The sequence below is a fragment of the Adiantum capillus-veneris genome, chromosome 6, assembly GCF_014529385.1.
Source record: "Adiantum capillus-veneris isolate H3 chromosome 6, ASM1452938v2, whole genome shotgun sequence".
NCBI classification, from domain to species: Eukaryota; Viridiplantae; Streptophyta; class Polypodiopsida; order Polypodiales; family Pteridaceae; genus Adiantum; species Adiantum capillus-veneris.
This window is the reverse complement of record NC_140936.1, coordinates 169,184,433-169,256,521: the sequence shown is the minus strand read 5'-3', so window position 1 is coordinate 169,256,521 and position 72,089 is coordinate 169,184,433. Positions and strand designations below refer to the sequence as shown.

Below are 72,089 nucleotides of genomic sequence, written 5' to 3'. Positions count from 1 at the left end.
AAGTACCTTTTAGGATTGTAGGATTGTAGGATTATAGGATTAGATTAGGATTTTGAGAATGATTGATGGACGAGACAAGTCTTAAGATCAAGACTCAAAAAAGGATAAAAAATAAAAAAATGAGTATTTGTGGACACTTTCCACAACCCCATTGTAGTAGAACCTAGGAGTAGGGTAAGTAGAATCCGAGGTGGAATCTCAGAACATTGCTCTATCCAAAAGAATCAATTGTGAGTTTTTATGTGAAGTTACAGAATTTCAGGCCTACGGCTAAAAATAGCACCAAAAGGCTGTCAACCACTGAATCTGACTGGAGAGCATGCTTTAAAAGTCGTATGAACCAGTGTGTGAGCTTAAGGACGCATTGAGGTAAAAATTTCAAGAGTTTGCAAAAACTCAGATTATCTACTTTTTCTTGACATTTGAGGCCAAATTAAGTTTTGACTTGACTCAGAGGCTTAAAATAGCTCATGAAACGATTGTCCAATAAAAAGTTCAAAAAAGTTCTCACTTTAGGCCTAAAGTAAACAATCACGATTGTTTACTTTCAACTCAAAAGTGACCAAGGTTGATACCGAAGACTCTATGCATGTGTAAAAACATTTTTTGTAAAGGCCCTTAGAATTTGGATCACCAAACTGACCAAAAATTTGGTAGAAACTGAATTTTGTACTGACTTTAGAGAATTTGAGTGTAAATTAGAAAACTTTTGTTCAAACTCAGTGAAACTTGACTCATAGGCTTATATTGATGTGTTAAACAAGTGTACATGCTCAGATAACCAAAAAGATGCCTATTTTATTTCATTTTTTAACTTTTTTTACCAAACCAGTATACCACCAGTTTTAGTATGTTATATTAAGCCCACAAACCAAATTTGGTAAGATTTGGATCATTGGAGTGAAAATTGTGGTCAAATTTGCAAAGTCCGAGTCTGCAGACACGAAAGTGTTGATAACTTGAACAAATTTTGTTCAAACTTAGTGAAACTTGTCCAGAGACCTTAACAAGTTGCATACTTGGAAAATCAAGCCAAAAAGTGTAAAAATTTGAGAAAAGTAAATAATTACGATTATTTACTTTTGATACACAGAGCCAGACTTTTTGACTTTTGAGCTTGTACAGTATTAGACCAACATAATACAAGGTCATCGTGCAATTTTGGGTTCAATTGGATCCAGATTAGTACATGTTCACTCAGTTTCCAGGTTGCAGATTAGTCTTTGGCTTTTGCAAAAGTAGAATCTGAAAATCTCAAGTACTGATTCACTTAACTCGATTTGAAGTGATACACATAGACCAGTCGCAATAGATAGCAAAAATTGTACAGTCTTTGTGAAAGAATAGCTAACTTGATTAAAACTGATACATGAATCAGGTTATATACAAGGAATTGAAAGCTTGCTAGAAGTTGCAATCAAGTCAAGTGGAAGAAGTTGACAACAAGTCAATCCGACGATAAATACTCTATCCAAGGCTTCATGAGTCTATATGAACCTTAGATCTGGTCGTATACTAGCAAATCAAGGCATATTTGGCGAGACCGCTAGTAGAGTATCCACCAAAGAGAGTGTGAATCAAGGCGATCACTTGGACACTATCTTTGTCTCAGACACTTTTTCATAATCACCATTTGAAATGTCTTCCTATTCGACTCATTCAAAAACCGGAACGACAGCGCGATAGAAGCACGTACTCTCTTTTTATAAGACTAATTGCCATGGAGCTCATGTTTAGTTGGATCCTAATGAAGAGTATGTCATTCGCATCGATGACCATGACATAGAGTTCGAAGAGGAAATCAGGGCAAACAACCAAGGAAAAATGTACATGGATAAAAATAAAACTCAATAATTACAAGTTGAAAACCCTGATGTGATACACAAATGGGAGTTAGAAGTAAATACCATAATTCCAGATATGGCAGCAAAAGAAGGACCACCGACTTTAGATTCAAGGGATACGATCAAGCTGATTTGAAGCCTCTGAAATGGCTTAGTACGGATAATCGTAGGATCGGAGTCTACTGTTGGGAGGATAGAAACGTCAAAGATCTTCTATGGACTTCTCATGCCAAATCAGGACAATTAACGTCCATGAAGATTATCTATATCTTCAAAATCAAAGACAAGGGTTCAACAGATCTACCAACCTACCTGTTTAGGGATTGTTGTAACAATACTTTGTTATGATGACTCCTGAGGAGGTGGAACAAACCAAATACCAAGGGTACTCCATAAGGGATTGGATATTAGGCCAAGGACCAGAAACTATTCCAAGACATGAACTCCGCGAGAGATCTTTTGAGAGTAATGTTAAAAAAACCAGAAACTACCTCGTCATGAAGAAAACCTCGTGACACTAAAGCCAGTCTAGGGCTATATGAGTCACTATTTCCAATAGACTGGTTTGAAGAACTCGGAACAGGACCAACTGCCAGGAGACTGGGAGTTGAACCCAACAGACGTGTCAGACCTGCTGATTTTCAAAAATGGATCAGGAAATACAGTGGATCTAGGGATCCATATGACCACTTAGCAAGTTTTAAACAAGTGCTAAGAGCAGAACGCATATTTGATTTCCATACTCAATTCAAGGGATTTCGAATGACATTATAAGAAAAAGCACTGACATGGTTCCAAAACATTCCACCAAGGTCAATCATGGACTTAAATACATTAGCTCAAGGATTTGTAGCTGCATGTTCCAAAATGGGGATCAAAAATAATACGGTACCTCAAATCTATAGCTTCAAACAGAAACAAGGCGAGTCTGTTAGGGATTGTGCAACTAAAATGAAACAATACATTGCCAGATGCCCAGAACTAGAGATACCTGTAGAATTAAGACTAGTATCATTATTTCTAGAGGGACTGCTAAACAAGGAACTTCATGCTATACTGTATAGCAAGAAGCATATGACCCTAGAAGAGTGTGTGTCAGATGCTATTGACTTAGGAGACAATTGTGATATTTTCAATGAAGAAGATGTCCTTAAGGATAACGAAAGCGAGAAAACAGCATCCACCAAACCAGCACAAGTGGGAACTGCCGCTGTAGCACCGCTCACAGCCATAGAAGACATGCTCAAAAGGATGAATGACATGATGAATAACATGCAAAAAGTACCTATGAGGGGACTAGGGCAAGGGATACTCAACAGGGACAACCAATTAGGCCGTAGAAATTGTGTGCAATCGAGGGTAAATGGACCAACCATGAGACCAATGAGTGCTATTATCGACCGAAGTATGATGGGAATGTTCAATACGTGCCTATGAGGCCACAAGGACAACCCATGTACGGATACCAGCCTAATATGGCCCTAGCTCAAAGACCACAGATGGGTATGGAAAGACCTCAGCCTTTGTTGGGTCAACAACCTCCATATCCTAGACATAATGCAGTGCCTGAAAAGTACATGCATTCAGAAGGAGTCACATAGATGAACAAGCACTAGTGCGTGTTACACCCCATGCTGAGCCTAGTCCATCTACAGTAATGGTAGAAGGAGATTGGTATAGTTCACATCCACCACCAATGGAAGAACCTGTGACTTATACTACACCATAGCTTGCACCGATGTACTATGTAGCTAATCAAGGTGTTAGACCTCCGATGATAAAACCCATGATTAAGCCAAGAACTGAAAACTGTCATAACTGTAGTGCAGATGATCATTGGAAAAATGAATGCCCATAGCTTGACAAGAACCTTAAGCCAGTTGAAGCTTATTGCTTACAATGTTGCAAAACGGGAGGACACTTCCTGAAGATTGTCCAAAAAATCCTGTAAACAAAGATAAAACAGTAGTGAACGTAGTCCAAGTGATACCTAGTAGCTCATCTGAGAGTAAACCGATTGTTCCGATCAAGGTAATCACCAAAGCCCATGCTAAGAAAAAGAAACATAACTCCTCTGATGATTCGGAGAACACAAAAATTTCCTCTCAAAAGACCAAGAGAAGTAGAAACAAAAGGTATGAAATAAGAAAACAAAAACAACGGGCTGAAATTGAGGAGAAAGCAAAGAAATTATTCCAAAAAAAAGTGAAAGAAGCTGGAAGCGAAATCAAGGAAACCACCGTGAAATCAGGAGGATCAATTTTGGTAGACAAAAATTTTGATCCAATTAATGCAGCCTTGGAAGCTTACCAAACGGAACTTAAAGCACACCAAAACATGGATGACATTCATCCTGTCATCTAACTCTCCTTGTAGAGCATCTATGATGAGTTCCAGCTCTCTAGCCTTAGCATTGTGGCTAAGTGCTCTTGTTCGTATTTTTTTTGTCATCTACTTGGCATATTCACTTACTTGTATGATGACTTTGTTGTTTTTCTCCCATTCTTCAGAGTCTATAGGTTGTCTAGATGTTTCAGCCGTTTCGTTTTGAGGCTCTTTGGGTGGTTCTGTGGTGATTGCTTGTGGTTGCGGCGGGGGTTCTACTTCTCTTTGAGGCATTGCGGTTGCCTCGACTGCTTCGGTTGCTTGAGGCTTTATGGATGCCTCTGTGGTTTCCTGTTGGGTGGTCGTAATTGGTTCTTGACTCTCTTTGTTTGGTTGGCCTTGGTTGTTCAAAACTTGCTGCTGCATGTTCGTGGTGTTCAGGCTCTTTTTCTTTGGCTTCCCCGCCCTCATTGGATTTAGCTAGTGGTGAAGGGCAAGGGCTTGGCATTGGGTGGTCTATCTGTTCATGTAGCGGGTGAGGTGGGCTTTGGGGACATTTATTCTTGGTCATGCTGTGTTTCACTTTGTTTGGTAGCCTTTGTCTGTCTTTGTTGCTCTGATGCATCTTCTCTTGCTTTTCTCTTAGCTTCTTGAACTTATTTTAATTCTAGAGCTTCTACCTCTGCATACATGCGTTCAAGAAGGTCTATGGGGTCTTCTGCTTCTTTCCTTGTAGGGTTCTTAGTTCTAGGACCCCTTATCTCTTTTGGAATTCTCCTTTCCGAGTCCTCACCTGCAGTTTGGCGGCTTCTTGCATAAGTTTGTTTTTCTCTTTCAAACATCGCCTTCTTTTGCTGAGGTTCCTCTTGGTGTGCAGCTATAGCTTTCTTCGTCATATCTTCAATTCTGGCTCTTCTCTCCTCATTGTCTGAACTCTCACTGCTATGAGCTTCGTGGGAGCTTTCGATAGATTCTTCATCAGATTTATAAACTCGCTTTGATGAACGCGTAGTTCTTGGAGAAGGTTGTGCAGACACAATCCATGTGTTTTGATCTGGGGCTGGCGGCAAATTGTCGACCATACCAATAGCATAGTATGCTATTCTTGTCAGTACTTCAGGTGCACCCAGATAGGTGATTTTACCTTCTTTCTTGGTGCCCTTCAGTGTTGTCAGCACATATTGCGCATGATCAATTGGTTGCCTGGTTGTCGACTTCAACACTTGGGTGAAGGTAGTCGCAACTACATGATTTGGTGTGGTGTACCGTGGCGGTCTCTTTGCTAAGAAGTGGAAGTGCTGATGGTACAGACGTGCTGGTTCTTCCATTTGCCTTTGGATGAGGTCAGCAAAAGTTGCAGCAGAGCAGCCTCCTTGGTGAATGTGCATGTTGTCTTTTTGTCTCGGGCCCGGATTGTCATCCCTTCCGTCGGTAACTTCAGTGTCTCGGCCACAATTTCCTTTGTGATCATCACTTCGACTTTCTGCCCTTGTTGGTCAGTAATTTGGGCTGATCCATCCTCTTTAATTGTAGACAGTAGCTCATTGGCTTTCTGGAAATCTACTCCGCATGGTTCGTAGTTGTAGAATTCCCTGAGGCCCACCCTTCTGTTAGCTTCCTTTGTGTCTGGCTTGGCAGCTACATCATATATCTCTTTTGGTAGCAGTTGCAGCTCTACCTGGTTTACTTATTCACTTTTAAACCTGCCAGTGAAAATTGTTGTATCGTTTTCCTCAAGCTGTTCTCTTGATAAGTATGTTGCCTTGGCCGTCTTTACTGAACTTGGATCCAGTTGGTAGGGTGGCAACTCTTGCAGCTTCTCTTTTTGGGACACCCTTTTCTTGGCCTTCTTGGCGGCTTGCATTGCTCCTATTAAGGGAATACAGTGCCAAAGTTAGAAAATTTTGCAAATTTTGCTCTGAAATGCCCTTGAGTCTAAATTGTTGACAAATTGAGTCCAATTCGCTTCAAATCAAATTTTGGAGCATGCATAGATGTAAAGATCAAAATCATTAAGTTCAAGCAAAAATTTGCAACAAAAGTAAATAATCGTGATTATTTACAGCTGAGGATTTTTCCCAACTTTTTGCATTTTTGATATCATAGGCTTGAAATATATAGCCATTTAGGTGCTTTGAGTGAAGTGTGGGCTCAATTGAGTGCAAGGGGTGAAAATGGTGCCAAACTTAGGTTTTAATTCTCTGAAACAGTAGATATAAAGAGATTTTGAGATTTGAGATCCATACTTGCTCAACTTTGGTCAGTGGACTTGGGACATCATGTGCTTTGGTCCCATAAGGTCATAGTTGCAATTTTCCCCCATTTTGGTAAGAAAGTGAATAATTGCGATTATTAACTTCAAAATGAACATTTTTTGGTGCAACTTGGTTCTAGGCTTGATGTAGACCTTGTGTATGAGATATGGGGTGATTTTGATAAAAAATGTGACAGGTAACTCAAAATTTGGATTGGAAGGACTACTTTGCGTTTTTTTTACAATTTTCAAGTTTTTCTTAATCATTTTGGTTCATACTTGAAATGTGACATGTAATAGGTGTGTACAAGTGATAAGTGAATTGAAGGTACCATTTTCAAGCCAAAAAAGTACAAAAGTAAATAATCGTGATTATTTACAGCAGTCATTTTTTAAAGCTAAACTTGACAGTTTTTTACCTAGACATATTCAATACACCTAAAATAAGTTCTAAATTGAATTTGGTAAAGTTTTGTCGTGTCGGCATCACTTCGTATTTTGTCGACTCTAAAATCACTGATTTTTGTAACTAGATAGCCTATGGAGTAGGTTAGTCACTTTTGAAGCTATGGACTTGTCCGCTACATAGTCCTGAAGCTACCCATCCAATTTTGGCCCATTTGGAGTCAGTTTGACTTCATATGTCAAATTTGACCCTTTTGTAGCCTTTGAGCTGTTTTCTGCTTTTTGAGAGCTTGTCTTGATAACTTTTATGAGACCATCCATGTACATTGTGTATGGACCTAGTCTATAAGCTATTTGTGGAGTCAGAATCCAATTCTGGCATCTAGCCAAAACCTAGCTTTCCTACTTGGAACCCCTCTCGACGCCTGCCAAATGGTCATCTGGTGATATAGAAGTGTTCTATTATATAGAGGCATGCTACAGTTCATGTCTCGTCCGATTTGGTTGAGTTGGCAGGTCGGTATGGTCAATTTTTTGTCGTAGGACTTCGTGCACTACTCGGTTTCTAGGGTTGTTCCCTTGAGCTTAGACTTGCTACCGGCCATATAGAAGTGAGCATTGATAAGCATAGAACTCACCCCTCATGTCTCGTGTGAGACGGCGTTGTAAACGGGCGACCTGTGGACTCCAAAAATCGCGCGCGAAGAAAGTCGAAAGCTCTCTTCTCCAAGGGCGGCTAGTGGAAATGAGGTGATTTTATACTACCTTGGATATCTATACTCGGACTTCCCAAACCATTTTTCTCCAAATTCCCCTGTTAGTCCTACTAAGCCGTGAAATCTATGTTATACTTAAAAATTTCCTCAATCGGATTCCGATTGCTCATTCTACAAGAATTTACGAAAGTAGGCCTTGGCCGCCTAATTGAGGCTTCCCGCTTCCATCTGCCGAGTTGAATGAATTTTTTTGTGCTTATCCGTCTTGTTCTTCTGATCATCAGCATATCTTCAATTTTTTCATCTGAGGTCATTTGCTATTTATTATTAATTTTTGACCTGTTTATTAAAAAAATCAAAGAAAATAACAAAATGCGCTAAAAAAGCAAAGTGAAAATCCAATAATTTAAAAAATCCATTGAAAAACACAACTTTTTTTTTTTGGTGGATTTCTCTATTTTTAAATCCTAATATCAAGAAAATTAAAAAATAACAAAAAACGATCAATTTTTGATGATTTTTGATAGTATATACACTATTTACACTCATCGAGAAGATATTATCTGTTAAATTTCCTCTGTTGATGACTTGTTAAGGGCATTATTAGGTAATTTTATAAAAAATCACACGTTAACATCAATTTTTTTCCTCCCTCTTCAAACATTGCCCCTAATTACTTAGTTCCCTTCCACCCCTCCTAGATGGCGTACTCCGGGACGACTGTGTGCATGGGTTGAACAATCGTGTCTATATATAGCCTTGGTTGGCTCTACCATGCTTTGAAGATCAATGCAATTTAAACCATGATGTTGTGCATGAGGTGGGTCTTGAGAAATTAACTCAAGGGTTTCTGATGTCGAGATTTTCTTTTGCTGTCTTCTAAAGATCAATTGTTATAACGTGTGTTCTCTTTGCTTGATTATACCATCAAGATGATTTGACATGCTGATTTCTCGAGCTGTTGGTATCAATATTGGTGGTTGTCGAGCTTTTATCCGCCAATGATATCTTGGTTTATCTTGGTCAGAATATTGTGGTTGAGTCTTTTGAGACTTAACTCTCCATTGCTCCATCGGTTTTACAGTTTGCGGAGAAGATAAGTACTCCTTTTTCTTTCAAATGGTTGTATTGGCCCAACAAAGTCTATACCCCATTTTGCAAAATCCCTAGCCCCCATCATTAGTCTTAAGGGCATGCTATCTACACGGGTTGGCATTTTTGCTCGTTGACATGCATCGCACCTTTGAATATATTCCTTGGCATGTGAAAAAAGTGTTGGCCACCATATGCTTACCATTAAGATTGCTCTTGTGATGGTCTCACTACAGAAGTGACCTCCAGCTAATCCAACATATGCTTGTTCTATAATGGGAATATATTCGTTTTCATTTGCATAAAGACGCATATGTTGATCTTTACCTCTCCGATACAATTGGTTTCCAATAAAAGTATAGTCTCTTGCTTCTGTTTCAATTGCTCTTTAACGGCGTTTACTCATATCCTCAGGAAATGTTCGGCTTGATAAGTAAGTAACTAGATAGTTACTCCACTTAGGAGCAAGTGATATTTAGAACAATGTCACATGAGGTATGGGTGATTTTTCTTTACATTGAGGACATTGTTTTACAAAAGAATGAACATCACTCCTCATAGTTGGCCAAAATACTCAAAGTCTCAAGATCCGTTACATAGTTTGGTCTTCTGCAAAGTGAAGTCCTACTATGATAATATGTGCTTGTCTTAGATATTGGGTTTTCTCCTCAGGATTAATGCATAAAAGCAATATTCCATCTCGATTTCTCCTATACAACCTTTCAACTAGTAATTGATACATATCCCATTGCTCAATTAATCATGTTGTAATAGGAAGTGGTATTTGCGAATCCACTTGAGCTATGATCATCAATGATACCATATTTTCTGACCATCGAGGTATCATTTCCACAAAGAATTGATATGTATTTGGTAGATCATCGTCTACTCCCTTGGGTGGTTCTCTTGAAACAATCTTAGACAAATGATATGCTCTTTAATGAATGGTGCCCTTTTTCACAACTATAGTGAAATCAAATTCCAAAGAATGATGAACCATCTCACTATTCTTTCTGTGTTGCACAGTTTGTTGACCAAGTATAATAAGGCTTGGTGATCCACAAAGAACACAAATTTGTTAGCTAATAGGTAATGTCTATACTTTTTTACGGCATGGATCATCCCTAATCCTTTCCTTTCTGTGGTAGTGTAGTTTTTCTCTGCCATATTCAACTATCTGCTACCATAAGAAATAGAAAATTCAATTTTTCCATCTCCTGGTTGAGCTAAGATACACCCAATGACAAAATTGAAAGCATCTATATATATGTGGAATATCTTATTCCAATCTGGTGCTTTCAATATTGGAGCTGAAGTGAGAACTTGCTTAAGCTTCATGAAGGATTCTTCACACTCATCAGTCCATTCAAAGAGTGTAATCAAGCTATACATGAGTTTTGCAATTATAGCATACATGTAAATGAATCGTTTGTAATATCCACAATGTCCCATGAAGGCTTGAACCCCCTTGACTATTGTTGATATAAGCAAATCAGCAATAACATGAATTTTATCCATATCAGTAGCTATGTCATTTTTATATACTATATGTTCAAGAATTTTTCCTTCTTTACCTATAAATGTACACTTTTCAAGATTTAAGCAAATCCTATAAAGTCTACATTTTTCGAATACCTTTTTGAAGTGTTCAAAATTATCAAACGGATTGATGAATGTACACATAAATCATCCGTATATACTTCCAAGAAATTTCAAAGATATTCTTTAAAAGCATGGCTCATCAATCTTTGAAAGGTAGCAAGAGCATTAGTTAACACGAAAGGCATAACCCGATAGGCAAAAATACCCCATTCAGTGGGGTCAACCAAAAGTTGATTGTATCTCAAAAAGCCATTTAAAAAGATGTAAGCTTCTTTTCCTGCAACTCGTTCCAAAACATGCTCAGTGATTGGAAGAGGAAAGTTGTCTCTAGTGGTAGCTGCATTCACTTTCTTGAGATTGACACACACCCTTAATTTTCCATTTGTCTTGGGTACTACCATAATTGGAAACATCCAATCTGTGTGTTAAATTTCATAAATGAATTTGGATTCCTTTAGCTTTTTTATCTCTTCTTTGATCTTTTTGGCAAATGTCTCATTATAAGTGTATAGGCTTTGTCTGCTTGGTTCTGCATCATCTCTCATAGTTATGATATGTTGACAAATTTCTGGATCAACACCCTTGAGATCCTTATAAGATCAAGCAAAGATATCTCGGTATTCTTTGAGTAAGCTTAACAAAAGTTCTTCTTCTTCGTCCGTCAGGTCATTTGCAATGTAGACAGATTTAAGCTCTTCTCATGGTTCGCGTTTTCAGGTCCTTTGTAGGACTCGCTCTGTTTTCGTAGTTCCCTAACAAGTTGTTCAATTATGATTTTTTGATCTTGGAGAGTATATTTTTTGTAATGAGATGGAACACTCATTACATCTTTACCTTCCTCCTCGATGGTTTCCATTTCAGTTGTATATATCTCTTTTAGAGCTTTCTTCAACTCTTGATACTTATTTTTCCGTTCAACTGGTGTCATGGTTAGATCCTTGTCCTGGTATTTAGGTTTTGCTTGAGTTTCCTCTCTCGTTTTTCTCAATGTTTTCGATATTTCCTGCTTTTCGTTTAAAAGATACCTACCAATGATTTTGTCCTTGACACAATCATGTGCGTCTATTTGCATCAGAAACTATGTTCTGCTAGATATTGATGACATAGGTTTAACTTTTAAATTTCTCGTGTCTCTTTTTCTTCGATTCCAGCTTGAGTGGATCTCTTATTTTATCTATAGCACTAGAGTGTCTGTACGAGTACAATTTTGGAATAAGACCCAGTTCGTGATTACTAAGTCACTAATACTCTCTTGCAAAAGTATTATTCATGCCAAGTTAATTACATACTATGTTTATGTTGCTACCATTAATTAAGTTCACCCTTCATATTCTCACAAAAATGCTCACTCTAATTCTCTTAATTCCGATATTCTCAAAGTTCATAGGCCATTTTCATTACATTGGTATCAAATCATTTGGTTTCTCTTTTCTTGCTTAAGAAAAGAGGTCCTTAGGTAACCTATTAATAGTTGATTTTGTTAATTATATTAAGATAAGTGAGACTAAGATCTATTATCGATTTTGTTGAACCCACTATGTGGGATATGGTGCACACCTCGGGAGCTTTGGTCTTAATAATGGAGTTTTCTTATACTTACCTACGGCTTTACCATTATTGAATCATAAGAAGTCCGAAAGGAGCTATTCCTCGACAACTTCGCTATGTTAGACCCACTCCACTACTCTCTATAATTAACCAATTCGATCCGTGGGTGTAGATATTTAAGTGGCTATTTTCAAAGGTCAAGAGGAGTAGCAACTAAGGTTTTGAATTGCCAAAGCATATACTAAGTAAACTCATAAGTTTAATTAGCATGGCTGACAATAACCAAAAGAGTAGACTGAACATTGACAATTTTGATTTTTCACATGAAGGTGCTAATGACGATGCCCCATGTTTGTTAATTATCTAGTTACTAGGTTGCAATCATTTCTTCTAACATACAAAATTCTCTTTCTTGAATTTTCCAAGAGAAATTTAGAACATTAAGTTTATTTTTTAGATTTTTACACTATTTTTCTCTATTTTGGGACGAAATTTCTCCATTTCTCCTTGCCTTCAACCGACATTTTTGAAATTCAAAACGAAACAATATTAAGAGCATTTACACACTAATGGGTAAGCGCTCGCCTGAGTTTAGGGCTGAGCGAGAGTGCAGCCTGTCTATTTTGAAATAAGAATTTCAATCTATCATAACTTTTGCACCGTAGCTCCAATCAACGAACCGTAAAGACAGACTGGTAGAGCACTTCAAGCACCGCAGTTCTAGATCATGATCTCCCATCTGTGCTCACTTCAAGAATACTCCTTTCTAACATCATTAAAGCCGTCTGTTTTGCCCTTTAAAGCCGCATCTAGCATATATTAACCGTAAAAGTAGCTTGTTAGCAAGCCCCATATAATGAGCATTAATCAAGTAAGTCTCAATTAAACTCAATGTGCATTTTCATGGTATCTTTCTTAGCATGGGAGCGAAGCTGCACGACATCCACCCTCTCTGAACGTGCACATAGTCCAATCTATGCCAACTGCACTTCAATCTGCATCTGCTGTAGGTATCTTAAGCTCTTTGCCATCATCAGACTCATGTACTAGTAGAAATATGAAAAAATACTATAAGACTTATACCCTATCATCAATGTTCTAGTTTAATCATTAGGTAGCTGCCCATCAAAAATCTTTGAACCGTATCTACCATATCTTCAAAGCATTAAATTATGAAAACTTGTTTAGTGAACCCCTCCAAACTCAAGTGCTCCAGTTCATGATGCATATCAAGTATTAGTACATGCTCCTTGTACCCATACACCAGAATGTATATACAATGCACACATGAGCAAACGATAAATAGAAAGGACGGCAAACTAAGTTTCTATCATACTTTCAAAAGTAAATGTATAAACTAACTTTTGATGGTGAAGGTAAACATTCCACTACTAATCTTTGCCACTGGCAACCAAAAAGAAAAACACATATTAAAGACTGAAGGAACAGCAAGTTCAAGATTGATACCCACAAGTTACCATCGAAGTGTCTAATCCTACACTCCTTTACTATGGGAAACCTTATATCATGTCTCAAGCTCTTAATAATCCAATGGTAGCAAGTCACATAGCAAAAAGTGGACAGTCTTGAAAGCACTCTTAAAGTGTTCAGACTACACACCAAATCTTCTAATTATGCTACCTCAAGCTTGGATGCCCTTAGAACACATCAAGTGAGACGCATTCATACTAGTTTTTTCAACCTCAAAACCCCTTGCTACGGCTTCAAGCTTTGAAAGTGTTGATGGAGATGTAGTATACATGACCAGACACCCTGGATGGTTAAGGAATCATGAAAGCGGAGAGACCCTATGTGGGTGGCAATACTCTCAACTCCTTCTAAGCGAATAACATGGTGCGAAGAATGCTAGCTATAACAGTTGAACAGAGGGGATTGATGATTACAAGTTCAGGTTGGGATTAGACCTTTTCAACCAGAAAGAGTCGGCTGACTAGCAAAGATGAACCATAAATGAGTTGACTTCTAAATGAAAGGGACGCAAGCAATTGATGTGCATGCAATCATGTGGCATAAACATATGAAATCAAGTGTGCTCAGTTATCAAGAAATACATGTGACACCAAAATTTCCTCACTCCCTTTTCCAAGCAATAGAAGTACTCAATACAAAGCCTGCAAAGGATGGCACCCAAGTGGCTCATCTTGGAATGGCTGAAGTCCTTACCCCAACAAAGCATAGATGCAGCTACTTGCCCCACCTTGATAGTATAAGCAAACCGGCGACGGACAAGCACAAAGATGCAAAAGTGGCAGCTACTACCATGAAGGCAAATACTTGGTTGGGAAGATTCAAAGTTTTTTGTATCTTCCGCAAAGCCCTATCCACAACTGGAGCAAGGGCTGCAGCCCCAGCCACTCGCAGCGGTCTCGTTACATTGTTTCCTGTCCACATCAATATCACAATCTGGAGCCCATGTTAGCATAGTGCACAGACAAATATACAATTGCAAAAATCTTCACCACATTTGGAAGAGCATTCAAACAATGGACACATGGGTATGCACCTACATGCAAGAGCCAAGCAGCACAAGTGTATGAAGATGAAGGGCAACAGCACCAACCCCAAGTAGAGCTTGGATATTGGCAGCAGGATTCTTGCCAGTGCTCTTTTCATACCCAAGGAAAGCCAAGACAAAGAACGTAGTGTATGTGATGCCATCAAAAAGACCGTAAGCCAGGACTGCTGCCAACCCCAGCTTTGCAACCTGAGCTCTCATCTTTGCTGCATTGCCCTGCAACAAGAGACCCTCACCATTCAACCTGAGTAACAGACTACCCTTGCCTACTAGCAGCCAGGTTCAGAAAATACCTGCCATCTTGTCCAAATGTTCCGCTTTGCGAGAGGGGGCTGCTGCAAACAGAGTAAAGCTTTCAAAAAACCGTTCTGAAGCAGACGCTGAAGTGCAATAAGGAGAGCGCAAAAGTACCTCAGAGGAGGAGTTGGTGTCGTGAGGCGGAAGATCGGCACCCGCTGCTGTTGATGAGGAGGAGCACAAGGGTACCACAGTGTGCTTCAGAGATGGGCGGATGTGTTGCGGCAAAATACGCAGACGACGAGTCACGCATAGCGACTGCTTCCACGGGCAAGGGGCAGGAAGAGGGTGGCCAAGTGCCGGGAGAGAAAACCTCGGGCTGCACTTCACACTCATTCCTCTCTCTCTCTCTCTCTCTCTCTCTCTCTCTCTCTATGTGTACTAGCCTACATATCTGATGGCAAACAATCCACGTGGTATTTTTTAAAGCTATCGAGTCTATCGAGTTCATGCTCGGAACCGATGGCTTCTGCTGCTCTAATGCGCTGCTTGCCTAACACAGGGCCATTCTGCGACGTCGACCGAATTTCGTTTGCCAAGCAGAAGTGCAGCTATGTAGAACGTTTTGCTTCTCTTTTCGCCAAACACCTTTCAAGGCACTCTGTGCAATGTCTTGCTCCTTCTCCATCATCCCGACACTCCTCTTCATCATCAACCTTTCTTTGCGCAGCGGTGACTAGCGAGTCATCTACTGATAGCAGAGTCCAGCCTACTACAGATGCATCCAAATGCGTCCTTGTCGTGGGTGGCACAGGTGGTGTAGGTACGCTCATTGTTCTCTTGATCTTTGACTTCGAATTCCTTCTGTGTTTCAACGGCAATGCAAAAACTTCGTTGAATGTTTCTAAGGAGATTCACTTGACAAAATGTGCACAAGAGCCCCAGCATTACAGCTGATTTATCCTCGGCCTGCATAACATTGCTAGATGCAGCTATCTCAGCATATCCATCAGAATCGGGAAATGATGCCGAGGGCAACAAGGAGGCGACTTGCTAGCATACCCATCAAAAGCTCGATGCACTTCCTTTACCCCTATACAAATTTCCATGGCAAGGAGGGCCGTGCAATTTAATAGCATATCCGTCAAAGCTTGATGCACTTCCTTGACCCCTATACAAAGCTCAACTCAACTTTGCACACTTAAGCAAGCCTTTAGGGCCTCACTTGGGAATTGTAAACATGTCGGATAGCATTTTCGAAGCTGGGGATTGTTGCTATTACAAATGATAGCATGTTCATATTACTTTAGAATCACATTCAAGAAGGTTCTCAGGTTCATGATGTGCATGTTGGTAAAGCAGCCCGTGTCTATCATTCTTGTTCTATCCAATGCCTTTCTATTGGCCGAATTCACTCAATTGTGTCATCCAATTAAAGCTATACGTAGAAAGTGTAAGATCTCTATCTTAGTCCCACTAGGACCAAGTTCAGCAAGCATGCTTAACAATGCTTACAATGCTAGAGGTCCACATAATTGAGGTGTCCCGTGAGTGGTGGAGGATCATGAACAAACAAAACCTGGCAGAACCCGGGGGATAGTGACGCGATGACCTATTTGTCTCACGAAGGAAATCCAACTCTTTTTTCTACTTCGTAGTTAATTCAAATTCTCTCTATTTGCACTGTGTAAAGTTTGTTATTTAGTTTTACTGCATGTTCGAAAGGGACCGTCGAGTTATACAATGTATAGAGAAAGCTCCTATCGAGATCTTAGACACGAACTGTGATGATTATGACTTATTTAACCATCACACCTAGACCACACTAATCTCTCTTGGATGTCTTGATGCGCTAAATCTTGTCACTCTAGATTCAGATCAACAAGACAAAATGCTGCAGTCATTTAGTCTTTCACACATACTCTGACAAAAACAACAATTGTAAGAGTACACGAACCATTCAATTATTAAGGAATTCCAAACAACAAATGACAATCTCACAAACTATGGTCAACCTTTTATATACATATCATAAAGTCATTGAGTAGAGTACTCTCGGTCCCTCAATACCCCCAAAATTTGAGAGAGAAATTGGTTGACCCTATTCTCTTGCAGGCAATCTGTGACAAAGGAGTGGCCTATGCAATACGCACCGCATCAAATTCAACCCGTTGATTCAACGTGTACTACGGAATAGTCAGTGCTAAACCAAAAGCCTCAAGGTAAAGTCTATCATGTGAGGAGCATTTGCCAGGTCCTCCTCCTCCATCCACTTTGCATCGAGAGCTGGATACTGGCCTAATATCTACAAACTAGCTTTTCCTTCACTTGTGTGCTAGGACCTGCTCAAGTTTAAAAATCTCCTCGGTTTTTCCTACATGTGGTGGCTCCCTTGGCTTCTTATCCTCCAGCACTTCTCCCTTGAAGGGTCTCAATAGAGTCTAGACTTGCATGGAATGCATTGTGAATCTTCTAAGTATCAAGCAACTTCAAAAGTACACATGGTTGATCTTTGCAGAAATCTAGAATGGCCCATAGTATCTCATACTTAGCTTTGGGAAAAGCCTCCCCTTACCCTTCTTCTTTCTAAGCGTGCCTTCTTAAACCTATGAAGCACCCAATCACCTTCCTTCAACGTGCTTGTGTGTTGCTTTCTTATGTCGATCTTGAGACTTCTGCAAAGCCTCCTTAACCTTAGCATAAGCAACCTCCAGATCCTGTACAAAATGATTTGCCAAAAAAATCTTGTCCTTGATACACAAAATAGGTGGAACCTTTTTTCCACCCTTGACAATCTCAAATGGTCACAGTATGAACAATGTTGTTATAAGCAAATTCCACCAATGGTAAATACAGTGTACTTCTCCCACTGAGACATGTTTTCAAAGATGTAGCACTTCAACAAATCTTAAACCATTGAGTTGGTTATATCTGTTTGTCCATCCGTTTGCGGATCTCTCTATTGAGCTACTTTCCTTGCTTAAGGTTTAAGCTTGGACATGGAGCTCTAGCTTCTACCTATTCTTTTTTGGAGGATAGCACAACCCCCTCAAAGAACAAATGTGGCGTCTACCTCTCTTTCTTAAGCTCCATCTCTCCCTCTCATGTCTCAAGCGCCATCTCTCTCTCTCTCTCTCTCTCTCTCTCTCTCTCTCTCTCTCTCTCATCAAACTCCATCCTTCTCTCAAGCTCCGTCATCATAAAACATGTCTAAATATGGCTTTAATTAGGGTGGTCGAATTCAAAAGCTTAGCTTATAGTTTTCCACTAAGATATGAGTCTATAATACATATAATAGATATGGTTCTTTTGGTCTACCGTTTCATCCCCGTTCCTGTTCCGTCCCGCCTCCTCCCTCCCGTTCCGAGTAAATTTGTTGTCGATACTCTTTGGAGAGCCAATCCATCATCCTGTTGAATGTTGCAACTGCACTTGTGAGTTCAAAAGTCATCACCAAATACTCGTACAATCCAAAGGATGTCCTAAATGCGGTCTTGTATTGTCACGTGCGCACTTCACTTGCGCCATGTGGACAAGCTTCTGCTGTAGTCTAGTGTCAATCATAGTCTAGCTTAGGATCTAGCCTGCCACTTTGTGAGCCTCTAGCAGGACGTGCATGCCCGGGCCGGTCATAGATCCATACCCTCTCTTGCACAGTACAGTCAGTCAGCATAGCATTTACCGCGTGTGAACCACCTCTTAGCATTACACTGTAATAAGTGACATTTTTCAGCATCAAATTGGGAAGGTCGCGAGGGATCATGAATTATATTACTCGACGCAGGTTGAAATGCCTATATAGGCAACCCTAGAGGGGCGCTTGAAGAGTTGAAGAGGCAAAAGATGAAGTAGCACCCGTAGTATCTCATCCCACGGTTACTCCTCAGCGTTTTCAGCCAGGACATCAGCGTTTTCAGCACAGGAACAATAGCATTTTCAGCCCCTCGGCGTTTTCAGAATTCAGCCCAGAACCACGTCATGGTTGCAAATTTCAGCCTCGGCATTCCCTAGCGTTTTCAACATTCGTCCATACCCTCGCCGTACAAGCATCTCTACCAAGTATCGTCGTCAAAGTACCCCTCGTCATAGTCGTCGTCGACGTAGCACGTGCAGCGGAATTGAAAATGGTAAAGATCTAGTTTTACACTTCCAAAAATCCTTCAACTTCTTTCCTTGCGTTAGTGAATGCTTTGTGCTTCAACAAATGTTCCTTTTAATTTCCCCTAAAGAGAGGGCTGAGAGAATGCAATAGAGATGTGTAGAGGGAGAAAGAGAGAGAAGAGGAGCGACACTCGATGGGGTCCCAACCAACCCTCTCAAGGGGCCCCCACACCGTTACCGATGTGGTATTTGCTTTGGATTGTGTAAATGGAATGTATACACAATGCAATACCTCAATGCAAACTCTACTGACTCGATGACGACAAATCACCGCAGTAACTCCTCACGAAGAGGCACCCTCGGAGCTGATTTGATGCACCTTCGATCCCTCTCAATGTGGGATTGCAGATAGCCACCAAGGGCCTAATTTGGCCTCCCAATGTGAGAGGAATGAAGGGCTGAAAACGCAGACCTCGACGATGCCAATGATGGACAGCAATGGAGCACTCGATGCCGACGAGGGAATGGCCGAGGTGAGGGCTCAATGGGTTGCTGAAGTACCGGACCGCGACGGGACACGCCTGGGTAGCTTTCCGAGAGATTCTGACTTGATCTACTGGGTTCTCCTGGCGCAAGGGCTGAAAATAGAAACGTTGGCTGATCTGCTGCCTTCCCAAAACGCTAGGGACTGAGGACATAAAAGCTGGCAGATCTGTAAATTTTGAAAACGCCAGGATGGCTGCTATGCAAAACGCTGATTTGCTTCTTCTTGTGAGCGCTTCCTTTCTTGTTTTAAAACGCCAAGCTGAGTCCTCCTTATATAGGTGAGGTATGAGTCTTATTAACTTGATTAGGCTTAGGAGGGCAACTATCCACCAAACTTTCCAATCAATAAATTGATTTATTTAAAATTCAGCAGGGATATCGGAACCGGGTGAAATTGTCGTACATCTCACCATTCGGGAATACGGTCGACGCGGGAAATGGCTCATTGGATTCCTTTAACCTAGAACTACATGCTCGTCATGCTAGATGGCCATCGTAGTGCAATAACAAATGTCAAAACGCGTATACAAACCATTTTTGCAAGAGGGTTCCATAAATGGAAAACCTAATTTAATGGACTTGTCTGGACATGCAAGTCGTGCGAACAGACTCACAAAATTGCCGATACTAATCCTCCTAGGATTCTAGACATCCCTATCTAGGAACAACGGTAAAACTGGCTCTGGAAGTTGATGAAGCATGTCCATGTGGCACACAGAGCCATGTGCATGTGGCATCCCCTCCTGCTTAAGGTGAGGTACAGGTACCGATGTGCATGGCCTCCTTGTATGAGGCTAGAAAATTTGGATAGTGGATGAACAAGTCCTCATCCACCCAAGCATCTGTATGTGTCCCTCGATCCTTGAATTTGAGGAAATGTTGCTTTGCTTCCGTCTTATTGCCAAACTGAATGGGAAGCATTTGAAAACGCTTCGACTTGGTGAATGTGACTGGAACAATGATTTCCTGTGGTTCTTCTTTTGGATTGCTCCTTGGAACTCCACCCTTGTGGCGGCAACTGGACAGATCCACTTTTGAAACTCGATGTGCCTCCTGTGGACGCTCCAAAGGAACGGCCAAATGAGGTCTCAGCATCCGGAATTTTACCATCCTTGATTTGAGTGCCTTGAAATCCACACAAAACTGAAATGAGTTTGATTTCTTACAAACAAAGAGAACTGGTAAACCAAAAGACCGTACCTTGGGGGGCGAAGCCTCCTAAATGAGAATTCATCTCGTTTTGGCTCCTCTTTATCCTGTTGAGAAAATTTTTTACCTACATGTTTCTCGTCATGCAATTGGTCGGAGACAATGTCCATAGGTCGATGGGAAGGGTGTGTAGGGGAATGATGATCCTAGGAAAACACGGAATTGACGTTAACAAAACCTTCACTATACCTATCAGAAATACCCAAGTTCCTTGATGTGGGGTTGACATAGATGACCGCCGCTTGGGCTTCTCTACGTAGCTCTCTATTTGCCTTGACGTAAGAGATGAGGGGGAGAGAGGGACTACGCCTCGAATGAGGACGGGTTGCGACACATTATCTTTGATGAGAAACATGAGCTCCTCCCAATCGATAATGGGCTTGAACATGCGAAACCACTTAATACCCAAAATGATATCACATCTTGCAAGTTTAGAGACTACAAAATGACGAGTAAATTGGGTTTGTTGAATGATCAACTTTACATCATCACATTCTTGATAGATCGAAGCGTCCATGTCTTCAGAAAACCCCTACACCGTTAGGGTGGGGATGGAAGAAGTCTGAAGACGTGCACATTTCACAAGAGATTCACTTATGACATCATGAGAACTTCCAAAATCAAACAACACAATGACCCTTTGACCATTAACATGTCCATAACATTTTATGAGTTCGTCCTCTTCAAAAATCCCCTCTTGCATAGCTTCTTGCTCTATCACACTCATAAAAATCCCCTCTTGCATAGCTTCTTGCTCTATCACACTCATAGCACTCACTTGAGAGGTAGCATCAGAAGTTGACGTAGTAGAGGTTTTCTTGTTAGATTCTTTCTTAGGACTCCCTTTTCATGTGACTGACTACGTGACAATGAAAACACCTAGTTATCGCCCTTAGATTGAGATCGAGATGAAGAATTAGATTGAGAAGAAGAACTGAGAGAGTTCTTTTTATGGTTACCATTCCCATTAGAATCCTTGTCCTTAAACGAGTCATGAGAGGAAGAGTTGCCATTACCCGAGGCCTTCTTGAGCTTACCCTTGTTGTACTTCATCTCTTGGAGTTGAGCCAAGCGTATAGCATCTTGCAATGTCTTTGGATCACCGGCTTCCACATCAAACTTGATCAAGTGTCCAATCTAAAGAGAAAAGCCTCTAACCTTTCCTCATCCGATTTCCGTAATTGTCCACCTAACTGCGACACACGGTTAGCATACGACATCACAGGTTTACCTTGTTGAGACAAAGCCCGAAAATCCTCTTTCAATCGCTTCAGGTACTGTGGAGGTAAGAAGCGAGTCTTTAGATCCTCCTCGAACTCCTCCCAACTAAGGTTGAGAGGGGGAATGAGGAGAGACTCGGAATGGGCAGCCAGTGGGCTTCCTCCTTCTTCTCCATCCACTCATCCTTCCAAGTGATAGCATCACTCGTGAGATGCATGGAAGCCAAGAAAACCTTGTTATTATCAGACTTTTTCACAACCACAAAATAAGGTGTAAATTGATGCAACCAAGAAAAAATGACAATAGCATATCTTACCATCATAATTACTGAACGTGATCTTCTCGGGAATTGGATCATTGGTCGTCCGTGTAGCAATGGTCGCCTCTGCGATGGTCTTCCCAAGCTTTTCATAATCGGGCTCGGATTGCACCGCCAATATGGTGATGAGATTACACATGGTTGCCCTTTCTTGCCTACGTGCCTCGGCCTCAGCCGCCAAGCGACGTTCTTCTCGTTCCGCCGCTTCCTTGCTCTCCTGTCTACGAGCCTCTGCTTCGGCCGCAAATCGGTGCTCCTCACGCTCCGCCGCTTCCACCCGCTCTTGTCAACGTGTCTCTTCTTGCCGCATCATCATATCCATCATCATCTGCATCGTAGCATCCATGGGATTTGGTGGTGAAGGAGGAGGGGTGGGGGGAGGGCTAGGAGGATCCATAGGTGGCACTTGCTCACCTTCTTGATCGGTGGAGGTCTCCATACCGCTACGAGTCTTGACCGTGCAAGGATTTCTCCTCTTGGTTCAAGGAAGGTTGTAGACTAATTTTCGGGAGACTATCTACCCTCTCGTCAGCGCACCCCGCTTCCAACACCCGAGATACAATTGGTTGCTACTTTTTGACGGTCAAGGCGCACGGCTCTATGTGCAATGGGAGGCCTGCTGTTCCAAGAGTGGGAGGAGTTGTCACAAACTGTTGACGTGTCAAAGCCCTAAAGAATGGAGCCAACTTGCAGATGTTGGTCGAGGGGCCTAAACCCTAAGAAGAACAAGTAAGAGAAGAAGAAGTCCTACCAACTTATGGGGACCCCGTCCGATGGGGCCCCAAGTGACATAAAGGATTAAATTAAAGCAGGACCCACACACACAGAGAAACAATTACGTAGCCACTGATGGTGTACGGAATTGCATTGATATGATGGCATGGCAGATTGTACAGATTTCGGTGTTTTGCGTTGATGGTGTACGGAATTCCGTGATTTACGCTGGCAGCTTTTTGGCATTGCCTTTGGACCAAAAGCTTTTGAGTTTGAAGGCTTTTCATGTAAACTGCTTTTCATAAGCCAAGGGCCTTCAAATATGTGATAAGGGCTCATTCTCTGGCATGCTTCTTGGAGAAGGTGCAGAGTCTGGAGTACCGGCTTGTATTGTGTTGATGCAATATAAAGAAATACTGAAAGGGGCGCCAAGGTTTGGGGCCAATACTCTCTGGGGTGGAATTCCGCCTCTCTCTCTCTCTCTCTCTCTCTCTCTCTCTCTCTCTCTCTCTCTCTCTCAGTTCAGTTGTTATTGAAGTGCTAAATGTCTGTTCAGTCTGTTCTTTTCTATTGGCACGTGGTGCCCATCTTGTGACAGGAGTATACACTGAAGGGTTGCCAACACAACCAAAACCACAGGAGAAAAAAAAAACTTTTTGGGGATTAGCGGATTACTGCAAATCTTTAAAGCTCTGATACCAATGTCAGGTGCAACGGAATTGAAATGGTGAAGATCTAGTTTTACACTTCCAAAAATCCTTCAACTTCTTTCCTTGCGTAAGTGAATGCTTTGTGCTTCAACGAATGTTCCTTTTACTTTCTCCTGAAGAGAGGGTCTAAGAGAATGCAATAGAGATGTGTCAAGGGAGAGAGAAAGAGAGAAGAGAAAAGCGACACCCGATGGGGTCCCAACCAACCCTCTCAAGGGCCCCCCACACCGTTATCGATGTGGTGTTTGCTTTGGATTGCGTAAATGGAATGCATACACAATGCAATACCTCAAGGCCCCCGGACCCCCACACCGTTATCGATGTGGTATTTGCTTTGGATTGCATAAATGGAATGCATACACAATGCAATATCTCAATGTAGACTCTAATGAATCAATGACGACAAATCACTGTGGTAACTCCTCGCGAAGAGGCACCTCCAGGGCTGATTTAATGCACTTTGGATCCTTCTCGATGTGGGATTGCAGATAGCCGCCAAGGGGCTGATTTGCACTCCCAATGTGAGAGGAATGAAGGGCTGAAAACGCAAATCTTGATGATGCTGATGATGGACAGCAATGGAGCACTGGATGCCGGTGAGGGAATGGCCGAGGTGAGGGCTCAATGGACTGCCGAAGTACCGGACCGCAATGGGGACACATGTAGGCAGCTTTCCAAGAAATTCCGTCGCAAAGAAGGGGCTGAAAACTGAAAACACTGGCCTGATCTTCTGGGTTCTCCTAGCTTAAAGGCTGAAAACAGAAACGCTGGCTGATCTGCTGCCTCCCCAAAACGCTGGCAGATCTGTAAATTCTAAAAACGCTAGGCTAGTTGCTGTTCAAAACACTGATCTGCTTCTTCTTCTGAGCACTTCCTTTCTTGTTTTAAAACCCCAGGCTGAGTCCTCCTTATATAGGTGAGGTATGAGCCTTATTAACTTGATTAGGCTTAGGTAGGGCAACTGTCCACCAAACTTTCCAATCAATAAATTGATTTATTTAAAATTGAGCAAGGGTATCTGAACCAGGTGAAACTGTCGTACATCTCACCATCCGGGAATCACGTCGACGCGAGGAATGGCTCGTTGGATTCCTCTAACCTGGAACTACATGCTCGTCATGCCAAATGCCCATCGTAGGGTAATAACATTTGTTAAAATCCGTATACAAACCATTTATGCAAGAGGGTTTCAAAACTGGAAAACCTAATCTAATGGACTTGTCCGGACATGCAGGTCTTGCGAACAGGCTCACAAAATTGCCGGTACTAATCCTCCTAGGATTCTGGACATCCCTATCTAGGAAGAAGGGGAAAACTAGCTCTGGCAGTCGATGAAGCATGTCCACGTGGCACACAGAGCCATGTGCACGTGACACTCTCTCTTTCATTCAATTCAGTTTAGTTCTTTCAAGTGAAGTAAAGTAACCTTGTGTTTGTGTGGAGTACTAGATCCGAGCTAAATCCCCTAACTCTTCCGTTGCGCACGACATTGGTATCAGAGCTCTGTGCGTGCTTCAGCTTAGCAAACTCAAGGGAAGAACCTAAAGAACCCAAGCAAACCCAAGGAACCTCTCCCAGTTTTTTCCCCAAAGAACCTTCGTGCCGCGACCCCGGACTTATTAGCCACTCCCACCCTTAGTCCATTGCGCATCGGGCGCACTCCCATCTTCTTTGCTATGTCTTTGAACGAAGATCGACATTGGATACACGAAAATCCAGATTTTGAGTACCAAGATCTGCTTGCCTCCTATGCGGATATGGAAGGAGTTGGAGAAAGGATCCCTAACCCTCTTCTACATTCGCATTCGCATTCGCATTGGCATGTAGCATGCATCCACTTCCGTCGACATGGAACCATTGGAAATACCTTCGAGCACCCTTACCTTTCAGCTTCACCCGCAGTGTTTTCACGACAGGGCTATTCGAGTAGTCAATTCTTGCTCACAAGGCAGAGTCAGCACCAAGGCTGGTATTCACCTGCAATGTATTCACAACAGAGCTATTCGAGTGGTCAGTACTTGCTCGCAAGGCAGAGTCAGCACCAAGGCTAGTATTCTGCGACAATAGTAAGGCTACTAGTAACTCTTATGGTTGGTGTTTACATCGCAGCAATATCTACATCCGCAATATCCACAAGTTTGGAGGAGTTTTCATCAGCGTAACCGCGAAACGTTTCAAGGCCGAAACGTTTCACCCTGAAACGTGGTGTTTCACCACGAAACGTTTCAGTCCGAAATGAAAGCACAATGAAACGTGAGACCGAAACGTGCATTTAGCGACTTTGAAACTAAAACTATGGTAACTTGTTGTTAGTGAAACGGCTTGTGTTTCACTTGGTGAGCGAAACGTTTCAAGGCCCGAAACGTTTCACCTATCCTTACCTACCGAAACGTGTTTCATGGTGACGCTGGTTTTCATCGGGTTATGCATCCACAAGCATGAGAAGCATTTAACATCAAAAGTATAGAAAGAATCCAATGTAAGAAGTTCGGCAGTTGTACCTCACCTTTAACAAGGGGGGATGTCACATGCACACTTCACTTACGCCACGTGGATAAACTTCTGCTGCAGTCTAGTGTCAGTCATAGTCTAGCTTAGGATCTAGCCTAGCACTTTGTGAGCCTCTAGCAGGACTAAGCCTTGTACCAGAGTTTCAGCTACATATCTCAAAGATTGGTAGTAGTTTGGGGCATGTATTGAGTGGGGGTCGTGCTCCATTCAATGATGCATATACTCACTCTTTGACTAATTTTCACCCTCTTTCGTGAAGAGTCCTCCTCGCACCTCAATTGATCTCTCTTCCTACTATACATGGAGGGGACATTCAGCGAAGTGTCTTTTATTGGGCTTTTAGGACATTGTTTGTTTGTGGTAGAGCATGACATATGGTAGTTGGATGCACTTGGAGAGTTGAGTGACACTAGAGAGACGTTAAGGAGAGGTAGGCACAGGTATGTAGAGGCTCTAGAAGGTCAGATGCAAAGAGAGCAAGGAAAAGAAAAGCAAAGAAAACAAGGAGGAGACAAATATTCCTCAGGTCTTACAATTTTATAGACGCTATTCCACAGGATCCGCCTCTTTAGGACTTTTTTTCTTCAGCAATTATACCACTTGTCCCTTCAGAGCCTGGTAAGGTTAGTGGGGATGTCGTAACATCAAGATTCCTCTTGCTAGTGATGACAGAGTAGGGGGAGAATGTTCCACCTCTTGGACTTGTCCATACTGTATTTGTAGGAGATTTGAGAGATTGAGAACCAAGAGATAGTCTTGGAAATTGACCCTATATTTGATGGACATTGGGATCACACCTCTGTGGTGATTGGCACATTTTGTATATTTTTTCTTGAAAATTGTGCCCTTGAGAAGTTTATTTTAATTTACTATTTTTATTTTTTTTAGAGAGAGAGAGAGAGAGAGAGAGAGGGGGAGAGGTGGGAGGGTTTAGACCAATGCTGATTCTCTACATATTTGTGCACTGTTGCATATGCAGGTGGCCCTGTGTGCTCACGGACTGTCGCCCGTTGTCCTCCTCGTTTTCTTGTGCTATAGTGACCTTCCTCTTGACAGCTCAGGGCGAGGGCCAGGGCCAGTAGCTGCAGCAATTCGTTGCCAGCAGCTTTGAGCTGGTCCCTACCCCCTTTCTACCATCACACCTTCTATGCACATTGTTCATGTCATCAATCCTTGGACTACATGATTGTTTTTGAAGTCTTTGCTCCTTGATCTAGTGGCAGACTCAAGTCCGCCAACAACTGAAGTCCAACTATAATTTTTCATTCTCTAGGGTGGGGTATGACATAGTTCTTGTCAAACCAAGGTAAAACATCAAATCTTGACGTGCTTCAATCAAATCTTTCATTCTCTAGGGTGGGGTATGACATAGTTCTTGTCAAACCAAGGTAAAACATCAGATCATGCTCCATAAATTGAACATGGATTGAATTACAAACACCTGACTATGAAGTCGAAGCAATCCAATCAATGGTTAAGGATAAGGATACCAAAAAGTGTAAAGGGCTAGGTAGAGGAGTAGACTCTAGAGTGATCAATGATCATCAAACTCCGGAAGTGCTCGCCTGTTGAATCTCCACATCGTCGTCGTAGTTGAGGTCGTCAGCGACATATGAGGCCTCGTGGTCATCCTCTAGCTCCTCCAAAAGTGTCTCGGCCGTAGATGGATTCTCTTGTGCCATCTCCGACTCAGTGAAGGGATCTGCCTTGTGTGTGACGCTCTTGGAAAGCATACGCAATTTAGCGCTCACAAACACCAAATCATTGGCCCTCTCGACCCCAAGGCAATTCCTCTTCTTAGAGGCAATGTGGATGGGGGCATGTATCGCACTATCCATGTCAAATTTTGCATGGCGCATTGCCTCAACGACCTCCTCGAGGACATAGGGAGTTTTTCATGGATTTCACCCACCATTAGTGACGCCAATCAAATTGTGACCTTTGTGCTCAACCATCAAAAATGTGCCACGAGTTCTCAAAGAGGAACCACTTGTCCTTGCTCAAATATTCAGAGACAAGAGTTGCATTCAATTGGCTTATGCTAGGCCGCTTCTCTACATGTGGCGGAGCCTTAAGGGGCCTCTTTCTCAGTGATGAGTTCCATGCCATGCCGGAGTTCACATCAACAACAGGGTTGAAATGCCGAGAATGGGACGACGACGCCGCTTGGTGGAAGGAGGTGAAGACTCTTGACACAATGGTCAAGCCCATTCTACACCTACTTCGACTTGTAGATAGCTTGCAGCCATGCATTGGCAAAGTCTACGAAGCCATGGATCGGATGATAGAGACACTTGAGAAGCTTGTGTCTGACCATATTCAGTATGTGGAGATTACTTATCTAGGTTATATCATTTCTGCAGAAGGCGTCAAGCTAGATCCCGCGAAGGTAGAACAGGTATGTAATTGGGATTTGCCCAAAACTACATATGAGGTGCGTTTTTTTCTTGGTTTATGTCAAGCATATAGTTCACACATAGGGAATCTTACACGCATTGCCGCACCCATGACAAATGTTTTGAAAGGGATAAAGACTCGCCGATAGCGCGTGGATTTGCCCGAGGCAGCCATTGAGGCTTTCGCAGCTCTTAAGTTTGCGGTGACAGAAGCGCCGTGTCTTATCCTTGCCTCTTGGGATGACCCCTTTGAGGTATGGACGGATGCGAGCAATGTCGCCATAGGCGCTGTGCTTCAGCAGCATGGCCGTCCATTTGCTTTCCTTAGTCGGAAGCTCAATAGTGCAGAAAAGAACTATTCAGTTTATGATAAAGAACTTTTGTCTGTCATTCACTCTCTTAAGCATTGGAAGCATTTTCTGTATGTTAGAGAGTTCACAGTTCGCACAGATCACCAAGCCCTCAAGTGGCTCTAGTCTATGCCTAGTGCCGTTAAGTCGCAAAGGACAGATCCTGGCTCTTGAGTCAAGATCCACAGTTTCTCTTCAGGGTATGTCTTTCGACAACATGAAGAACCAGTACGCAGATTCCGAAGCAATGGTTGCAGGCCCTTGCTTCCCAAGGGCCTAGCAACTATCTCATTCGTGATGGTTTGTTGTATTTTTGTCACCGTCTATGTGTGTTGCCCTCTCTCAGGACAACCATATTGCACGATGCACATGACTCTCACGGATGGGCACAGGAAAATGAACACCACTCTGGAAAAAAAAGAAAGATTCTTTTATTGGCCTAAAATGCGAAAGGATGTGTTTCATTATGTCACACAGTGCACTATTTATCAAAAGGTAAAAGCTCCTGGCACTAAGCAACAAGGTCTCTTGCTTCCTCTGCCTATTCCCAATGGACCTTTTTAGGATATTTCCATGGATTTTGTGACTAACCTTCCACCTAGTTTGCATTCAAGGAACACTCAATGTTTTATAATTCTTGATCGTTTCAGCAAGTTTTGCATATTGATTCCTTGTAAGGCCACAGTCGCCGCACAAGATGTAGCACAGTTGTTCATAAAGCATTGGTACGTCCTCTGTGGTTTGTCAAAATCGATTGTTTCAAATAGGGATGTTAAGTTCAGGTCCAATTTTTGGCGTGCACTCTTTGAAAATTTTGGCACTAAGTTGAATTTTTCATCGGCTTTTCATCCACAGTCAGATGGTCAGACAGAGATTTACAATCATTTGGCTTTTGATGTTTTAAAGTCATATGTGCATGATCAGTAGTTTCATTAGGAGCTCTATCTCCCATTGGTTTAGGCTATTTTGAATGACTCTTTTTCCTCTGACATTGATCAAACTCCGTATGAGGCAGCTTTTGGCCATCCGTTCCAGTCAATTTTGACTCGCTTGGTCAGTCAAATGCATGATGCCAATGCTGAAAGTCAGTCGTTGGATGAGATTTCTAAGAGTGTAAAGCTTCGACTAAGCAAGGCTTAAGAGTCTTACTCACGACAGGCTAACAAGCATCGTCAAGATGTTTCGATCAAGGAAGGGGATTGGGTTTATTTAAGAATCATGAAGCAACGTCTTAAGCAAGTTGGAAAGAAATGTCCCAAGTTGTCTTTCAGAATGTATGGTCCATTTCCTGTCATTAAAAAGATAAATGAGGTTTCTATGAAATTGCAGTTGCCTAACTTATGGTCAATGCACAACGTTTTCCATGTTTCTTGGTTGAAAGTGTTTCAGGGAACACCTCGGAAGGACATTTCCGAAGAAGAAGAGCCGGAATTCATTGATGAAGCTGAAGTCATGGAGCTGGAGCAAGTGTGGTTGCATCGATTTCGCCATGGTTCAAAGAAGCAAGTGAGACAGTACTTTTTGAAGTTCAAGGATCGAGGAACCCACGAGGCAGTGTGGGTCAATGAGGAGTTTTTCAAAGACTATCCCGAATTGTTGACAATCTACAAGGAAGCCATGCAGATCAGTACCAGTACCTCACTTTAAAAAGGAGGGGATGTCACGTGCACTTTAACCCTATGTACATGTGGACAAGCTACTTCAGGTCTACGGTTCAAGTCAGCTTAGGAAGTGTTCTGGCACCTTTGTGAGCCTGTGTGCAGGCCATGCATGTCTAGGCACTTATCCTCTGGTTGCACACAGCATGATCATCAGCATTTTACAGCGCACAGAACCCATTTTCCCTATTTTAGTCATTTTTCACTTATTATTAATAAGTGACTTTGTTGGGAAACTGGGTAGGGCAAATTTGCTAAGTTACTATATAAAAAAAACCTAGCGCTAGCACTTTTAGGCAGAAGAGGTAGCAGAAGTTCCCACAACTTGCAGTGCACCTTCTCAGCAAGACCTGCAGGATAACCTAGCGTTTTTCAGCCAACAAGACCATCTAGCGTTTTCATCAACAAATTGCCCTAGCGTTTTCAACAGCATTAGATTAGCCCTAACGTTAGCAAATTCCAGACAAGCCTTGGCGTTTTGGCTATAAACTTCCTGGCATTTTGACAGATTGCAGACAGACTAGTGTTTTGCAATTGCCGGCGTCAGACCAGCCTATTGCCTCAGCGTTTTCAGTTTTCAGCACTTAGACTCCGCAGGTACAGCCCCTAACCTTGCAGATCTCACCTTCCCGCAGCAGATCCTTGCCGCACGGTTAGATCAGCCAGCGTTTTCAGTTTCAGCCCGTTGTTCACAGATTTCAGCATCTGCATTTTCAGCGCATCGTCATCGCGTCGTCGCCATCGCCGTCCTCGTCGACACGGTGTCAAAATTCAGAAGATAGCAGATTTCAGCCCCTAGCATTTTCAGATTTCAGCCCTTCTCGTTGCCGTCATCATTGTCGTCGACATCGTCGGCAAGTCCATTGTACCAGATTTGTGCAATCAATAGCATAGACCTCTCTCGCCATAGAGAGTGGGGCCCTTGGAGGAGGGTTTGACAACATTCTGGTGTCATATTCTTCTCTCTCTCTCTCAGTCTCAGTACCTTCACGCACAGTGTCATTCACTTTGTTTGTGATCATTTGCAATCTCTCACTAAAGGAACGGAAGGCTCTCCCTTCCGTAAGTAAAAGGAACCCTTGAGCACAGTTCGGAGCACTCATCTTGAGCAAAGTTCAACATTGACTTCCGCTGCACCTTATATATTAGCTCCCATCTTTCATTGCCATGTCTTTGAAGGAAGATCGACATCGGATTGGACCCAAAAGCTGGCACCCCTTTCGGTATTTATTTTTATATTAATGCTTTAGCAAAGTACAACACCCGAGGGATCTCTGCTCTCAGACTCTACGTCCAGATGCTCTTCAGAGTGAGGCCCCAAAGGGTCTATTTATTCTTACGAGGGATGCCCCAAAAGCAGTAACTCAAAAACAGTCAACTCCCAAAAGCATCTGGCCTAAAAACTACCAAAAAAGCAGCTAGCACAAATTACGAAATTCCTTAGAGCCTGCCACGTCATCAGCTATCAGCACATAACATGGAAATCCGTATGACAGCCACATCAGCATTCAGCGCAGATCACGGAAAATCTGTATAGCCTATCCACGTCAGCATCCGTATTGTTGGTCTTGTCCAGGTGGTCATGCCATGTCATCGGTTTGTGATATACCCCCCTCTTGAAATAATTGTAATCGCCCTCGATTACGCCTGCAAAATGAGACATAAGCCATACACCAGTTCAATAGGCACTGACTATTAAGTACCGACTCACTAGACGACACGAATCTAGCACTTGTACAAAGACAACAGTCACATAACATCACATTCAATTCATATCACATAGAATCCATTCTGATCTAGGACCATGATTCCTAGCAACGTATTTAGCAATCGCATCTAAATCCGCACCGGACCTCACTAATGTCAGATTAACTAATCCCATATTGCGATCATGTCCACAGATTTTATCGAGACCAAATGCTATGATTTCGTCAATCATTCCATCTGCACTCAAACAGAGTCATGTGTGAGTAATCATTTTTGGGAATTCCAATTCATCAATCAAACAATGAGTTCATAATGAACAAAGTGTTTCTCTCACATTCTTGGTCACCTTGAGACAAGAATCTGGCATGACACACGAGAGAATTACTTAAAATACTTCACAACTTTAAAGTCACAGTTCAATTTGGTCGACACGGCCCCGCGTAGTTCCGTGCCCAAAGGTATTGGCCTCAAAACCTAGCACCCCTTTCGGTATTTCTTTATTATCTTAATGCTTGAGCAAAGTACAACTCCCGAAGAGATACTCTGCTCTCAAACTCTGTGTCCAAATGCTTTGAAGAGTGAGGCCCTTAGGACTTATTTATTCTTACAAGGGATGGCCAAAAGTAGAGCCCCAAAAGCTTCTAAACTCAAAAGCAAATTGTCCCAAAAGCAACTTGTTCCAAAATCTGCCAAGAAAGCAGTCAGCGCATATTAGCATGTGTCCGGGCAATGCTGCCACGTCGTCATTTTGTGACATACGTTTTGAAAGAATTGTAATCGCCCTCGATTACGCTTGCAAAATCAAACATAAGCCATAAACCAATTTAGTAGACACTGACTCTAAGTACCAACGCACTAGACGACACAAATCCAACACTTGTACAAAGACGACAGTTACATCATATCACAGTTAGATCACATTCAAATCACATCACATAGAATCTAGGACCGTGATTCCTCGCGACATATTTAGCAATCGCATCTAGATCCGCACCGGACCTCACAGGTGTCGATTAGCTAATCCCATATCGCGATCACATCCATGGATTCGGTTCCAATAGGACCATGATTCCTGGCAACGTATTTAGCAATCGCATATAGATCTATCCCACATCTCATTGATGTTGGATTAGCTAATCCCATATTGCGATCATGTCCATATATTTCTGCACTCAAGCACTGTCATGTGCGAGTGATCATTCTATCTGTACTCAAGCACTATCGTGTACGAGTAATCATTTCCGGGGATCCCAATCCATCACTAAGTTCATATTGAACAGAGTGGTCCAATCATTCAGTAGCTATGTGGCCATCTCATCCCGCAGGAACTCTTGATGCGCTTACAATAGTTCCATTGAATCATTCGTGATTCAAAATTCATGATTCGTTATCGGGTTCATTCAGGAGCCGTCACTGCTCCAAAATCATCATCATCTCATTCTCAATCCTGTTATCTGTTCACAAATAGCAGGTTATTCCATTAGTTTTATTCAAAATTTATGATACTTATCGTTGTCAGGTTCATTTTGGAGCTATCATTGCTCCGAATTCATCATCCATTATCATCCATTTCACCTGTTATCTGCACAGATCTAGCAAGTTCTTCCAGAAAACATTAATATAAATCACATTTACCTTGGGAAATTCCTATTTCAAAGTTCTTCATTCACACACTTAGTTCATACTAAGCACAGAGTTTCAATCATCTAGTCATCTCATCCATCCAGAAGTCTTGATGCACCTAGATCCCTGTGTGGCAATCTCATCCCGCAGGAACTCTTGGTGCGCTTACCATAGTATCTAGTCATCTCATTCATATGGGAATATTGATGCGCTAGAATCATCCAACATGCATCATCATTCATTCATTCAAATTCATCATTCTCATCTTGAGTCAACGGATACATTCTTGAGCTTCCGTCGCTCTCGATCTCACCATTTCATCCTCGATTTCACCTGCAAAATAGGCAAGGAGATGACTCACCTCGTTGCAAGTGAGTGGATGTCCAACTCCATGCTTCCCAATCCATAGAGATGCGAGTTCCTCACTCCTATTTCCAGTTATCTGTCACAAACAACCAGATTGTCAGTACATCAGTATCCCTTTCAGTGTCCTTTCCAGTATCTAGTTCATCTTCTGGTCAACAATTCTATCCCAGCTCTTCTTGCGTGTAACGCTTCTGCTTTTCTGCACTCGTCTGGCCTTTTAGCTTTCCACCCCGTCCTGAGAGGAGACTCAATGACCTCACGCCATCTCGAGTGAATCTCATCAATCGGGTAATTCTTCAGGTGTTTTGCAAATCTTCGGTTTCTGGGGTACTTCATCAATCTTTTCACACATGTGTCAACCAGTAGTTGACGCTTGTACTTCCCTTTGACAAACTTCTCTCCCAAAAAATTTGCCCAAATCTTCATTCTTTTCTTCAGTTCCCGCGCCGGGTACCAATTTTTCTTTGCGTTTCCATTGAGAGGTGTTATCTCTGTCAGATTCTCCACGAGAACCCACGTTTAATCTGAGATTCTCTTTGGCTTATGCCCTGTAATACAAAGCGATGAAGACGAGAGCGCGCCTGATGCACGATGAAGTAAGGGTGGGATTGGCTAATTACTCCGGGGTCGAGACACGAAGATACTTCAATAACAATTTCCAAAGTGCCCAAATGCCCTATCTGCTCTTTGATAGGACCGGTATGCTTTGAGAAAAGCACACGCCTAATGCTTTGATACCACTGTCACATTCTTGGTCACCCCGAGACAAGAATCTGGCACAACACACGAGAGAATCACTTAAAATACTTCACAACTTTAAAATCATTGTTCAATTTGGTCGACACGGCCCGGCGTAGTTGCGTGCCGCCCAGAGGTATTGGCCCCAAAACCTCGCGCCCCTTTCGGTACCTCTTTATTATATTAATGCTTGAGTAAAGTAGAAGTCCCGAAGAGGTCCTCTGCTCTTAGACTTTGCGTCGAGATGCTCTGAAGAGTGAGGCCTTAGGGCTTATTTCTTCTTACAAGGGATGCCCAAAAGCAGAGCCCCAAAAGCTTCTTAATTCAAAAGCGAATTTTCCCAAAAGCAACTTGTTCCAAAATCTGGTAGGAAAGCAGTCAACATAGTTTGCGAAAATCCGTAAAGGCTGTCAATGCAAAATCCGGGACTGTCCGTACACTCTGCCATGTCAGCATGTTAGCGCTATTTGCGGCGGTTTCGTACGACAGCGAGGTCAGCAGCAGCCAGCACGAGTTTCAAGGTGTCCGTACAGTCTATTATGTGACAAACTTGGACACCCCAAGTCTAGATTCTACCGTGACACAGCAAAGATTCACTTTAAAACAGTTCACAAAAGACGACACGGCCCGGCGTAGTTCCGTGCCCAAAGGTATTGGCCCCAAAGATTGGCGCCCCTTTTGGTATTTATTTATACATTAATCTATGTGCAAATTACAATTGAGCCCGTGGGTGCTCACTCTCAGACTCTACGTCCAGATGCTCTCGGAAGTGAGCCCCTAAGGCTACTTATAAAGATTACTAAAAGCAGAGCCCCCAAAAGCTTCAAACTCAAAAGCAATCATCTCCAAAAGCTGTCGATAAAAAATCCAACCAGCGGAAATCGCGGAATTAAATACAGTCAGCGTAAAACATGGCAGTCCATACAGCCAGCGTGAATCGCGAAAATCTGTATGATAGCCACTTCAGCAAATGTTTGGCTTTTAATTTAATGTCCCCTAGTGCCCCTCGTCCTTTGGCCATAAGTTGGGACAACTTATTAGGGTGCCACGTCATTAGTTTGTGACATACCCCCTCTTGATGGAATTGTAATCGCCCTCAATTACGCCTGCAAAACAGACAGAGGCCATAAATTGTCTTAGTAGACACTGATTGTTAGTACCAACGCACTAGACACGACACATCTAGCACTTGTACAAATCGACAGTCAAATCACCGGACATCGTAGGACATCACATGGCAAATCGCGTACAAATTCATTCCAAATCTCAGACCATGATTAATCGGCAAAGTATTAAGTAATCGCATCTAGATCCATTCGGGACCTCACACATGCCCAATTAACTAATCCTTATTGCAATCATGTCTATAGAGATTTATGAGACCGAAATGCTACAGTCATTTCTTCTTTAGTTCCAGCACTCAAACAAGTCAAGGACAAATCAATCATTTTTATTTTCGGGAATTCCTCTTCATAAAGTCATACAACAGAATACTGTCAGCCCATCAGCATCCCTGAAACCCAAAGGGGGACATCAATGACTCTTCAAAATTGGGGTAATCCGTTGACAAAGGAGCGGAGTGACTCCCCTCTTGTGCAAACCCTCTACACTAGATTCACCCATGCTAAAATCAGGGTTCTATCGGAGTAGACTATGCTAAACCGAATGCTTCAAGGTAAAGTCCCAAAATCTGAGGAGTATCTGTTAGGTCCTCCTCCTCCATCCACTTTGCATCCAATGAAGGATAGTTCTTGAATTTAACCAAGAACCGCCTAATCACTTTAACTTTAATCTTTCTGTCCTTGTGTGCCAATATCTGTTCTAGAACGAATATCTCCTCGTTTTCCTCCACGTTGCTCATCTGGCTCCCCAGCATCGGGCACATCGCCTTTAAAAGGCTTCAATAGACTCACATGAAGTGCATTCTGAATCTTCCAAGTATTGGGCAGCTTCAATCTAAAGGAGACATCATTTATCTTTTCTTTTATCTGGAAAGGGCCATAGTACCTCATGCTAAGCTTTGGAAAAAGCCGCTCCTTTCTCTTTTTCTTTCTTAGCCGTGCCTTCTCAAAACGTAAGAGCACCCAATTGTCTTCCTTTAATTTCAAATTGCAAGGATGTCGATCTGTTGCCTTCTTGTGTCGTTCCTGAGATTTCGCTAAAGCCTCCTGGACCTTGGTAAATGCAGTGTCCACAAGTCCCTCATGTACTGGTCGGCTTCAAAAATCTTATCTTTCATGTTAAGGAAGGGTGGAACCTTCAGAGCACCTTCAATGATCTCAAAAGGCGCCTTCCCCGTCGAAGAGTGGATCGTGTTATTGTAGGCAAATTCCACCAAGGGCAAATTTTTTTCCCATTGAGTCTTCTGCTCAGAAATGTAAGACGTGAATAAATCCAGTACGACTGAATTTTCAATCTCAGATTGCCCATCTGTCTGCGGGTGGAAAGATGACGAGAGTTGCAACCGCGTGCCAATGTTCTCCCAAATAGCCTTCCAAAACAAACTCATGAATCGGGGATCTCTGTCGGAGACTATTCTCTGAGGCATGCCATGTAATCTGAAAATCTCTGCAATGAACAGTCTCGCTAGATGATCCGGCTTGACTGTTTTCTTCATTGGAATGAAGTGAGCTTGCTTGCTAAATCCATCGATGACAGTCCAAATGCCATCATGTCCACTTTGTGTCTTCGGGAGATCAAAAATGAAATCCATTGCAATAGTTTCCCAGAGGCAGGTGGGAATGGGTAAAGGCTGTAACAATCCCTGTGCTTTATGCCTATCAAACTTGACCTTTTGGCATACCAAGCATCTGCGTACAAAGTCGTCCACATCCTTCTTAAGTCTCGGCCAAAAAAAGTAACGCTCCACACCTTTCAAGGTGGTGTCAATGCCGCGATGACCCGTAAAACGTGGACAATAGCATTCAGTCAAAACCTTTTCCCTCAACGGCTGTGTAACACACAACATCGTTTTCTTCATCAAGTAGCCATCCCGTATGGAATATCCCGCTACTACCTCCCCATTTTGTATTCGAGTGAATACATCCGAAAAATCCAGATCTGTGGCGTACTGATCAACCATGTTCTCGAAGCTTCTATGGTGAATCACGGAAATAGCCAAGAGTAGTGGCTTCCGAGACAAAGCATCTGCCACCAAGTTCTTCTGTCCCTGAACATGGACAATCTGGAAGTGAAACTGTGACAAGATGTTAGCCCACAGCATCTGCTTTTCCGAAAGCTGCTTCTGTGACAAGAAATAGCGTAAACTCTGATGATCGGTAAAGACCATGAAATCGGCTCCGAGTAGGTAATGTCGCCTTTGAGTAAGAGCATGGATTACTGCGAGTAGCTCTCTCTCATAAATCTGTGCTGTCAATTCTGGCCTTGAAAACAATCGGCTTTCGTAGGCAATGACACAGCCTTCTTGCATTAAGACCGCTCCTAGACTATGACCACAAGCATCACAATATACTTCAAAAGACTTTTGCAAATCCGGCAAAGTCAATACTGGTCCAGTGTCAATTTCTCTTTCAGTGTTTGAAAGGCAGTCACCTCTATGGGTCTCCACGAGAAAGGGACTCCTTTCTGTGTCAGAATGTGCAAAGGGGAAGCTACCTATGCAAACTTTCGAATGAACTGCCGGTCGTAAGAACATAAGCCCAAGAAGCTTCTAACTTCATGAACATCCTTCAAATTGGGCCAATCACGTATAGTCTCAATCTTGGCCGGGTCCATCTGTACTCCTACTGCTGAGACGATGTGTCCCAAAAAGTGTATCTCCGGCAAGAAAAATTCACTCTTTTTGGCATTGATAACTAACTTGTGATCTCACAATGCATGAAAGACTTGTAGCAGATGGTGTCTATGTTCTGCTTCATCCTTGGAGAAGACTATAATGTCATCAAAGAAAGTGCAGACAAATGATCTATACTCTCTGAAAATCCTATTCATCATTCGGTTGAAAGTCTCTGGAGCATTGGTAAGGCCAAAAGGCATCACCAGAAATTCATATAAACCAAGCTCGTCCAAAAGGCCATCTTGTAGACATCTCCCGGCGCGATTCGGATCTGATGATATTCGCTTTTCAAATCGATCCTGCTGAAACGAAAGGATCCCTATAGTCTGTCAAGAATATCATCGATCCTTGGAATCAGAAATCTGTTCTTGATGGGTATTTTATTGAGAACTCTGTAATCAATGCTCATTCTCCAAGATCTGTCTTTCTTTAAAACCAACAACACCGAAGAGCAGTACAATGAAGTACTCGGCTGGATAACACCCTTTTCTAGAAGGTCTTTCACTTGGTTCATAATCTCTTCATTCTGGGCTCAACTAATATGGTAAGGTGATCGTTCGGTGGTGTGCTTCCACGTATCAGATCAATGGTGTGATCCTCAAGACGAGATGGTGGCAACTCGCCTGGCAGGCCCTCAGAGAAGCAATCGGCATGAGTGTGGAGAAAATCTTTGCGTTCTCTATCAAGTTCAGACATGTTCATTCTGTTTTCATCATTTAACTCTTTCAAGTGAATCGAGTAAAAAAAGACTGGATTTCATTAATTTGGAAATGGCTGAAGCGGATACAATAGAGACAGACTCGCCCTTCAATTTTACATCAAATACAATTTTTCGGCCCTTTTCATTTTTCAAAGTCGCTTTCTTTGCCCGATAATCGACCACGACATTGTTCTTATGGTACCAAGGGACTCCTAGGAGGACGTCACAACCTTCCAAGGGCAATATGTAAAAGTCCTCGTGCCCCAAATATCCCTGACAATGCAACCGAAGTTTGCCAATGACAGGTGTAATGGCTATGTCCCGTCCGGGTGCCGCTAGAGCTGCCTCTACTGGTGGTCCCATCATATCGGGTGTAATCTCGAGCTGCGCCGCCAATTCGGGCGTAATGAAGTTGGCCTTGGCTCCTCCATCGAAGAGAATTAGGGCTTCTTGATCTTTCACTTTGCCCCAAGCTCGCCCCAAGCTCGGCAAAGTTCTGTGCTTTCATCAATCATGCTTGGGTCTGTACCCATGCAATTTGGAACTAGTCCTGCTTTCATCTTGCCTTTTCTGCGACGTTCCTCTGCTGCTCTCGAACTCTATGGCCTGTCTACATGTTGTTCTTGCTGTGCCTTTTTGGGGCACTTTGCGGAGACGTGCCAATGTTCCCCGCAACCAAAATACTTCCCTTCTTTGATGTAATTGGCCCTCTCTCGAAGAGGGAGCCGGGGTCGTGTATCCTTATCTTTCTTTCCTTGGGAACTCTTTCTCTTTCTACTTTCATTGTTAGAGGTCTGTTGGGTTCTTTGAGTCAAGATCTCATCAGTGTGGTAAGTCAAATTTCCTGAATGTATCGCAAAACCCCATTTGGCATGACCTATCAATTCTTGAATAGAATTTGACTTTTGTTCTAGGCAGTAGTCTCGGATCTGTGTAGGGAGTTCGCAGCAAAATCGCTCAATCTGTTCCTTAAAAGAGACCTTCGTAAAATGAAGAGGTTGGTAGAAAAGAGTTCCAAAATCTCTCGCAATAAGCGTCCAAAGAATCTCCCTTGGTGATCTGAAGATGATTCCAAGCGGTTCGTATATCTCCTTCGTACTCTCGAGTCAGCCAAGAAGAAATAAAGACTGGAGCTTCCTTCCTCAAAAGAAGAGTGGACCACCATGTTGGAGCATTTCCTTTGAAGAAAGATGTAGCCCTTCTAATCTTGGAGTGCTTTGAGTAATGCCCTCCAGAGAAGGCTATGTCAAACTACTGAATGAAGGCCAAAGCCCTCGGAGCATCTCGGAACCCAAAAAAGGTTTAAAATTTAATCGATTATCCACCTTCTTTGAATTCTTTTACTTTCTTGCTTTTGTCTTCGAGGAAGTCATATTGGTTGGCTCTGTAAAAATGCTTCTTCTTTGCATAAAACATATGGTCGTCGGAGTCAGAACTCTCAGAGGATGACTCTTCTATGAAACTTTCAAAAACTGGGCGAAATCTAGGTTTCTTTGCCTTTGTTTCTTGTCCTTTCCGAAGATTTTCTTTTTGCTTCGCTTTTTGCCTTTTCTGTCCTCCTCGCTCAAGTCAGAAGAGCTAGAAGAACTGTCGGAAGAAGAAGAAGAAGAAGAAGAACTGGGTAGTCCTTCAAATCGTACACGCTTCCTCAGCTTTCTTGCATATGCAAAAAGAAGATTGACGGCCCAAATAACTAGGGTAGTCAGTCCTCTTCTTGTGCTTTTTCACTTGCTTTTTGGATTGGTTGTTCGCGTCCAAAAGCTTACTGATCTGTGTCTGAACCACCTCCTGTAATTCTTGCTCTATAAACATCCTTGGAGAAGGAGGTTTCTTGATTGCCAGTTTGATGTGTTGTTCTGTGGCTTTCTGCCATTGGGTGTGCACTTTTGCGATGGATTGCTGAGACAAAAATTTTGCAAACTACAGATCCTTCGTAAATTTAATTATCTGCTTTGTGCACTCGTCAATGTGTTGTCGATCCATCTCTTGAAGTTCATACTAAGTAGGCCGAGGTGGCCCGTACTCTTCCTCTCTTAAACCATTAAAATTTTCTTCGTGATCTCCTCCCGCATTAGCAGATGCAGAAGAGTCGACTGATTCTTGTTGGAATCCATAAGTGTCGTGAGAAAAGGATCGGATTTCCCGGTAGAAGAGAAATCGGCCGCGCTCTGATACCACTGTGACAAACTTGGACACCCCAAGTCTAGATTCTACAGTGACATAGTAGAGATTCACTTTAAAACAGTTCACAAAAGACGACACAGCCCGACGTAGTTCCGTGCCCAGAGATATTGGGCTCAAAGATTGGCGCCCCTTTCGGTATTTATTTATATATTAATCTGTGTGCAAAGTACAACTGAGCCCGCGGGTGCTCACTCTCAGACTTTGCACTCACATGCTCTCAGAAGTGAGCCCCTAAGGCCACTTAAAAGATTACATAGGGTTGCTAAAAGCAGAGCCCCCAAAAGCTTCAAACCCAAAAGGAATCATCTCCAAAAGCTACCAGTAAAAAATCCAGCCAGCGGAAATCGTGGAATTCCGTACAGTCAGTGTAAAACGCGGAAGTCCATACAGTTAGCGTGAATCGCAGAAATCCATATTACAGTCACGTCAGCAAATCTCTGTCCTTTAATTTAATGTCCCCGGGGGCCCTCGTCCTTTGGCCATAAGTTGGGACAACTTATTAGGGTGCCACATCACCAATTTGTGACATGCTACCACGTCATCATCAGCCTGTGTCCGGGCAATGCTGCCACGCCATCATTTTAGGACAGTTTCAATCATTCAGTTCTAGCTGTATGGCCATCTCATCTCTCAGGAACTCTTGATGCGCTCATGACAGTTCCATTCAATCATTCATCATGATTCAAATTCGTGATTCTTATCGTTATCAGGTTCATTCTGGAGCTGTCATTGCTCCCAATTGCATTCATCATCATGGATTTCACCTGCTATCTGCACACAAATAGCAAGTTCTTCCAAAAACATTAATTTCATACATAAATCAGAATCATCTTGGGGAATTTTCCATTTCAAAGTTCTTCATTCACACACTTGGCTCATATTGAACACACTGTTTCAATCATCTAGTCATCTTATTCGTCTAGAAGTCTTGATGCACCTAGATCCCTGTGTAGCCATCTCATCCCGTAGGAACTCTTGATGCGTTCACCACAGTATCCAATCATCTCATTCATATGGGAATCTTGATGTACTAGAATCATTCATCGTCATCATCATTCTTTCATTCCAAACAAAATTCATCATTATCTTGAATTGATGGATTCATTCCCGAGCTACCCTCGCTCCCGATTGCTTTCAAATGCAAATTCCTTGCCATGTCATCCTCGATTTCACCTGCAAAACATGCAATCACCTCGTTGCAAAAGAGTCGATGTCCGGCTCCATGCTCCGTATGCTTTCATATGCATGTTCCTTGCTCCTAGTAGTTATCTGCACACAGATAACAAGAGCTTCCAAAAATATAATTCCACACATACTGAATTTTTATGCAAAAACCCTAATTTTCCAAAGTTGTTGGATATAAGATCTCTTCGTGTCAATGCGTAGAGCTTGTTGAGAGGATCAACTTTTCCTCCTGTCGCATATCCAAATTCTCAACCGTTGAAGAGATTTTTAAAGGTCTTTTGGCAAACTTCCCTGTCGAAAATTTGTCATATTCTTCATTTTGTTCTTCAATTCCTGCACCGGATTTAAATTTTTCTTTGCCTGGTCACTGAGAGGTGTTATCTCTCTCAGATTCTTCCACAAGAACCCATGTGTAATATGGGATTCTTTATGGCTTATGCCTTGTAAGATATAGCGATGAAGTAATGATGGGAGTGGCTAATAAGTCAGGGGTAGGGACATGAAGATTCTGCAATAACAATTTCCAAAGTGTGCTTTCTAATCTTTGGTAGGACCGGTATGCTTTGAGAAAAGCACACACCTAAAGCTCTGATACCATTGTCACAGACTTGAACACCCCAAGTCGAAAATCTATCACGACACGAGAAAATCACTTAAAACACTTCACAACTTTAAATCACAGTTCAATTTAGTCGACATGACCCGGCGTAGTTCCATGCCCAGAGGTATTGGCCCCAAAATCTGGCACCTCTTTCGGTATTCATTTTTATATTAATGCTTGAGCAAAGTACAACACCAAAGGAACCTTTGCTCTCAAACTCTGGTCCAAATGCTCTGCATAGTGAGGCCCCAAAGGGTCTATTTATTCTTATGCCCCAAAAGCAGTAACTCAAAAACAATTAACTCCCAAAAGCATCAACTGGCCTAAACGTTGTCCAAAAAGGAGCGAGCACAATTACGGAATTCCTTACAGCTTGCCATGTCATCAACTGTCAGCAAGCATAACGCGAAAATCCATACGGTAGCCACGTCACTGCAAATCACAGAAAATCCGTATAGCCTGTCTACGTCAGCATCCGTATTGTTGGTCTTGCCCGGGTGGTCATGCCACGTCAAAGGTTTGTGACATACACGACAACCCAGATCTTCAGTACCAGAATCTACTTGCCTCTTATGGGGATATGGAAGGAGTTGGAGACAGGATCCCTAAATCTCTTCTGCATTCGTATTCGCATGTAGCGTGCATCCATTTCCGTCAACAAGAAACCCTTGGAAATACCTCTGAGCAACCTTACCTTTCAGCTTCACCTGCAATGTTTTCACGACAAGACTATTCGAGCGGTAGTACTTGCTCACAAGGCAGAGTCAACACCAGGCTGGTATTCTGCGACAGTAGTAAGGCTACCTAGCAACTCGTATGGTCGGTGTTTACATCGCACCAGGCCTACATCCGCAGTATCCACCTGTTTGGAGGAGTGTTCATCAGGTTATGCATCCACATGCATTAGAAGCAATCAGCATCAGAAGTAGAGAAAAGAATCCCAAGATAGAAGTTCGGCAGTTGTGTCTCACCTTCAACAGGGGGGGATGTCGTCGACATAGAACCCAACAGTACCTTAGTACCCCGCAATACCCCTCAGTATCCCACAGTACCCATCAGTTCCCAGTAGTACCCAGCATCAGTACCAGTACCCAACATCAGTAGCATCAGGATCAACATCTCAGCATTTAGCATCATTGTTTAGTATTGTGCAAGAATAAAGAAAGTACTTACTATGGCAACAAAGCAAGGGGGTTGCCAGTACAAGGGGGCCCATGAGGATTTGGGACCTGACATACCGTGTCTTCTCTCTCTCTCTCTCTCTCTCTCTCTCTCTCTCTCTCTCTCTCTCTCTCTCTAGTTCAATTCAGTTCAGTTCTTTCAAGTGAAGTAAATTGTCCCTTATGTTCGTGAGGAGTACTAGATCCGAGCTAAATCCTTAAACTCTTCCATTGCACGTGACATTGGTATGAGAGCTCTGTGCATCCTTTCGCTTCGCGAACTCAAGGGAAGAACCTAAAGAAGAACCAAGAACCTCAAGAACTCAAGAACTCAAGAACCCAAGAACTCACAGAACCTCTCCTAGTTTTTTTTCCCTAAGAGAATCTTCGAGTCCCGATCATGGACTTATTAGCTCCCATCTTCATTGCCATGTCTTTGCAGGAAGATCGACATTGGATACACAACAATCCAGATCTTGAGTACCAAGATCTACTTGCCTCATATGTGGATATAGAAGGAGTTGGAGACACGATCCCTAAACCTCTTCTGCATTCACATTTGCATGTAGCATGCATCCACTTCCGTTGACAAGAAACCCTTGAAAATACCTCCGAGCACCCTTACCTTTCAACTTCACCTACAATGTTTTCACGACAAGACTATTCGAGTGGTAGTACTTGCTCGCAAGGCAAAGTCAAGACCAAGGCCGGTATTCTACGACAATAGTAAGCCTACCTAGCAACTCGTATGGTCGATGTTTACATCGCACCAGACCTACATCCGCAGTATCGACCCGTTTGGAGGAGTGTTCATCATGTTATGCATCCACATGCATCAGAAGCAGTCAGCATCAGAAGTATAGAAAAGAATCCAAAGATAGAAGTTCGGCAGTTGTGCCTCATCTTCAACAGGGGGGATGTCACATGCGCACTTCACTTGTCCTACGTGGACATGCTTCTGCTATAGTCTAGCGTTAGTCTTAGCGTAGGACTTGGCCTGGCACCTTTGTGAGCCTCTAGTAGGACTTGCATGTTTAGGCCGGTCATAGTTGCATACCCTCTCTTGCACAGGACAACATTTCAGCGTGGAGGTAATTTGCCGCGTGTGAACCACCTCTTAGCATGCTATTTTTTAATAAGTTATTTTTCAACTTATAATTTGCAAGGTGGTGGGGCTGCCTTTGTCCCTGCTCGACCCAGCCTTATGCATCTATATATGCAGGCCTTTGGGCGTTAGGATTTGGCAGAAGAGGTATCAATAGCACAGGAACCTACACACTTGGAATCGTAGGCCAGCACCTAGCTTTTTCAGCCCCTTCTCACCAGCATTTTCAGCCCTCATGATTAGCGTTTTTCAGCGAGAACAGCTAGCATTTTCAGCTTGGAGTGCCACTAGATTTCAGCCTAGAGTCGTCGTTAATTGCGGTTCCTAGCCATGGACATCCCTAGCAGATTCCGGCATTCAACCGTAGCGTTGTTATCGTCGTCACTGTCGTCGACATAGTACCCTAGCACCTAGTACTCCTTGTGCCTTGGCTCGGCATAAGGATCCATAGATCCCATCAGTACCTCGTCGTTGACATCGTCGTCGTCGACATAGACTCCATCAGTACCTCGTCGTCGACATCATCGTTGAACGCAGCAGTACCCCGCAATACCTCAATACCCCACAGTGTCCCTCAGTACCCATCAGTTCCCAGTATTACCGAGCATCAGTACCAGAACCCAACATCAGTAGCATCAGCATCAGCATCTGAGCATTTAGCATCATTGTATCAACATTGTACATGAATAAAGAAAGTACTTGCTTTGGCAACAGAGCAAGGGGCCCCTTGAGGGTTTGGGACCCAACGTACTCTCTCTCTCTCTCTCTCTCTCTCTCTCTCTCTCTCGTGTCTCTCTCTTTCATTCAGTTCAGTTCTTGCAAGTGAAGTGAAGTGTCCCTTGTGTTTGTGCGGAGTACTAGATCCGAGCTAAATCCTTAAACTCTTCTGCTTCACCTGACAAGCATGTTGACTTCGGGCACTCTAGCATGCTCCACATCTAGTGAAGTGGTGTGGTGAGTCCTAGACTTACCCTTGGATGCCTCCTCATCGGCTTCAACAGTCTTTGAAGCCTCCTTTTTAGCTGCTTGTAATCACTTCCGGCAAGGGATCGGATAAAAACACAAAGACAACTACAATATGCAAAACTTTAAACACTTTCATTGCAAACAACTGAATTGAGAGAGAGAGAGAGAGAGAGAGAGAGAGAGAGAGAGAGAGAGAGAGGACTCTTTTAGTTGGAGGGCTGAAATCCGAGTGTTGGTGCTCATGCAATCACGCAGTGTCAATCTACAAGTGATTTGTGTATGCAAGTGACGCTCCAAGGGTAGCTTTTAAAGGCCATTGGACCTACAACAATAGCAGGTTCCCAACAAGCAGGGGTTCTCCAAAAGCAGCCCTCCCTTTGCTTTTTCCCTAAAAAGAGAGAAGAAAAGCGGGTCTTTAATGTTATTTAAATTCAGCTTTAGATAGAGAAAACTCGTTTTAAGAGAAAATTCTGTACTGTTATAGAGGTAGAAAATCTGCAGTAGAGGTAGAAAATCAGAAATTCAGGTTTACAGAGAGAAAATCAATGTATGTAGAGGATTTTGACTCTGACAAAGAGATCTGCATGGACCACCTTTAGAGAGAGAAAGAGAGTTGTATCTATGACCTTGATGCAAAAACCCTAACCCTAAAACCCGCCACACTACTTCATCAGCTTCCTCTTATATTCCACTTCCACTTCTTCATGCTCCTCCTCTTGATGGTTAGGACATATTGCTTCCATGGAGATTTGTTCACGGCGCATGAATGCGTCTGCTACCATATTTTGAAACATAAATTTGGTCTTTGATGAAGCTCCTATGACTTCTATGAAAAGTACCTAGGATTTGAGAAATTCCACTCATGATCCCTCACAGCAACAAACTAGTACATCTTCTGATACTCCTACTAGACAGTTGACTTCTAAAGAGATGACCTTGCACTGATTAGAAGAAAGGGGTTACAAGTGTGGTTTCATAATCTCATCACTATAGCATGTCCGATATCCACAAACAACAAACGAACACTTACACTCCTACGAGGTTGACTTTTGAAGAGATGGCCCTACATCGATAAGAAGGAAGGTGTTACAAGAGTGGAATTCATAGTTTCATCTCTCGCATAGTAACAGGGGACGGAGGGGATGGGGCCTGAAGACGGGGGATGCCCGGTTCCGAAACGGGGACGGGTGGGGACGGACGAAAAACAACATGCCAAATGGGAACGCAGCCAAAACGTCCCGGGGATGGCAGGGGAAAGCTCGGAACGGCAGGGACCGGACAATAGTCAATGGTCAATTTTTTTTATAAAAAAAATGAAAAACTGATCGTTTTTAACGGCGAGTTCCACGCCAACAGCCCTTTTCTGGAACTTTGAAGCAACTCAATGGCTATAAAAGCCACCCTTTGGGTCACTATGTCTCAAGCTCTCCACCTCAAGTTCTCAACTCTCAATCCAATTGCTCTACCCCGCTACAGTCTACCCTCTCCTCTCTACCTTCGCCTCTACGGTCTACCCTCTCCTCGGACCTCTACCCTTGAGTCTCCTCTCTACCATTACCTCTATCCTCAAGGCTCTCCACCTACTCTCTCCCTCCTCTACTCTCTCAACTTTCAAGCTCTCCTCTACTCTCTCTCCACCTACACTCTCCACCATCATGTCATCTCAAGCTAACTCCTCTTCTCAAGCCGGCTCTTCTCGAAGGAGGCCCGCCGTGCAAACATAGTCATGGTGAAATGAAGTCGACTCTACCGGGCGTGGTCAATGTGGTAGTGCAAGACCATGGACATGCAAGCGCCCATACAAGAGAATGGGTGGTGCAAACAAAGTGCTTCGTACCACCCTCCTTGACAAAGAGAAGCTTTCCGTGGAGGAAGCGGCCCAAGCAACAAAAGATTTGTGGGAGACCAATGGTGTCTCTCTCCTCGTAGATGGATAGAGTGACATCCGCAAGTGGTCCATCCATGGAGTGGTGGCCTACTCTTGGGGGGAGATGTACTTTGTGGAGTCACATGATGCATCCGACAGTGGCAAGGCCGCGGAGATGCTTGCTGCGGAGTGAACAAGCACCATAGAGATCATCGGCCCAGAGAATGTGCGTTGTATATTTGCACGTGGCTTGTGTGAGTCCAGGTGGAATGCATACTACTCTCCACTTCATGCGGCGGCTTATATGCTTGACCCCGAGTTTCAGGAAAGGTGTTAAGAGACCGTCAAGGAGGTGAGCAAAGGATGGCGGCTTGCATTGGAGCGCTCGCCTTGAACCTAGCAGCAATATTAGGCGCAAGATTAGAGATGAGCTACTCAACTACAGGCAAAAGAAGGGCTCCTATGGATGTATAGATGCACAAGTTGATCGCAGCAAGATTGGCTCGGTTTTGTGGTGGGAGGACTATGGAGGAGAGGCTGTTCGTGTCTTTAGCCAAGCATGTACCACTAGTTGCTTGGAGCAACTATGGAGTGAACTTCAATGAGAAAAAACTCAGATTTCTTAGCTGCAATGTACAACTGACACTCATCCAAACGGGTTAATACCCTTTCTACATCTTTTTCATGTTGTTCCCACGATGCAAAAAAAATGAGAATATCGTCAAGAAAGATGAACACGCATACACCAACCATATCGCCAAAACGGCCAACCATGAGACGGTTAAATGTACCCACGGCACCTGTCAATCCAAAAGGCATAATCACATTCTCCCATTGCCCTTGCTTTGTGCAAAAAGCGGTCTTGTAGATTCTGCCTTTGAATACCCTTACCTGATGGTATCCACTTTTGAGATCGACCTTACTGAAAACCTTTGCCCCATTGAGCCTATCAAGGATATACTCAATGCGAGGCATCGGAAACTTGTTCTTGACGGTCATCTTGTTCAATGCCCTATAATCAACACACAAACAAGACAAACCATCCTTCTTGTGGACAAACAAAATAGGAGCAGCAAAAGGACTTACACTAGGACGTTTGAATCCTCTGGCCACCAACTCCGTGAGTTGCCGCTCCCTTACTGACTGGCTGTGACCCCTCCGTAAGTTCGATGCGATGGTCCTCCGGCCGCTCGGGTGGGAGAAAGGGTGGAAGATCATCGTGTAAAAAGAGAGGCTTAAAAATTTGGTAAACAAAGGTGAATACCTGTCTGGAGCCTGAATGCTCTGGGTAACTCGAGAGGCATAAATGAATGTTGCTTGTGCTCCTTGTCGTAATTCACGCTTCGCCTGCACATGAGAAATGAAAGGCAAAGAATGCAGACCCTCTTCACCACGAATGATCATGGGAGAGTCACTTTTTGCATTTAGAGTGAGAGTATTGTCCGCCCAATCAATGAGAAGGTTATGATCACGAAACCATCTAACGCCCAAAAGCATATCACATCGTGAGAGAGGAGACACGATAAATTTTCTACGGAAGGCAGCTTGTTGAACTGTAAACAACACATCAAGACACTCTTGCGTGATGAGAGAGTCCATACCGGGAGCGAAGCCCGACACCTTGAGAGGAGAGGTCTGACTAACCTCTAGGCGGGCTCTCTTTAGAAGAGAGGCACTAATCACACCATGCATACTTCCTAAATCAAACAATATGACAAAACGCGGACCCTTCACATGACCATAACACTTAAAGAGAGACTCATCAATGTGTGTGTCAGAAACATGTGAAGCTTCAGATTGGTTTATTAAAGTGCTTGTGGTAGTTGCGGGTGGGTGCCTTAGGTTCTTTGGGTGGGGCTGTCTTAGGACAAGCGGCTTTAATGTGACCCTTAACATGACATTGATAACAACGACCTTCCTTAGCATAAATGACTTGTTCTTCTGCCGTTATGTATCCTCCTATAATTCCTTTTGCGGCTTTTTCATCCGGGATTAGCTTAGGTTTAGCAAGTGTTTTAGCTTTACCCTTAGATTCATTTTGTGAGTTCTTTTCCGAAGGATTAGAGGAAGATTGGCTAGAAGAGTTACCGTTCTTACCATTCTTACCGTTCTGAGAAGTCTGAGAGGTACTTTGAGACGACTTGTTCTCCTTAGGCTTTCCCTTATTGTGCTTCATCTCCTGTGCGAGAGCAATCGCTACCACCTTGTTGAGATCGATTGGATCAAGTACCTCGACATCATACTTGATATACTCGTCCAATCCATAAAGGAATGCCTCCTTGCGCTCATCATCTGATTTGCGTAATTGAGTGCCGAGCTGTAAAACATGATTAGAGAAAGACATAACTGACATACCATTTTGCTTGAGACTGTGCCAATCGTCTTTCAACCGTGCTAGGTACTGTGGTGGCATAAACCGCGCCTTGAGCTTGTCTTGGAAGTCGGCCCAATTGAAGGAAAGGGGCGCGCCTTCTTCGGCTTCCTCTAGGTGCACGGTCAACTAAGCCTCTTGCCATGCGTGGTACCAATTAATGGCATCAACGGCAAGGTACATGGTTGCCGTCAAAACCTTGCTATTTCATGTCTTCTTAGTTGTTGCAAAGTAAGCATTAAATTGATGCAACCAAGAATGAATAATAGTAGCATCCATCTTACCGTCATACTTAATGAACGTCAACTTCTCAGTGACGGGGTTGTTGGAGTCTTAATCTCTGCTTGAGCTACTTGATAAACTACCAACATCTTTGACCGGCTCGGGTTTCGAGGTAAGTACGTGTAGGACCAACTCTTGCATGCATTGGTCTCTCTGCGCCTCACGCTCTAACTCCAAGGCTGCTCGTCTGTCTTTGGCCGCCAAGCGCGCTTGCTCACGCTCACGCTCCAAGGCTACCCTTCTGTTTCGGCCACCAAGCGCGCTTGCCCGCGCTCACGCTCCAAGGCTAACCGTCTTTCTTCGCGCTCACGATCCAATTCTGCCTTTCTTTCTTTGTGCTCACGATCCAAGATTGCCTTTCTTTCCTCGGCCGCCAAGCGCGCTTGCTCAAGCTCGCGATCCAAGGCTGCTTTTCTTTCCTCGGCAACCAAGCGTGCTTGCTCTTACTCGCGATCCAAGGTTGCCTTTCTTTCCTTGGCTGCCAAGCACGCTTGCTCACGGTCGCGATCCAACGTTGCCGTTATTTCCTTGCGCTCGCGCTCCAAGGTGGCGCGTTGTGCTTCTTGTTGTAACATCATGTCCATCATCGTCTTGACCAAAGCCTCCATAGGATTTGGTGCGACCCTTGGTGTAGATGGGGAAGGGGAGGGGGGGGGGGGGAGGTCGAAACACCTCCTGGTGGCAAAAATTCTTCTTCGCCATCTCCATGCTCATCACCTTCACACAAAGTATCCATTCCGCTTCGGGTGATGACCATACACTTAGTTCTTGGTACTTAAGTCCACGAGGAACTTGGGTTCTTGAGGTTCTTGGGTTCTTGAGTTCTTGAGTTTTTGAGGTTCTTGAGGTCTTTCTTTAGCTTGCAATCTGTGTTAGAGAAGGACCTTCTCTTACCCTAGCTCTACTCTTTTCTGCGGGCGTGTCACGTGACACATCCAACCCTATGTGTCCGTGGACAAGCTACAGCATGATCAGGGTTCAGTCAGTCCAGTCAGTCTAGATTAGAAGTGATCTGGCACTTTTTGTGAGTCTATTTGTAGACCGTGCATGCCCAGTCGCTTAGTTTAGATGCATATCCTCTGGTTGCACACAGCATGATCATAAGCATTCCCATCAAAATCCATCAGAATCCTTCAAGGGAATTTTCCATTGCATTTAGCCTATTTTACCTATTTTTGACATTTTTCACTTATTATTTTTAAGTGACTTTTGTTGGAAAGTAGGTAGGGCAAATTGAGTAAGTTTGTATATAAGCAAACCTAGACTAGCACTAATTGGCAGAAGAGGCAGCAAGAGCTCCACGCTCAACAGGCACCTTCTCAGCAGAACCCCCCCAAGAGACCTAGCGTTTTTGGAGCAGAGCCAATACCTAGCGTTTTCATCACCAGATCAGCCAGCGATTTGCTTTTGCAAATTCCCGCGACAGCAGAACCTCAGATCAGCCTAGCGTTTTGCATTTTGCAGAGCAACCGGCAACAGCAGCAGAATTTCAGCCCTAGCATTTTTGGTTTGTAGATCAGCCCCGGCGTTTTGCAGATTTATCGCAACCGAACATCAAGGAACATCAATGTTTTCAGTTTTCAGCCCTTAGACACCGCAGATCAAGTCCCGAACCTCGCAGATCTTACCTTCCCGCAGCAGTTCCTCGCCGCACGGTCAGTTTCCGCAAGGTTTACAGTTTCAGCCCGGAAAACGCAGGTTTCAACATCTGCGTTTTCAGTGCGTCATCGTCGCATCATCGCCATCGACATAGTCTCCGACATAGAGTCAGAATTCAGTAGATAAAGATTTGCAGCTTTCAGCCCATAGCGTTTTTGGACAGCAGGTAAAGACCTTCAGTTTTCAGCCCTAGTGTCGGCCTCGTCATCCCCGTTGCTCGTCGTCGTCGACACAGCCTAGACTTGCATCAGTCACATGCATACAGTTTGTACCAGTTTGTGCAATCATAATTAGACCACTCTCGCCGACGAGAGTGAGGCCTTCGGAGGAGGGTTTTATGTCTCTGGTGTCGTATCTCTCTCAGTCTCGTACACTTGCACATACAGTGTCTATAACCGGCCTGTACAACGTAGAGGGCGGTACTATTTCAATTACCTGTTAACTTTACACAGGGCACTAAGAAGGGAAGAGAACACAGTTGCGTCCAGAGACTAGTATGCCACTGCGCACACGAGACCGACACCCTGTAGGCCCCAAAGACTTGCGCCCCTTTCGGTATTTCTTTATTCAAATTAAGGTAGACGATCTGACCACTTCACACAAGCTTTCACAAAGCTGTCCAAACCTGGCGAGGGCTGAAAACGCAGGTTTTCGACCTGATTTTGGCAGCATAACGGCGCAAAAACCCCTGTAGGTCATAAGCACCTGTCTAGGACGGATTCCCTCGCTATCTGGAAGCTTTCTGGCAAGCTGTCACAGAATTTCAGCGGGCTGTAATTCCCTGTTTTTCACTGCTGGGTGCCCAAAAGCCTGTACACGCATCCCAAGGCTCTCACAAGGCTCCCCCGGTGTTCCCTTGCAGTTTAGGTGCGAAACCCTAAACCTACAGAAAAACACAGCAGGCTGTAATTCGCAGTTCGGATCGTTTTTAGCGGAGCGAACACGCCTACGCGTGTCCCGAGGGCTCCCGCACGCAATGGGACAGTTCCCCTGTGAATTGGACAAGTTTTCACGCAAGAAAACTCTCCGAACTCGCAATCTTTCGCGATGGAACTGTGCGTACCTGTGGGGGATTAGCAATTAGCTAATCCGGTTCGTGTTCAGAAGGCTCTTGCCTTGGCAAACGCGCATAAACCCCCAGAACTGTACGTGTTCAACTGAGTAGCCCAACTAGTGGGGCATTACCATATGTGCCAAAAGGGAGAGAGATGCACGAGAGCAAATCATCGCACTACATGAGACAGAGGAGAAGGCAAGCTTTCCATTAAAGCTCTAGACCTGCACCCACTACTCACACACACACTGTAGCTCACTTATGAGTCAAATCAGCTTCCTCTCTCAAATTGGGCGCCCCCTCTTGCTGATGAAAGTGGAAAACTGTACCAGGAGCCGCCATGTGTCCAGTTTGCCCCTTTTGAGTTAATTCTCTAGTTCCCACTGACTTATAAAGTTATAAGTGACTTTCCGAGTGGCCCAGACTTCATTTAGTGCACACAGGCTTCCATACTCATTAGAATTCAGTGCTAACTGGCCCGACCAGTCCCAGACTGACCGACCGAGACTCCCGCTGTGAGAAACCTATTCGGCCGCAGCCGTTTCACACTGGCCATGCAATGTCCACTTGCACCTTTTCAAGGGTTCTGGGGAAAACAAGTAAAAATAAAAATAAATAAAAATATCTAGTACTTATTTACGGAAGGCAACAGGAAAAATACACCTCCTGGTGACACACCCCACCCTTGAAATACTGCAAGCGACCTCGCTTGCATGCCAATAATACATGCAATATCTCCTGATATCACATATATTCTATGATGGGAATCCAAGATATACATGCTTCCGGAAATGTAGCGTTGGACGATTAAACAATCCCACCAACCTGGCTACGACACATATATCAAGCATAGAAGTCTTCTAGTGTACTCTCAAGTATAAACTTCTCTAGCTAAATTCTGTATGGAAAGAGTAGATACAATTGCTTAACTACTCTCTTGAGCATCATGAACCATGCTCTTGCCTTGCTCCAGAAAAGGCTACATCAAGTCACTGTGGGTTCCATCTGAAAGGCTTCAAGATACAATTGCAATAGCTAAGGTGAATCAACCAATTCAGACTCTTCCATCCATTTGGCATCCAATGATGGATAGTTCTTGAACTTCACCAAATAGCGTCTTGCAACCTTTCCTCTAACCTTTCTTTCTTTATGTGCCAATATTTGTTCAGGAACAAGGATTTCATCCAATTCTTCCACTTCGGGTTGTTCCTCATCAAGCATATTCTCTGGCACATCACCAACAAAGGGTCTTAGAAGGCTGACATGAAAAGCATTATGTATTTTCCAGCCTTCTGGTAGCTTTAATCTGTAAGCTACATCGCTGATCTTTTTTGAAATCTGAAAAGGACCATAATATCGCATACTGAGCTTAGGAAACAAGCGTTCCTTGCCTTTCCTTTTCCTTAACTTGGCCTTTTCAAAGCGCAAAAGCACCCAATCACCAAGTGAGAATACAAGTTCACGATGATGACGATCAGCAACTTTCTTTTGTTTAGCCTGAGTCTTCTCAAGAGCAATCTTTATCTTCCTGTATGTTTCATCCATATCTTGCACATACTTGTCTGCCTCAAAAATCTTGTCCTTAGTCTGCAAAATGGGCAGGACTTTCTTCCCTCCTTCCACTATCTCAAATGGTGCCTTACCTGTTGACGTATGCACAGTGTTATTGTAAGCATATTCAACCAATGGAAGATGGTGTTCCCAAGTTGCCTTGTGCTCTGACACATAACATTTGAGCAGGTCCAGAACAGTAGAATTTGCCTCTTCTGACTGTCCATCAATTTGCGGATGAAACGAAAAAGAGAACTTTAGCGTAGTGCCCCATGTTCTCAAACAATGCCTTCCAAAAAAGACTCGTCATACGTGGATCCCTGTCACTGACAATTGACTGAGGCATCCCGTGATATTATAAGATATTGCTCATGAATATCTTGACCATGTGTTCTGGCTTTGTCTTCTTCCTCACAGGAATGACATGGGCTTGCTTAGTGAACCTACAAATGATGTGGACAATTGTGCGGTCTACAAAGAGGGGGAGTTCAAGGACCTTGACGACGATTCATCTTCACAACAAAGTTGACGACGATTCATCTTCACAACAAAGTGGAAGCAAGTCTTTAGTCCAAATCCCATCATTGCCTGTTTGCGTCCTTGGAAGATCAAAGATAAAGTCCATTGCTATGCTTTCCCATGGCCTATCTGGGATCGGCAATGGCTACAACAATCCCGGTTGCTTTTGTCTGTCAAATTTGACTTTTTGGCATACTAAGCATGATCTTACAAATGTGTCAACATCTTGATGCAAAGCTGGCCAATAGAAGAATGCCTCAACCCCTTTCACTGTCGCATCAATTCCACGATGCCCAGCATAAGGTGGAGCATGACTTTCCATCAAAATCTTTGGCCGTAACTGTTTAGTAACGCATAACTTTCCATGCATCATGAGAAAGTCATTCTTAAGCATAGAGTGCTCATGATGTTGCCCATCAAGAAGCTGGTCATAGATCCTTGCAAAATCTGAATCTTCAGCATATTGTGTCTTCATTTTGTCTAGTTCACAATGGTACGGAATTGACACTTCTGAAATTTGGGGCTTTCATGACAGCGCATCAGCCACCACGTTCTTTTTCCCTTGCACATGCACAATCTGAAAATGGAACATTGACAAGATGTTTGCCCATCGCATGTGCTTCTCAGACAGCTTCGTCTGTGTGAGAAAATATCGCAAGGTTTGATGATCCGTTTGGACAACAAAATCAGCCCCTAGCAGATAGTGTTTCCAACTAGTGAGAGCATGAATTACTGCCAGCAATTCTTTCTCATAGACTTGCAAGTTCCTTTCAGTCTTCAAAAGAATTCTGCTCTCATATGCGACTACTCGGCCATTCTGCATTAGAACTGCACCAAGACTATGGCCACACGCATCACACTGAACCACAAAAGGTTTTGAAAGATCTGGCAAAATGATTACCAGATCTAAAGTCAGCTTCTCTTTCAAGTGTTTGAACGCTAAAATTTCCTTGGCTGTCCACTTGAAAGTAACTCCTTTTCCTTGTAGTGCATGGAGTGGAGAAGCAATCTCAGCAAAATTTCGGATGAACCTCCTGTAGTAGGAACATAAGCCTAGAAAGCTTCGAATGTCATGTACGGACTTCAAGTCTGGCCATGATCTAATTGCTTGCACTTTAGCGGGATCCATGCGTACCCCATCCTTTGAAACAATGTGCCCAAGGAAGTGAATTTCTTGCAAAAAGAATTCACTCTTCTTCGCATTAATGAGTAGCCTGTTCTTACGTAACTCATTGAAAACTGTAGTCAAGTGATCCCTATGCTCCTCTTCAGACTTCGAATAGACAATCATGTCATCAAAGAAGGTACCCACGAAGTTTCTATGTGGTCTAAAAATTCTATCCATCATTCTATTAAACGTGGCAAGAGCATTTGTGAGACCAAATGGCATGACAAGAAACTCATAGAGACCAAATGTTGTCCTGAACGCAGTCTTATGGACATCTTCTGGCCTAATGTGTATCTGATGGTAGCCACTCTTTAGGTCTATCCTTGTAAACAATGACGCTCCCTCAAGCCGATCAAGAATGTCATCTATCCTCGGTATGGGGAACCTGTTCTTGATGGTATTCTTATTCAAGGCGCGATAGTCAATGCACATGCGCCATGAACCATCCTTCTTCTGCACTAAGAGTACAGGCGAACAAAAAGGGGATGAACTGGGCTGAATCAGCCCCTTCATAATCTCTTTCTGCTGGGCTGCACTAACCCTGTATGGTGGTCTATTCGGTGGACTAGAACCTGGCACAAGATCTATAGTATGATCCTCAGGTCTCTCAGGAGGTAACTCCCCTGGCAAAGAGTCCGAAAAACAATCACTGAAACCACTCAAAAAAGTTGACCTGTCTTTATCTAAGGTAGACAAATTAGATACAACTTGAGGTACTTCTTTTGCAAAGATCAAATACGCAGAAAGATGATGCTTTATTACAGATGAAATAGCGGAAGCAGAAACAACTGGAACAGACTTGCCTTTAAGCTTTACATCAAGGACATGAGTCTTTCCTCTATGTACAAGGGTAATCTTTTTGTTGTAAGTATCCACCATAGCATGCAACCTGTAACACCATGGGATACCCAGTAACACATCATAGCCCTCAAGTGGCATAATATGAAATTCTTCCGCATCCACATAGCTCTGAATGTGCAGACGAAGCTTTCCCAAAATGGGAGTAACAGACTCTGAATGACCTGGGCATGCCAAACCTGCTTCCCCTATCATACCCATCTCCTCTGCACGAATGCCCAACTTTGATGCCAATTCTGGTGATATGAAATTTGCACGGGCTCTTGGATCAAAGAAAACCAGCATTGTCTGGTCTCTAACTTTGCCCCAAGCTCTGCACAGCTCCGTGGCATCTGTGTTTGGCTGGTCTCCAACCAAATTTGGAACAAGTCCTGCACTTGGCTTTGGCTTCTTCCCTTTATGGTCTGACTTGTCATCCTTATCCTGTGACTTCTTCTGTGGGCATTCATTTGCAAAATGTCCTTCCTGTTCACAAATGTAGCATTTCTTGGCCTCCCTAAGAGCTTTCCGTTCTTCAAAAGTTTTGCCAGAAAAATGCCTCTTTTGTCCTTGTCCTCGTCCCGAAGAAGACTTAGACTGCTTCTTGGACGTATCACCTTCTTCAGTGGAGGGCTTCTTTGTGGGAGGCTCAGAAGGCTTTGCTGCAACATTGCCCTTGGCTGAAAACTGTTTGCCCTGGGCCCCTTTCTTGTGGCTATTAAATCCATCGGAATCTCCCTTCGACAGATTGCTAGCCACTCTTGCATTCTCTATCAACTGAAACATATTCATGACAGTAGTCTTTGTGCAGTAGTCCCTGATTTTCTTGGGCAATCCGCAACAGTACTTCTCAATCTGTTTTGACAATGGCACAAACCTGTAAGAGGTGACTGGCAACAGTGCAGCCCAAAACTGTTTATTGTACTCTTCCAAGTTCGCACAATGTTTAGCATTTAACTTGTGCCATTCTGTCATCACATCCACTTCAAAAGTGTTCGTCAGCCATGCAGGCGCAAAAAGCTATTTGAATTGGACCCACGCTGTTGGGGCTTGATCCTGGTTCAACAATGCGGTCCACCATTGAAGCGCATTCCCTTTCAAGAAAGGGCAGCCTTGCGTTCTTTGAAGATTCCGTGAAGTTTCCTCCAGCATAAGCTACATCGAACTGCTGTATGAAGGTCAAAGCCTTCAATTGATCCTCAGTATCTCTGAAAGTTTCAAACTTCACTCCCTGTCCACCTTCCTTGTAATCCTTAAGCTGACTCAAAGGAGCCACATTATCATAAACAGGTGCCTGTAACAGGGGTGCTCCATGATTGTTCATTCCAGCACTCGCATCAACTGTTTTACCTGTGGTATCTGCATTTGGTACGTATGGCTGCGAAAAACCAGCCATACCAAATTGTGTTCCAGGCACTCGAAACTGGCCATAGGCACCCTGAAAACCTGGTTGGACACCCATGTTCGCGTACATAGGGTTACCCATGCCTGTTTGCAGTGTCCCGAACACATTCCTTGGCATATAACCTGTGGAAGGTCCAGCCATAGCTTGAAACACTGAACCACCTCCAAAATAACCAGGATAAGTATTAGGTAATGGAATGGTCTGACGCATAGCGTGTTCATTACTGCCTTGACCATTCACAAACGGTTCCTGTCCAGCTAAAGCAAGCTGCTTTGGATCATTGGACACCGCTAGTTGCTCAACCACATGGGCTTTCCCTCGAGCATCATGAGTCCTGTGCCCATTGGAAATCTCCTTTTCTTGCAACGGCTCAGTCATGCCCTGTGTAGGAGGCTGAAAACCCTGTGTCGGAGCCAGTAAGAACTCCTGCATCCTTGGGTTGTTAGCCAACTGCTGAAACATGTCCATGCAGCAACACAGTTGAGTTCTAAACAACCTATCCTCTTCTTGAAGAGTTGAAGGAACTTTATCCGTGCCATGTGAGGAAGATCCCTCTTCAGGTACTTGGTCTCTCTTCTCTCCCATATCGACAAGCTCTGTGTTGCTTTCACCCACAACAATCCACGCTGCACTTTTTGAAGAAAAAGTGACTATCCCGTCGATGGAACCATACAACCGGCCTATACAACGTAGAGGGATGTACTATTTCAACTACCTGTTAACTTTACACAGAGCATTGAGAAGGGAAGAGAACACAGTTGCGTCCAGCGACTAGTATGCCACTGCGCACACGAGACTGACACCCTGTAGGCCCCAAAGACTGGCGCCCCTTTCGGTATTTCTTTATTCAAATTAAGGTAGACGATCCGACCACTTTGCACAAGCTTTCACAAAGCTGTCCAAACCTGGCGAGGGCTGAAAACACAGGTTTTCGACCTGATTTTGGCAGCATAACGGCGCAAAAACCCCTGTAGGTCAAAAGCACCTGTCTAGGACGGATTCCCTCGCTATCTGGAAGCTTTCTGGTGAGCTGTCACAGAATTTCAGCGGGCTGTAATTCCCTGTTTTTCACTGCCGGGTGTCCAAAAGCTTGTACACGCATCCCAAGGCTCTCACGGGGCTCCCCCGGTGTTCCCTTGCAGTTTAGGTGCGAAACCCTAAACCTGCAAAAAAACACAGCAGGCTGTAATTCGCTGTTTCGGATGGTTTTTAGCGGAGCGAACACGCCTACGCATGTCCCAAGGGCTCCCGCACGCAATGGGACAGTTCCCTTGTGAATTGGACAAGTTTTCACGCGAGAAAACTCTCCGAACTCGCAATCTTTCGCGATGGAACTATGCGTACCTGTGGGGGATTAGCAATTAGCTAATCCGGTTCCTGTTCAGAAGGCTCTTGCCTTGGCAAACGCGCATAAACCCCCAGAACTGTACATGTTCAATTGAGTAGCCCAACTAGTGGGGCATTACCATATGTGCCAAAAGGGAGAGAGAGATGCACGAGAGCAAATCATCGTGCTACATGAGACAGAGGAGAAGGCAAGCTTTCCATTAAAGCTGTAGACCTGCACCCACTACTCACACACACACTGTAGCTCACTTATGAGTCAAATCAGCCTCCTCTCTCAAATTGGGCGCCCCCTCTTGCTGATGGAAGTGGAAAACTGCACCAAGAGCCGCCATGTGTCCAGTTTGCCCCTTTTGAGTTAATTCTCTAGTTCCCACTGACTTATAAAGTTATAAGTGACTTTCCGAGTGGCCCAGACTTCATTTAGCGCACACAGGCTTCCATACTCATCAGAATTCAGTGCTAACTGGCCCGACCAGTCCTAGACTGACCAACCCAGACTCCCGCTCTGAGAAACCTATTCGGCCACAGCCATTTCACACTGGCCATGCAATGTCCACTTGCACCTTTTCAAGGGTTCCGGGGAAAACAAGTAAAAATAAAAAATAAAAAAAATATCTAGTACTTATTTACGGAAGGCAACAAGAAAAATACAGCTCCTGGTGACAGTGTCCATTCACTTTGTTTGTGATCATAGCATTCTCTCATTAAGAACGGAAGGCTCTCCCTTCCATAAGAACAAAAAGAACCTTGAGCACAGTTCGGAGCACTCATCTTGAGCAAAGCACAAACATACATTCCGCTGGCACCTTACAGGGCACACCCCTTAGTGGCCTTCCGCTCACACCAAGGTTGCTTTTTCCCACCTCACGTCGATTGGCCGGCCGCTAAGTGCACGGTCCGCTCTCAATGAGTGAAAAGAGGAATGAGGGGAGGCTGGACAAGCCCTTCTTTCTTGGGTTACCTGTCACTATTCAAAAACACGATTAGGAATCGACACACCCAAGTGGACTTAGGTTACGTGCGACCGCAACAAGCAAAAATATTTATGTGGTTCTTTCCTTGAGTGATACAGAAACACTGCCAAAGCTCTGATACCAATGTAAGGTGCAACGGAAGTGAATGTTGAACTTTGCTCAAGATGAGTGCTCCGAACTGTGCTCAAGGGTTCCTTTTACTTACAGAAGGGAGAGCCTTCCGTTCCTTTAGTGAGAGAGTGCAAATGATCACAAACAAAGTGAATGACACTGTGAATGAAGGTGCTGAGACTGAGAGATAGAGAGAAGAATACGACACCAGAATGTTGTCAAACCCTCCTCCAAGGCCCCAACTCTCTATGGCGAGAGAGGTCTATGCTATTGATTGCACAAATCTGGTACAATGGTCTAGATGCAATGGACTTGCCGACGATGTCGACGACAATGATGACAACAACGAGACGGGCTGAAATCTATCTGCTGAATTCTGACACTATGTCGGCGAGGACAGCGATGGCGACAACGCGACAACGATGCGCTGAAAATGCAAATGCTGAAATCTGCGAACAGCGGGGTGAAAGTGAAAACACTGGCTGATCTAACCGTGCGGCAAGGATCTGCTGCGGGAAGGTGAGATCTGCAAGGTTAGGGGCTGTACCTGCGGAGTCTAAGTGCTGAAAACTGAAAACGCTGAGGCAATAGGCTGGTCTTACGTCGACAACTGCAAATGCTAGTCTGTCTGCAATCTGTCAAAACGCCAGGAAGTCTGTAGCCAAAACGCAAAGGCTGGTTTGGAATCTGCTAACGCTAGGGCTAATCTGATGCTGGTGAAAACGCTAGGGCAATTTGTTGATGAAAACGCTAGATGGTCTTGTTGGCTGAAAAACGCTAGGTTATCCTACCGGTCTTGCTGAGAAGGTGCACTACAAGTAGTGGAAACTTCTGCTGCCTCTTCTACCAGAAAGTGCTAGCGCTAGGTTTTCTTAAATAGTAACTTAGCAAATTTGCCCTACCCAGTTTCCCAACAAAGTCACTTATTATTAATAATAAGTGAAAAATGGCTAAAATAGGGAAAATGGGTTTTGTGCACTTTAAAATGCTCATGATGGCTACTATTGATTGTAATGTTGATGATCATGCTGTGTGCAACCAGAGGATATGCAACTACTCTAAGTGCCTGGACATACACGGCCTGCGGATAGGCTCACAAAGGTGCCCAAACACTTCTCAAGCTGACCTGAACCCTAGACCTGAAGTAGCTTGTCGACATGCAATAGGGTTAGATGTGCACGTGACATAATAAGTCCATGATGGGGACTCGAAGATTCTCTCAGGGAAAAAAACTGGGAGAGGTTCTTTGGGTTCTTGAGCTCTTGAGGTTCTTGATGTTCTTGATTCTTTCGGGGCTCTTCTTTAGGTTCTTCCCTTGAGTTCGAGAAGCCGAAGCACGCACAAAGCTTTGATACCAATGTCAGGTGCAGCGGAAGAGTTTAAGGATTTAGCTCGAATCTAGTTCTCCGCACAAACACAAGGGACACTTTACTTCACTTGAAAGAACCGAACTTTATGAGAGAGAGAGAGAGAGAGAGAGAGAGAGAGAGAGAGAGAGAGAGAGAGAGAGAAGAGACACGGTATATCGGATCCCAAACCCTCAAGGACCCCCTTGCTCTGTTGCCAAAGCAAGTACTTTCTTTATTCTTGCACAATGTTCATACAATGATGCTAATTGTTGTGATGTTGATGTTGATGCAATTGATGTTGGGTACTGGTATTGATGCTACTGATGTTGGGTACTACTAGGAAGTGATGGGTAGTGAGGGGTACTGCAGGTATTGAGGTACTGTGGGATACTGAAGCGTACTGCGGGGTACTGAGGTAATGCGGGGTACTGCTGGGTTCTATGTTGACGACGATGATATCGACGACAAGATACTGTTGGGTTCTATGTCGACGACGAGGTACTGATGGAGTCTATGTCAACAACGACGATGTCGACGACGAGGTACTGATGGGGTCTATGGATCCTTATGCTGAGCCAAGGCACAAGGGATACTAGGTGCTGGGGTAGTGTGTCGACGACGACCCTACGGCTGAATGCCAGAATCTGGTAGCGATGTTGATGGCTAGGAACCGCAACCAATGATGAGGCTAGGCTGAAATCTGTTGGGGCTCCAAGCTTAAAATGCTGGCTGTTCAAGCTGAAAACGCTGGTGAGAAGGGGCTGAAAACGTTAGGTGTTGGTCTGCAATTCCAAGTCTGCAGGTTCCTTTGCTACTGCTGCCTCTTCTGCCAAATCCTAGCGCCTAAAGGCCTGCATATATAGATGCAGAAGGCTGGGTCGAGCAGGGACCAAGGCAGCCCCATGACCTTGCAAATTATAAGCTGAAAAAGTAACTTATTAAAAAATAGCATGCTAAGAGGTGGTTCACACGCAACAAATTACCTACATGTTGAAATGTTGTCCTATGCAAGAGAGGGTATGCAACTATGACCGGCTTGGACATGCACGTCGTCCCAAGGGGAATGCTCACCAGTGGTGGTTTTACTCTATTTTTGCATGGACATGGATGGGATTCAACTAGTTGTTTGCTTCCTTATGGTTTACACCAGCTTTTGAGGCAGATATCTTGGCTGCCTAGAACTATCTCGAGTTTAAGAAGAGAGATACCCTTCAAATAATTCTGGGACGCTCTTCTCTAGTGGCTTCTTTGCCCATTGTCAACTTGGATGAGCAAATGGAGAGGTATTGTTGCAGGCTACCTCTTGAGTTGAAGAAGTATTGCGCGTTTAGGTGGTTCATGTTATGTGGTGTTCTATCACACACACACACACACACACACACACACACACAGATGTGTGTGGTCGGCACCAATGGGTATTAACAGCATAACCGCAAAACGCATTTCGGCACCCTGAAATGTGAAAGGGCTGAAATGCTTGGGTCAAGCCTAGGGTGCAAGCCTTTACTTGATCTATATCATGGTGAACATGCATGCACTTTTTATGTATGTATGATATTTCATACTTGCACTCTTTGTGTGTGTATAATATTGCAATTAGGCATTTTGGGTCCCCGTTTCATTTACCCGTTGGCCTAGCATGAACCTTCGCAGTCACACATTGACATTGGGGAATGGGGAAATTGTGAAGTAGGTCGTAAGGTGTGACACCTCTCTAGATCAAAGAATGGAGTCAACAATATAACCTCCTCTGAGACCGATGGTGGGTTAAATGCCAGTCCTCTTGAGTTGGGCTAATGTGCCATCTTGTCGTAGGTAACAAGATAGTGCTCTGACTCCTAGCCAAGGGCCAGAGTAGCTAGCGACCATCGTGTTTATGGTGAGTGTGTATCTCCCTCCTCCGAATCCTCTTGTCTAGGGCTTCCCTCCTTGGGTCTCCACCCACCATGGCAAACTTCGACCCTAATGGAGCAAAGTAGCATAGAGCCATGCATATGAAGAGCTCTCTTATGTAATTTATAGCTTCACCCACATTATCAAGCCTTTGGATCTGGTGCCATGATCTACTCACCCGTGCAGCTCTTGTCTATAGAGGACCGTATTCCTCCTTACCCTTGTGGAAGAGTTTAGTCGCATACACTTCCTTTGTTGTGACTCCCACTCTCGGTAGGCCTCTGTGTATGAGAAAGAAGCACAAACTTTGCCAAAACGCCAAGGCATCATAAAAATGGCCAAATGGACCTTAGAATAGTCCTATGAATAAAAATTGGACTAACTAAGTTAAAATGCATATGTGAGGCAAAAATAGCCTTACAATCATGAGATGCAACCTAACTATTATCATCTGATGATGATATAGCGTCGACCTTATGCTCAATGTAGAATGGGATATGCTAATGAAGTAGTGGGCAATGACATCTACCTCGTCCTCTTCTTTGGTGATCGGTCCTATATTGATGGCGCTTTGATGTCGCGCAAAAAAAGGGTGGTGGGGCGGTGCAAAAAATGCACTCGATTAGATGAATTGCTGAAAGATGAGGCTTGAGTAAGAAAGATGAGACTATTTGGATCTATACCATATGGACTCCAACCCATTGCAGCTGACTTCACAAATATATATGTGTTGGATATTCTCAAAATTTATGAATCAGGAATAATGCATAGATAGCGAGGATGAAAATCATGCTTTGGGTACATGAAGAACCATATACAGGAATACTGTGAGGAAGTTTATGATAAATGCTTTCGAAGTTTATGAGGAAGTTTTTTTTTTTCTTTCCCGGGCAACAAGTGATTTGGTGAGGTCCCATGGTCACTCAGCTCCATGCTTCATCAAAGGATGACTATTAAAGTATAATCGTGCTTTGACACCAAGGTTCTGTCTTGTCAAGAGAGAGACGAGACTTCACTTTTTCTCATCAATATAGTAAAGTTCATGATGTTTTTCCAGGACAGCTTGTAGTAGCTGCACTCATAGACCGTGGCCTTAATGTTCGCGTGATCCTCAGAGACACAAACAAAGCTTCTGCAGTTTTTGGAGAGGCTAACATGGACAAGATGCAAGTATGGTTTGATGTGCAGAGGTAACTTTTGAAGCTGAAAGACAATTTCTGTATTTTTGGATCTTAAGTGACAGCACATTTTTGCAGGTCTTTGTGGGAGATACTCGCAAAGTGGGAGAACTTGAGCCTACCACTTGGGAGGTGAGTTTTGTGGCTATGCATGGATGCGAATCAAGACTGATCGCAACACTCATCTTCCTTGTGATGAGTATAGATGCTAGATAGTGTTGTAGCAATTAATTCCTCATTTCATTTGTACCATTTTCTCCACTCACCTGCTTCAAATTTTTTTGCTGAAAACAGGGAGTCACACATGTAATTTGCTGCACAGGAACAACTGCTTTTCCATCGAAGCGCTGGGATGGTGATAATACTCCAGAAAATACAGGTCATCCTCTCTAAAGAATTTACATTGATAGGCAATTGGTCATTTTTGTGACTTGTTGTCCACCTAAAGAAATGTTACACAATGATGTAACTTGTTCATGAGTGTTGCGCCGTGTCCAAACACGTATGCATGTACTCATACTTTCGGTAAAGGACAGAAGATACATTCATGTGAAGAAAGGCCAAAATTGGTCTTTGGTGCATAACAAAATTATTGCGGTACATAATTTCTATCTTTGCATGAGGAGAGAGAGCAAGATAGCTGTTTTTTCAATCCATAAGTTGAACTACTGTCTTTTGTTCTAAACACTTCTCTGAGTGCCTGAAGTCTAAACTCAAACTAAACTCAATATTCTAACGGACAAAATAATTTGATATTTCTTTCCACATTCTCACTGTAGCTGCTGAAGCGCTATGCTGCAAAGGTTGGCTTTTTTTCATAAAGGTATCATACAAGCTGAGCGTTCAGTGCCTGGGAAAAAGAGTGTAATGATTGGTTACAATTGTAATATGAGGGTGATGATCAATTTCTTTGACATACAAGTTAATTTTTGCATCCCAATGTCCGCCTTTTTCTAAAGGTATAAGCTTCCTTATTGGCTAAAGCATGTAACATGTGCTGTATGAATTTTGTTTCAGGCTTTTTGTTTACATTTACTGTTCTCTAAACTGTCTGGGATGCTTTGAGAATGATGAAATTGTGGTCAATGGCACTAACATCATGTTGATGGACACACCCACTGGGACTATTATCTGCTTTTTGCTGATGTTTTTTTTTGGGTCATGAATGCAACGTACTGACAAAGATTTTAAAATTGAAGATTGGCATGGTGTTCGAAATTTAATTGATGCTCTTCCAAAGACGGTGAAGCGGTTTGTGCTTGTATCTTCCATCGGTGTAACAAAATTTGATCAATTACCCTGGAAGTAAGTACACTTGGATTCTTATGGATGCGTTCTTATAATTATGGCTCTATGAAATTGCAGATGAGTGTGAATAATTTCTCTTTGATTGCCTGTTGTAAATTGCAGTATCATGAACTTGTTTGGTGTCTTGAAGTACAAGAAGATGGGGGAAAACTACTTGTGTAAATCGGGCATTCCTTTCACAATTATCAGGTGCTTAATTTTGTAAAGAAGTGTAGGAAGTGGGAAAGTTGGTTAGCTATGCTCTGTTTGTCCTGACATTGCACATTACTTGTTCGTTAGTTGTTCATGGAGGTTTTGTGATTCAGGGCAGGCAGGTTAACTGATGGGCCCTACACTTCCTATGACCTTAATACCTTACTCAAAGCAACAGCTGGGACACGGCGTCGTGTGGTCTTGGGCCAAGGTCTTCTGGCAACAACTACATGATTTGCTTGCTTTATTGTTTCGGTTCTTTTTGTAAAAAATTTCGGTGGTCATGTTATAGGTGATAAACTAGTTGGTGAAGCTAGCAGGATTGTTGTGGCAGAAGCTTGCATTCAAGCTCTGGATATTGATTGTACATGCGGGCAAATCTATGAAATCAACTCAGTTGAGGTAATACTTTTCAAGCTATCCATATCAGAGGTTGTAATGGTCCAGAGTGGGCACATGTGTTGTACGTGGTTCTATGTGCAGTATTAGGCACATATCACGCGAGTTGGTATTCTACTCAGTATTGTGCTTAATGGGGTAGGGAATGGTCTGTTGGTGACCGTTTCCGGCTGTCAAGTGTCGGGGGGAGGTTGGCCATAAACTCCAGCATTGATTCGGCTGCATAGTGCTGCTGCAAGCGTACACAGGGCATATTAACAGTACCGTCGAAGTCCAGGGTCGGGGGGACGAGCTCTCTGAGCCGTACATCTGCTGCCGATTATAATGCGTAATTTCAGGCTGCATGCTGCCGATGCTTGCCAACTCAGCAGTCGGAACACTTAGAAGCCAGGACACTCCGCAGCCTCTGTCTTGCATCAGCCCACGGAATGCTCTGTAGTGCTGACACATCAGCAGGCAGAATATTGAAAGCGACAAGCCTGAATTTTTCTGCAGGATGGAGCAATCATTGCATGCCATGTCTGCAGCCAGAGTTTTCTGCAGGATGGGGCAATCATCGCATGCTAACTCAGCGGCTGGAATTGTCACATGCAACCTACACCTTGAGCTGCCGCACTGTCAGCACTGTCACCTACACTGTTGAAGGCCCCCCTCCCCTGGACTTTTGACGCAAGCTGAGGTGGTGGAGTGTGAGTGCAGCATATTCTTGGCGGTGAGGTGGCTCAATGGCAAGCTATTCCACCAGCAGACGTGTTGACTGTACAGCTGCTGCCGTTTTTCCTGACAGGTGCTGAGGTGGCTGCCATCCACTGACTGCAGACCCTCATTACAGATAAGAATAATGACCGTAGTGAGGGCTGAGATTAGCTGCCTGCTGACCCCCGAGCTTGACGGTGTAGGGATTGGCTACAGTATGTTGTGGCTTGCACTTCTTTACAAGTGAAGTTGGGATTTTGTTGGATTGTAAATGTGCATACAGGAGGAACCAGCAATTACTCTTCCTTTTGATTGGTACCTGGAGCTAAGGGTATCCCATTGATTAGAAGCGTTTATCTCAGAGTTGAGCAGGCCTGACCTGTTGTACTTTGTGTTGTTTGTTTCAGGGTGATGGTCCAGGCACAGATCAGAATAAGTGGAAAGCTCTTTTCACTCGAGTATCAACTGCATGAGTACACTCTGATCTTTCTCACGCTTTGTATCACCGTGGGCATTTTGTTGTGCTACAAGACAGTTCCATTTGTGTAAAAAGACTATGTAACATGTTGTAAGCCCCATTTTTTTTGTGGCTATCCTTGCTGTCATTCTATAAAGAAGCCTTGCCTTCCATCTTTTAGAGTATTGTTTAGTGCGTGGGTGCTTTGGTTCCTAGTAGTCATACCCACTAAAGAAAACTATTCTTCAAAGTGACACTTGGACTAGAGAAAAGCTAGGTGATGTACAAAATTTTACTTAACATATAATCATGAGAAGGAAAATCCATTCAAAATAATGAAAGTAGATAAGGATCTGTCCTATTTTGGACTATATTATCCAAGCAACAACATCTCAGGGTCCTTGTAATCTGCATCGATAGAAAGAGCAAAAAGTATTTTTGTATAACTGGTGTCAGTGAACACTTTGAATTGTTATGCATGGTCCTATTGATTTCTTAGGTTATTAATCGAAGAGGCAAAGTTGTCAAAAATATGAAATCAAGGAAGGACTAATTTTTAAGTCTCACAAATGGATAGAATTTGTCTCTAGAAAGAGCCATCATGGCAAAAAGCCTTACCCTTGTTTTGATTGGTTCATTTGAAATAACCGCAAGTAGAGTAATTATATAAACCTCTTAAGAAACTTAAAAGTTATAAGTGGTAGTTAGCAAGTATGTATTATCGAGGAATAGTTTTCAAAGGAACATACTTTTGTATGGCAATGTTTGAGCCAATTATGTTTATGTAAGTTTCATTAAATAGTGTTAACTATTATAAGATACAATAGAACCTAGTCCTTTTACTTTATGTTTGATAAAATACAACCAGAATTGCATAAAAACTAGGTTAGTGGACGAAATTGAGCAAGCATTGATGATCAAACACCATCATAAGAACCAACACTGAGAGTCTTGAGAAATGAGGTAGTATTCACTAATCAAAACTTCTTTAGACATGAGTATCCATTCCAAAAGATGAACCTAATACGGTAAGGTTACTACTACAAAGGAGCCAAGTTCTTAGGCTAGAAAGCATCAACGAAGAATACCATATAAGTCTTTGGTACATGATATGACCGTTTGAAACCAACAGGAAGTGATATCTAGAAGGCATTCAGCTTAATGAATCATATTTACAATATAAGAAGTCTATATATTCAACTAATCTAGAGAGGTTAGATGTATTTCAAAGTCTTTGTTTATTCTGAAGGCAGTAGAAAACCATCATCTTCTAATAAATTGAAAAGCTCATTATAGAAAAGACATTGCTTAGAAAAGAGTAGGGAATAATCTCAATCTCCCCTTTTGCATTTATTAGTAAGGTAGGTAAGAAGGTAGGCAATAGGTATAGAACAAGCCCTAAATCAAAGGTCGTGTATTTTTTCTAGAGTATAATACATGCCAAAAAAACTTATATTCAACATGTTTGAGGCAAGTAAATATCAGAAAACGAATTTTTTTAAAACTTGATTAAGAGACACCAAGGGAAAAAATTAGAGAGACTTGCAAGTCACCATCTTGATTATCACTCATAGGACAAGGGCAAGGTACCAACCAATCACATCTTATTTAAATATAGATTTCCAATAGGGTGAGAAGTTGATGCGACCAAGCCCTTGAAATCGCAAGAGGTTCATAAAAGATACACCATGAGATTATCATACATACTTTTTTCATCATCCTCCTTTGTAGAAGATTTCAACTTGGTTATCGTTTTGAATGTTATTCACATCAAAATATCCTCAATTATTTCTAGCCATATTCCATTGAAGTCACTAGTATTTACACTGCTTAACTTGTATCAAGGCATATCATAACATAGTCTTACGTTGTTGTCAAGCTAAAATAGGATCACACTTTTCTCTATAGGTCAATGGTGAGAACAGTCATTTGAAAACATTAAAAAGAAAAATAAATCTAATTTTTTAAGACCTTATGTTCAAATAAGTGTGATCCAAATTATTGGTCATCTTCTTTGTTGCCATCATAAATCCCTAATGAGCTATCAATGTGGACTCTGATATCTATACTTCTAGGTGTACCGGCATTTAGAATGTTCAGGAAAATCATATCAATGTATGGAACTACAACTATTTTCAAGAAAAGATCCCATCTTTCAAGAATTCAATGTACTTATCTATTGGTAAAAGCATCATACCATATGCAATCTACAAAGTATTATTACCCAAATCAAGTAGTCATAGATTTCAAGATGTTCTTCATGTACAAAATGCAAAAGATAATTTTCTCGTTACCAAGTATTTGTAAGTTTCTAAAGGTCTTAGTTTATTAAGCATCCTAGCATGGTGCAACTAGAGTCACCAAAGATTTTATCTTGCATACTCTTTAAAAGAAGTAAATTAGTGCAAACAAAATGTACCTAAGAAGATGAAGAAGAAGCAACAACAATCTCTCCTTGTTTCGCTAGCAAAATGAGTAAATTACTACAAACGAAATGTGCCTAGGAAGAAAAAGAAGCAACAACAATCTCTCCTTGTTTCACTAGGAAAACTAAAGTGCATATGAGGTGTGAGTAAAGAAGAGGGATTTGTGGAGCACAACACTGAGTAAGCACTTAGTGTTATAAAGGTTAGAATTGAGTCAATATGTCCACCATAATGTTTTTGATGTAATTCCATGATGACTCAAGGCGTCGATGAATAATCAATAATTAGAGTCTACTCCAACGATCAAAATTCGTTGGTGTTTTCTTAGCTTATGATGGTACTAGCACCCACGGTTGTAACTATCACATCCTCATATTGAACCAATTTTATGAAGCCCAAAGGGACATTTAGCACTCCGCAATAGTGTGTGTGTGTGTGTGTGTGTGTGTGTGTGTGTGCGTGTGTGCGTGTGTGCGTGTGTGTTTTGTTGTATTAAGATACTACTTACATACAAAAGAACATTTCATCCAAAAGACAACTAGGTCCAGACATTAGAAAGGTGGTTTGTACGAAAATACTTCTACATTCAGCTCATTTTTGTAAAATATGATCAAAATGAAA

At 43.1% G+C, this 72,089-nt stretch overlaps 2 protein-coding genes across 4 annotated transcripts; one reads left to right on the top strand and one right to left on the bottom strand.

The window, feature by feature from the left end:
- Positions 1 to 13,823: 13,823 nt before the first annotated feature.
- On the bottom strand, positions 13,824 to 15,058 carry LOC147456690 (uncharacterized). 3 transcript variants are annotated; one of them, XM_086515133.1, is made up of 4 exons: positions 14,734 to 15,058; positions 14,616 to 14,654; positions 14,368 to 14,538; positions 13,824 to 14,210 (listed from the first exon to the last, which is right to left on the bottom strand). In XM_086515133.1, the coding sequence occupies exons 1-4, from the start codon at positions 14,953 to 14,955 to the stop codon at positions 13,992 to 13,994; spliced, it is 651 nt and encodes a 216-aa protein (XP_086371259.1). In that variant the 5' UTR covers positions 14,956 to 15,058; the 3' UTR covers positions 13,824 to 13,991. The 3 variants fall into 3 exon arrangements, with proteins under 3 accessions (XP_086371259.1, XP_086371258.1, XP_086371260.1); XM_086515132.1 differs by having other exon boundaries at positions 14,616 to 14,657; positions 14,734 to 15,054; XM_086515134.1 differs by having other exon boundaries at positions 13,990 to 14,188; positions 14,315 to 14,538; positions 14,616 to 14,657; positions 14,734 to 14,977.
- Positions 15,028 to 69,213, top strand: LOC147456689 (uncharacterized protein At5g02240-like). The gene is made up of 9 exons (XM_086515131.1): positions 15,028 to 15,382; positions 65,870 to 65,982; positions 66,069 to 66,122; positions 66,285 to 66,369; positions 67,190 to 67,295; positions 67,401 to 67,487; positions 67,604 to 67,701; positions 67,783 to 67,892; positions 68,993 to 69,213. The coding sequence occupies exons 1-9, from the start codon at positions 15,082 to 15,084 to the stop codon at positions 69,056 to 69,058; spliced, it is 1,020 nt and encodes a 339-aa protein (XP_086371257.1). The 5' UTR covers positions 15,028 to 15,081; the 3' UTR covers positions 69,059 to 69,213.
- The last annotated feature ends 2,876 nt before the right edge of the window (positions 69,214 to 72,089 follow it).

What these genes read in the sequence shown, in the direction of transcription:
- LOC147456689 (XM_086515131.1), top strand. Translation starts at nt 15,082, where the DNA reads ATGGCTTCTGCTGCTCTAATGCGCTGCTTGCCTAACACAGGGCCATTC. An exon ending in CTAACATGGACAAGATGCAA is followed by an intron (nt 65,983 to 66,068) that starts GTATGGTTTGAT and finishes ACATTTTTGCAG; the next exon opens with GTCTTTGTGGGAGATACTCG. An exon ending in ATTCCTTTCACAATTATCAG is followed by an intron (nt 67,488 to 67,603) that starts GTGCTTAATTTT and finishes TTTGTGATTCAG; the next exon opens with GGCAGGCAGGTTAACTGATG.
- LOC147456690 (XM_086515132.1), bottom strand. Translation starts at nt 14,955, where the DNA reads ATGAGTGTGAAGTGCAGCCCGAGGTTTTCTCTCCCGGCACTTGGCCAC. An exon ending in ACACCAACTCCTCCTCTGAG is followed by an intron (nt 14,658 to 14,733) that starts GTACTTTTGCGC and finishes CTCTGTTTGCAG; the next exon opens with CAGCCCCCTCTCGCAAAGCG. An exon ending in ATATCCAAGCTCTACTTGGG is followed by an intron (nt 14,211 to 14,367) that starts GTTGGTGCTGTT and finishes CATGGGCTCCAG; the next exon opens with ATTGTGATATTGATGTGGAC.